At 37.5% G+C, this 72,089-nt stretch overlaps 3 protein-coding genes, 2 long non-coding RNA genes and 1 pseudogene across 5 annotated transcripts in view; 2 read left to right on the forward strand and 4 right to left on the reverse strand.

Moving 5' to 3' along the window:
• Positions 1-12,061: 12,061 nt before the first annotated feature.
• LOC103929104 (ras-related protein RHN1) lies at positions 12,062-15,579 on the forward strand. Its single transcript, XM_009338251.3, has 7 exons — positions 12,062-12,200; positions 12,970-13,047; positions 13,142-13,309; positions 13,600-13,648; positions 14,257-14,330; positions 14,489-14,582; positions 15,161-15,579. Exons 1-7 carry the CDS (start codon positions 12,162-12,164, stop codon positions 15,259-15,261), a joined length of 603 nt encoding a protein of 200 aa, XP_009336526.2. The 5' UTR covers positions 12,062-12,161; the 3' UTR covers positions 15,262-15,579.
• Positions 15,580-17,247: 1,668 nt separating this feature from the next.
• LOC125478703 (protein ROLLING AND ERECT LEAF 2-like) lies at positions 17,248-17,808 on the reverse strand. Its single transcript, XM_048587136.1, has 2 exons — positions 17,755-17,808; positions 17,248-17,652 (listed from the first exon to the last, which is right to left on the reverse strand). Exons 1-2 carry the CDS (start codon positions 17,806-17,808, stop codon positions 17,248-17,250), a joined length of 459 nt encoding a protein of 152 aa, XP_048443093.1.
• Positions 17,809-17,827: 19 nt separating this feature from the next.
• On the reverse strand, positions 17,828-19,567 carry LOC103929105 (annotated as a pseudogene).
• A 17,040-nt stretch (positions 19,568-36,607) lies between these two features.
• Positions 36,608-39,511, reverse strand: LOC103944899. The gene is made up of 7 exons (XM_018646869.2): positions 39,301-39,511; positions 39,115-39,195; positions 38,877-39,009; positions 38,239-38,342; positions 38,011-38,155; positions 37,749-37,895; positions 36,608-37,467 (listed from the first exon to the last, which is right to left on the reverse strand). Exons 2-7 carry the CDS (start codon positions 39,153-39,155, stop codon positions 36,691-36,693), a joined length of 1,347 nt encoding a protein of 448 aa, XP_018502385.2. The 5' UTR covers positions 39,156-39,195; positions 39,301-39,511; the 3' UTR covers positions 36,608-36,690.
• A 27,498-nt stretch (positions 39,512-67,009) lies between these two features.
• LOC125478684 lies at positions 67,010-68,294 on the reverse strand. Its single transcript, XR_007259454.1, has 2 exons — positions 67,949-68,294; positions 67,010-67,411 (listed from the first exon to the last, which is right to left on the reverse strand). It is a non-coding gene; the product is annotated as an uncharacterized LOC125478684 (long non-coding RNA).
• A 2,850-nt stretch (positions 68,295-71,144) lies between these two features.
• LOC103944885 overlaps positions 71,145-72,089 on the forward strand; it is a 1,567-nt gene continuing 622 nt past the window's right edge. Inside the window, exons 1-2 of the long non-coding RNA XR_666902.3 lie at positions 71,145-71,294; positions 71,457-71,512. This is a non-coding gene — a long non-coding RNA (uncharacterized LOC103944885). The remainder of the gene's footprint in view (positions 71,295-71,456; positions 71,513-72,089) is intronic.

Consider the following 72,089-nt stretch of genomic DNA (forward strand, 5'->3'; position numbering starts at 1 on the left):
CCACCAATGAAGAGCCTGAGCAACCACCACATCAGGATGTTTCCCATCGCCATTCCAAAGCTTCCCATTCCGAGCTCTCTATATTGCCCAACCAATCATCATGGCTGATTCAAAATGAGAGGATTAGAGAGAATCAGCGATTTCCATAGCCCATTCATGAAATGTAGCGGGGGAGAAACCCCATAATGCTATCCCTAAGTGCGAAGACATCCATGCACATTTAGTATAGGGATAGTCCTTTAAGAAATGGAGAGTAGATTATGTTTGATAGTTGCACGGGACACACGCCAAATCCATAGGGATATGGCGTTTCCCTAGATTTTCCTTTGTAGGAATTATGTTATTACATAGTTGCCAAAAACAAATCCTCACCTTGGGAGGAACATTTGCCTTCCAAACCTTAGCCTAAAGTATGGAAGTGAGCCCTGAGGATGCAGAGGAAAAGGCCTCATTATTAATCAGGAACAACCATGCACGTGCGGTATGATACACACTTCTCACCAAGAACTTACCATTTTTCTCAAAATTCCATATTAAATGATCAAGAGAGTGGAAGAGGCTTAAGGGTATGGCACAGATCGCTTATACTTCTGTATTGGTAAAAAAAGATCCCACCAGGTCCAGGTTCCATGTCCCTAAAGAGTGAGTGAGTTGACAGACATTCTGGAGGATACAATTAGTGGGCTTTGGGGAAAAATGTGAAAGGTGGACGAGAGAGGGACCCAAGGATTCTCCCAAATGTTGATTTATTTGCCACACCTCACATGCCATCTTAAGACCAAGTTAATAACCTTCTTGGCAGTGTATACACTCTTTGAGCAATAAGAAGATTCCAGGAATACCACAGCGTTTAACAGACTTGAGTTTGGAAAGTACTTCGCTTTGAACACTCCAACCACCAGCGATTGAGAATCGGAGATAAGCCTTTATCCCTGTTTAGCAAGTAAGCCGAGATTGAAGGCATAAAGGTTCCTAAAGCCCAATCCCCCTTCAGATTTGGGAAGGCACATTTTATCCCAAGAGTACCAATGGATCCATTTCCCACCTTCACAATCATTCCACCAAAAAGAGGCTACCAACCAGTTCAAATTGTCACATAAGTATTTTGGTAAAAAAAAGCAATTCATCATGTATGTAGGAAGGGCTTGGGCCACGGCCTTGACATGAAGCTCATTCCTTGCCGTACTTACAAGTTTCCCCTTCCAACTTTGTAGGCGCCTCCAGAGTCGTTCCTTGATATAGGCAAAGCAAGCACTTTTATTCCTTCCTACCAAAGTAGGTATTCTCAGATAACATTCATGTCTCTTTACTCTTTGTACCTCTTGAGTGTTGGCAAGTTTTGATTGTATATCCCTTTTAAACATTTTTTGCTAAAACATACTTCACTTTTAGCAAGGTTCACTTGTTGTCCTGAAGCCAATTCATAAGTGAGGAGGAGTTCCGAAATATTGTGGCATTCAACTTCGATTACACAACAAAAGAGTAGGCTATTATCAGCAAATAATAGGTGATTTATGGTCGGAGCATTGGCTCAGATAAAGATCTTTTGGAGTTTCCTTTCTCGTTCCCATTTGGCAATGAGGCTTGATAGGCCCTCAGTGCAGAGAAGAAAAAGATAGGGAGATAAGGGGTCTCCTTGCCTAAGCCCTCAGGTAGGGTGGATGTAACCCATTGGTTGACCATTCACAAAAAAAAGTAGAAGACCGTAGAGATAAACTGCATCACCAAGTTCACCCATTTCTACGAGAATCCCATGGTGGTAAGAACACTCTTAAGGTATCGTCATTCGATGCGATCATAAGGCTTACTTATATCAAGCTTGAGGGATAAAAAGCCATTCTTTCCTCTTTGGTGCTTGGACAACTAGGTGGCAATCTCTGCCGCAAGAAGTTTATTATCCGAGATGTGGTGGCCCGGGACAAAAGCTGTCTGGGTGGGGGATATGATCTGGGTGAGAATCTGTTTCAACCGATTGGCCATAACCTTAGAGGTGATTTTGAAAATCACATTGCAGAGACTTATTGGTCTAAAATGGAAAAGATCCTTTAGGAGCTTTAACTTTTGGTATCAGAGAGACATGAGTGTAGTTCATATGTTTTAGCAACTTCCCAGATTGGAAAATGTTAATGATGGCCCTGGTGACATTGGCCCCTACGATCCCCCAAAACTTCTGGAAAAAAAAGAGGCATTCCATCGGGCCCCGGTGTTTTGAAGAGGTGCATTTGGAAAAAGGGCTGCCTTAACCTTATCTGCAGAAATTGAAGCGTCAAGTTTTATGTTCATGTCGTCGGAAATCCTAGAACCCACCGATGCAAGGACCACTCCCCCCCAGGTTAGGGGGAGGCAGTGAACATGTCCCTAAAAGAATTCAGAATTACCTCCTCCATGCCGTGATCATCTGATACCCAAGTCCTATTTGAATCATTTAGGCCCTTTATTCGGTTTTTTTACTTCTTAAAATTAGCTCGTTGGTGGAAGAACTGTGTGTTTCTATCTCCTTGTCTCATCTAGAGTATGCATGATATCTTGCGCCAAAAGGTCTCTTCCTGTCCCGGCAACCTATCAAGATCATCCAACAGATTTGCTCTTTCGGCAATGGACTTTTTAGATAATGATTGGGCAAGGATGAAACCCAATTTAGATCTCACACTTGTGATGTCATTACGTCTCCCTTTAACAACAACTTGTTGTCACTTAAGAAGAGCAACCGTTATGGTCTTAATCTTATGAACCACTTGCTACATTGGGACCCCCATCATTGGACAATCCCAAGCTTCCTTAATGACATTCTCACATTCATCGTGGTTAGCCCAGTACTCCTCAAAGTGAAACGCATGATGACCCTGGCTCGCCATCAACATAGAGAATAATAGGCACATGATCTGAAGTGTTAGAATCTAAATGAGTGACCCTGGCATTTCCAAAAAGATTTTTCCAGGTAATAGATGCTTGAACCCGGTCTAACCACTCCTTGATTCCACCCGAGTGAGTTATGACCCAGGTATGTTGATTGCCATCAAAACCCAAATAAAAAATACCACAATCATTCAGAGTAGACTTGAATATAAGAATCTGATTTATGGGATGGAAGGGGACCCCCTTCTTTCTCATGAATGTGCATTAGCTCATTGAAATCACTCATCACCACCCACGGAAGTGAGTAGCGTGAAGCTAAGTCATGGAGAAAATTCCAGGATTGGGATCTATTTGCCGTATTTGGATGCCTGTAGAATCTCGTGAACTTCCAATGAAAGGGATCCCCAATGCCCCCCATCTCCGCATCGATAAATCCTTCAAAAGATGATAAGATTCGAAGGTTCAACTCATTATTCCAAAAAAGACAGAGTCTTCCAGAACTTCCTTGAGAACTTACACTAAAAACTGTGTTGAAGCCCAGCATGACTTTCAAAGAAAACTGAAGAGACTGAGGATTTGGTTTCACAGAGATAAACCAAAACGGGAATTTGCTGCCTGATTAGATTTTACAGCGCATGAACTTGTCGAGGGTTCCTAAGCCCGCGACAGTTCCAAAGTAGGATTTTCATGTTTAGCGACGCGGCTGAGCCTTGTCAGCCACCGCCGAGATTTTTTGTACCACTTATTTTGCCCGTGAGTTTCGTATCCCTCTATCTTGGAGATCCTCATAGAGGGCGTAATAGGGTCCTTAGTGATCAGTTGGTCCTCATATGCCATATTACTCGAGTTTAAATGAGCAATGTAGCCTGCATAATCCTCTCGCCCTTTATGTCTTGTGCCTTTGCTTTTCATATTAGTAAGATGTAAGAGACACCCACTTTTTGGGTTAATTGCGAGTTTGGCCTTTTTGTAGGAAGGAGAGACCAAGTCATTTTGTTTGTGGCCATTGGATTGGTCAACCAAGATAGATGCCTGACTTAGGGGGGCTTCATCCATGTCAAGGATATTAGTACCTGGATGATAGCAGTCCATTACCGAAAACTTTGTTGAGCTGGCCCTTACTCTATCCTGGAGAAACTCATTTGCATTTTTGAAGGCCCAATGGGGGACCTTATTGGGATCACACCAATCATTATCCAACGAAAGCCCATTTATAGCGATGGTGAGTGTTCCATTCAAAAATTGAGTCCTGAAGCTATTGGGGTGCCATATGTGCCCATAGTCTGGCAACAACTTATAACAAGAAAACAGGTGTTGGTCAACAACCTCATTTGAATCGACAGCTGTGTTATGAGGGGTCACATTTGTCGTAAGCCTAGAGGTGGTAGGTGTAGAGGTGTCAGGTGCAAAAATGTCTGGGGAGACAAAAGGGTCAATCTTTGGAAATTGTCGTTTGGTCTTTTGCTTTCTAGCGAGCCAAAAAATTATTTGCCGGTAAGTCTATTTCTTCCTTCGGTAGGCCATAGAAACATCCGACTCCCTATTCCCACTCTCAATGCCAACGGGGTTCGGTGACACCAGATTTTACTGTCGGTCATGGCATCGAAAAAAAAAATGAGCTCATTCTCGGGGGACAAAGGGAACGTAAGTTTTTTAAACGGCTGTCTCCAGATGGAAGTGGTGGTGCAGGGCACGTGCAGCCACTAGAATGGCCAAGGCGGCCGTACCTGTAACAAAAGATCGAAGCCTTCATAACGAAGCCAAATCGTGTAGGAACTAATTTTGAGCATGGCACAGAAAAGAAGGTCATCAAAGGCCTGGAAGTATCAAAATCCACCTTCATTCATAGAAAACCCCTAAATCCAATTACCAAAGGGTCCTCCAGCTCTAAGACAACACCGATTTTCGACCCTAAACTTCTCATGTTCTTTACTGTGCAAAACGTTCTCGGGATCCTATGCGCTTGTACCCAGTAGATTACTTTATCCGCTTATATATCTATCATAAAGCGAATGGGAAGAAAGGCATAGTTTCACAGAAAACGTATGGTCCCCGATGAACCAGGAATTTCCTTCCAGGAGCTTTTTGGCCACGGCTTCTTATCCTACCGTGAATGCATATATGTTATTTTTAGCTTTGGAAATCCTCACAACTCCCATCTTGGTCCAAGCCGATTTTAGGACTTCCTTTACCACGATTTGTGAAGGTTCATTGTTAGCAGTGAGCTTGCCGACAAGGTAGATGTTGCTTTCAAATCTTTCCTCAAGATCGAGGTTATCCTCCAATGTGATGCACAGTCCATCCAGCACTTCCTTTTCATGATCCATTTCTCATACTGCAAAGCCTAACCCCAGTAATAAACTGAGTAGAGAAACAATCCAGATAGGATATTTAGCAGCACAGAAATAGGCTACACAAATTAACAAGCATAAACGCCTATGTTGGGATTGTAAAAATCTTCACCATTTTCAGAAGGAACAACATGTGGGGAAGCAATTGGATACCCTACAATTTGGTGGGAATTGAATTTTGGGTTATTAAGGAAATCATAATGAATTTCTTCTCCCTATTATACCTTCACTTATTTCTAAACTTTCAAGATTCCTTTGCATTAGCCCAACACTAAATTTTGTTCGCTCAGCCAAGAAAAAAAAAATTATAGTTTTTCTCACAAAGTTAAAATAAATAAAATTTTACCCAAAAAAATAAAAAAATTAGCACATAAAATAGATTACTAGTAAATTTTGAACCTGCTTCCACAAATCAATTGATTAGCTTGGATGAGGATAGTGATCTTGTTCTTATGAGACGCAACAGTAAGGTTTCACTTGTAGTGGTTGATTTGTTTTGAATTTACTTGAGGTGGTTTTGAATTTACTGCTTAACCAAAACTAGTAATTCTTATCGAGTAAATGCCACTCTAGATCTTTTCATTTTGTTTTATTTGCTCTACAAATTCATCCAAAATGTGCAAAAGTATCTAATTCAAGTGTCAGTTTGCAGGTAAATTTTGTTATTGTTGCTATTGTTGGTTTTTATACTAGTTTTAAGTTTTGTATAGTTGCAATGTGTTCATACCGACCTTCAAGTGTGGAGGGCAGAACTTGTGTTGTCTGATTTTTTGTTGCATAAGATGTTTACATCATCTGAACTCCATAGAACTGTTTATTTAGAACTTGGTGTTGGTGCAGGTACATTAATAATATCTATGTTAAGGATAACTGATTATATTGTATATGTTAGTCAATGATTCGTTAACATTCGTTTCAGATTTAAGTCAATGCGTGTTCATGAATTTTTAGAGCTTATATATACCTCAAATTGTGGGTAGGGTTCTAAGTCTTTTGTGTTTGCCTTTTTTTATTTTTAAAATAGAAATCCTGTATGCCTTTAATATACCAAAAAGTTTAAGACTTGAAGCAATTGTTATATAGAGTGGGCTTTGATTATGAAAATAATAGGTGTCAAATTGAACGGTAACTACATTCTTATATTGGGTTTTTTTTTTTTTTTAATAATTCCTTGTCTGTTTCATAATTCTTAAAGTCTATCATTTAACTATAACTGGGCTTTGGTTTTTTCTACATCAAGTGTTATACTTAGAGTTGGAAAAGCGCTACAACTTCAGTCTTGATGATCTCAACATTGTTGCAAATCATTATTTGCATTTCCAAGGCTTTCTATGGTTAGAGGGGGTAAGCAATGTTCATGTATCAAGATGCATTGGTATCATGATTGGGGGGTTTATTTTATCATTTAGTTTTTCATCCTTTTGCCTTAAAGTTAGTTTGGGTTTTCAAAGGATGGTGAATGTGATTATATGCCTTGTTTTGTGGGAAAATGCACTGACATGAGATACATTCCTCAGTATGTAAGAGAGTATCATAGAGGAAATGACGTCAAACTTTGAAAAATCAAGGATTATAACAAAACAGTATTAATGTAAACCTTCTTGATGTAATGTCCATCAATACAATGATCAAAGGTTAAGTTGAGGGCTAAATGGACAGTTTTCACCTCTTATTTTTATTCATAGAAATTAGGGCATCGGTCCGCGAATTAAAAATTTGCTACTGTGCATCCTTGAACTTGTCGCAATGTGGCGTGGAGCGAACTTGTCCAAAATAAAAGGCTTTAAAGAGCTGGTTACCTACAAGGACCGTTGCTTTATGTTGGGACAATTTCAAGGACTAATACACAGAAGAATTAATTTAGCTACTAAAGATCCAATTGGGCCAAAGTTTAAAGATCAATGTTGAAGGATAATTTTATTCCATACATCAAGAACCATGACATAGTTACAAACTACTGTTCAACTCTTTCACTTGACCGAAAAGGAAATACCGGCATCATCCATTGAAGAGATATGGTAACTAAAACAATGTGAGAAATACAAATAGGATACAAAACAATTGAAGTTAACAAGTAACCATGCTTTGGAATACTTGTCTCTAGGAAGACATCAGAGGTAGCATCAACTTGACATAAAAATTGAGATAATTCAACATTCATTCCATTTGCATGTTCATTAAACACTTACATTTGATAACAATTTAGTTTTAGTTTCGGGATATAGTGAATTTTTGTTGAAGAATGTGGAAATAAGGGAGGATGAACTGAGAAATAAAGGAGAATGTACGAAACAAAAACTAGAAATGAAAACCTACAAAAAATTGTTTTTAGGTTCTAGCTTCTAGTTTTCATTTGTGTACCCTTCCCACTTCCTTTCCATCACTCTTCCCCAACCTTTGCTTGGCCCACTTTTCTCTATTGTATTTTCTCTTTATTGTTCATTTAAAAGTGAATTAAAATTAAAAACAAAGCTGCTACCAAATCGGCTTTAAGCCTTAAATACAATGTATCATCATTTCAACACACTAATGTCAAGATCATCTATATAAAATATTTCTTCAATATGGAGGTCATTTAACAATTCATATGCATTGAATAAGTCGACAAAAATTTCATCATTTTGATGAATCGTCAATTTGTTGGATATCAAGGAAGGAGAGTTGAATATCTATAAACTGGCTAGAGCAAGGGAAATAAAGAACAGAGACTGAACCAAGTAAAGGCGCATTAAGGAGAGAATGGAAATGTTCTAGCTACAAAGAACACGGTTAAATACATATGGAGAGCTTATTTTTAGGGCTGGTTCTGGAATCCCAATTTCAAGACCGATCCCAAACCAAATTTTCAGGAATCCCGAAATAGTTTCGAGATTTCGGGACAAATCGGGATTAAATTTTGATTTTGGGCTAAAATTTAGCCTTTTATATTGAAATTGTTAGCCCAATTTCGTTAATACCAATTTGTCATACATATAAATATGTCATATGTGCGTTTGTGCAATCTATTTTGAGCCACAAATGCAATCTATTTTAAGCCTTTAACTTCATACATACCAATCTGTGCAATCATAGATTTATAGCCCTAATTGAAATATGAAATTATGAATTGTTCTTTAAATAGTAGAAAATATATTCTACTACACATGCATGCAACAAAAATAAATTAAGTAACAAACTCAAAAGCAAAAAAATTAGTTACAAGCCAAAGTTTCAAAATAAATTAAGTTACAAACCAAAAACAAAAAGAAAAGCTTAAAGTTTATGAAGATTGTGGGCCTATTTGGCCCCTTGATCTTGTTGATGGTTGTGGTTGGTCCCTACTTGTTGGTACTCTTCCCTTGATGTTGATGGTTGAGCCCTTCCCCTTAAAATGGGTGCTCGTGGAGGTAGTGATTGATTTTGACGTTGTTGAACTTCAACTTGAGGTGGTCAAGGAGGTGGAGGTGGCATTTCATTTCCTTGTGTTGTACTCTCCTCACCTCCCAAATTAGCCATGCCAAAGATAAGAAACAACAAATCATTTAGATTGAATTATAGAAATAGATAACAAATACTAAGAAAATAAAAGAGGAAATTAAATTATTTACTTACTTTTTTTCTAAACATTTAAGTTCCTTGTAGAAATTGAATTCGTCGAGTGTAAGCTCCTTGTAGAAACAAAATTCATTTCCTCTAAGCCAATCACTAGTACACACTAAAGCCTCAACTGTTTTAGGTGTTAAGGAAGCTCTAAAAGGATCAACAACTCGCCCACCAAGACTAAAAGCATTCTCACTAGCAACGATGCTAATAGGAAGGGCCAATACATCCTCCCCCCATCATCCTTTTAGCAACATCAATATCTACCCCCCCCCCCCCCCCGCATCATCTAGTACAACACTTGATCTTTGCTCCACTTTTGAAGTAGCACTACTATTAGTACTAAGAACCACTCCCTCCTTATATGCATTATACAACTTGGTTACATAGCTTTTAACCCTTGCTTTCTCCTCCCTTATTTTGTCCCATCCATAGCTGAGCTTTTCTAGATTTGTCTCCAACATTTCAAATTTGTAACTCGGGTAGAGTGCTTGGGCTACAAAGAGAATAGGGTTCATCTTTTCAATATCACACCAACATTTGTCAAACTTGAGCTTCATTAAGGTCGCCACAGTTTGCAAAGTGGCATTAGAGGTGTTTTAAATTTGTTCTTCTATCTTCATTTGCAAAGCAATCACCGTGCTAAGTATTAAGTGTGACGTTGGAGTAAGGGTTGCACTCAATGTCAAGGTGGAATCATAAAACTTTTTGAGAAAGTAAGCAAAACTCACCAACCTCTCCCAATCATCCACCTCCGGAGGACCCACCCGCTTGGCCTTCGTTGTCACCCCATCAACCTCTTTTGAGACCTCATCTTTAAAGTAAGCAATAGAAGAGTCACACTCAAAGGCCATCTTAGAGAACACTTCTTTAAACTTGTAAGTACTATTAAGCATTTCATAGGTGGCATTCCATATTGTGACAACATCAAAAGGGATACTTGACATTCTATCAAGTCTCAACAAGACACAATATTCCCTAAATGACTTTAACCTTGCCGAGGATGAGTGTACAAACTTCACACAATTTCTTATGGCATCAATCTCACAACTAAGCTTCACCATTCCATCCTTAACTATCGACACAATATTCCCTAAATGACTTTAACCTTGCCGAGGATGAGTGTACAAACTTCACACAATTTCTTATGGCATCAATCTCACAACTAAGCTTCACCATTCCATCCTTAACTATCAAATTGAGGATGTGACAAGCGCACCTCATGTGCAAGTGAGCCTCGTCGAGTAAAAAAGTACCATTTGACTTGAGTCTTCTTTTCATGTATGCAACATCAGTGTCATTTGCACTAGCATTGTCAACGGTAATGCTAAACACCTTGTCTATGCCCCAATAATTCAAGCAAACCTCTAGACAACTTCCAATGTCATCGCCCTTGTGAGAAGTAACTTGGACAAAGTTTTGGATCCTCTTATGCAATGCCCAATTAGTGTCCAAAAAATGAACCGTGATGCCCTTATAGTTTATCTTTTGAATCGAGGTCCAAGTATAGGTTGTGATACTCTCTCAACCCCTCAATCCCTCTAGGTTTTAGGTAAGAGTGCTTGTTGGTGACTTACGAGGAATTAACGGTGGTTCTGACAGATTATCACTAATATAGGACCACCTCTGGTATTGTATAATTAGTACCTGTCCTGCTGGACTGCACTTTGGCTACCTATGCTCTGATTATTGTGTAATCACACTTTAATATCGGGATTTGCACTTATATTTGCTTAGTGTAAATTAGTTAGCTTGGTTCTTAGTTATTCACATTTCTGTATATCATTATCATTTCCGCACTTCGCACATGGCTAAGTCACCCTCGCGTGACGGTTAGCACGTCTTGATTTCGGTCGGGGTGTGTCAAATTACAATTTTGTAGATGCCACTTTTGGGAATTTCATCTGATTTCGCTGTTGCTCTTGTTGTTTCTCCAGTGACTAGGCATCCTACAATGCACCGATTATGTGAGGGAGAAGGATCCCAGATAGGTAATACTCAATTTGTATGACCTTTACGGTTGTTTTTTGTTGCAAAGTTTAATTGCATAATTAAAATAAAAGTTGATTATTATACTAGGTTAGTTGGGATTTTTTTTTTTTACTTTTAGGGGTGGTTATGCTAATTTTTGGTATAATTTATGTTTTATTTTGAACAATTTTGTTTTTTCGTAGGGAAAAAAAATAGAAGATCTCACATGGTCAGACATTTGATCAATGATCACCAAATGCGCATCAATTGTGATACCATGTGGAAAACAAATTATGAAAAGGCTGGTGCACGTAGGGCTGGCCTTGATGGTAGTTCATGTAGGCGTCCGCCTAGAGCCCTAACTTTGGAGGGGCCTCAAAAACATTCTTGTAAATAATATATAAATACAAATGTTAAGCTCAAAACATAAAATAGTCATGTGCTACTCCATCATCTTCTTCCGGTTGGCATTCAAAGCTTGTTGTCTCTTGATGTGGTGAAACTGATAATGTTGTTATTGAGATTTTTTTCCCATCGACTGCAAAGTCGTTGCGTGTGTCAAATGTTAAAAAGTTGGCAGACGACATTGTGTAAGTCATATAGAATTTCGAACAGATTTTTCCTCCAACCTTTTTCTACTAGTATGATTTAAGTGATGATACACTTGCCGGATGAGGCGTTGCTTGCTGGACCTGTCAACTATCAATAAATGTATCCAATAAAAAGGTAACACCTACTCATGTTTTTTATTAATCTTGAAAACGAAATGATAATCAAACATCCCTAAATCTCATACAAATCCTAAACATAATTTCACCAAAATAGAATTCTTATGAAAATGTATTTATAAGATATAATCCGAATACTATTCGAATCCAATAGTAAACATATATAGTTATTTCAATCATTTACGTGTCTAAAAATGTAGAAATTTTGCTACCTGTTTTATGTAACATTAATTTTGTTTTGTGAGAGTCTATGGTTTCGATCGATAAAACGGACTCATATAACATGAACAACCCAGCATATCAATTTTGAGTATAACAACGCCAAGAGACTCCTGAATTCGACGGACTCGGATAAACTAATAGGGGCCCTTTTGAAGATATAGACCCACAAGGAATGCTTCCTTTCTTTTTCTTTTTCTTTTCCTTTTTTTTTTCGGTCAACAAGAAGGGATGCTTGTTCTCCTTCATTGATATTTGAGAATGGAGAAGTGCAAAGTGCAACTAAACTACCAGTCAATACAACAACCAGTCTACTTTCTAGTTTCTCCATCTATTCACTTTCATTTTCTAGCAAAATCCACACAAAAAATTCTTGTCACTTGTATTGCAACTTCTATTTCTCTCTCTCTCTCTCTCTCTCAAAACCTTGTACAATTTTGATCAAAGTAGTGCTCCAATGGCCAGGCCTGGCAACAAGATCATACAAGCCAAACTGGTGGGTATGTCTTACCCTTTCTCTTATTTCCAATTCTTTACTTGCTATATTTCTTTCTAATTTGATTATTTTTTAATTCCCTCTGTTCCCTTCAGCTACAATCTATCATTATTTGTTGATATGAAAAAGGCTAATCTGTGGAGAGATTTTATGAGAATCTGCAAGGGTTCTAATAGCAATTGCTTAGCTTAAGAATCTAAATTTTATATATTAACCAGAATACAAAATTTGATGTAAATTGTAGAGATATATACTTTTTCCCAACTGCATACTCGACATTTTCAACCCCACATAAGTTTGATGTACCTTCTGTGACCATCCAAATGAAGCTATTGGATATAAGGTATTCTGTATTCTACGGCTTCGATTTCCTAGCTGATTCAATGAAACTGTGGAGGCCTCCCATAAAAATTAGAAAGCTTCCTTGTTCGAATGTTCGAATGTTTGCAATGCTTCAGTTACTAGTTAAACATTAGCTGTGTTGGCTGTAGCGGGATTTCTAACAAAACAGCATTTCTAAGTGTGCCATTTTGTTACTCTAGACCGCCTTTTAGTTTTAGGATCTGATCTTTCATCTTCATTTTTCTATGGTAATTTGGTCGATTAGATTGGATATTGTAATCACATTTTTGGTACCGACCGAAGTGGGAAAATGTTAGTTATTATTTGTAGTTGTGTTTATTATGTAGTGCATAAGCAATATTAGTTGAATCGTCTCACAAAGACACGGGTTATTTCTAAATTTCATAAATGGTCTTTTTTTTTTCAGGTGCTTCTGGGGGACATGGGAACTGGGAAAACCAGTTTGGTGTTAAGATTTGTCAAGGGCCAGTTTTTCGATAACCAGGTATTTGTTGGCCTCTTGTACTTTCAAGATATCCTTTCCTTTTCCCAATTTATGTGTTGAACAATTGAGGACCTTGGTGCATGTCTTGATGCAGGAACCAACCATTGGAGCAGCTTTTTTCACTCAGATACTGTCTTTAAGCGAAGCCACTGTGAAGTTTGACATATGGGACACCGCAGGACAAGAACGATACCATAGCTTGGCTCCTATGTACTATCGTGGTGCAGCAGCAGCAGTAGTCGCGTACGACATCTCAAGCGCGGTACCTATGAATCACTTTTCACTTATAACAAAAGTTGCATTTGAAATATAATATCAACTTATACCATGTACTCAGTAACTCAGTAATAAATAATCAATGCGAGGGCACATTTTAGAGCACTGAATGCGTGCAGCTCTTCTCTATCTCTCTCTCTGCCTGCAGATACTTCAGCTTAGTTTGTGACTTTAAATCCAATATATCTACGTTGGCACAATATTCAGTTAAACACTGAGTTATAATATATTTCAGTTATCTATGGTTCTCTGATTACTATTTTGCATTGTCCCCAGGATACATTTACTCGAGCCAAAAAATGGGTTCAAGAATTGCAGAGGCAAGGTAAGGACATGAAGATTGAACACTAGTGCTCTTATCGTGTTTTTCCATTCCTAAACTCTGTTTCCAATCTTGAAGACCGAATAGTCGAATTACTAAAAATGATTTACCTCATCTTGTCTTATGGTAATCATAACTATATAATCTTCCTAATACACTTTTGTTAAAGAAAAAAACTTGTGCGTATTTTGCAAATATTTCATCAGATATGTGATGTAAATTACTTCGTATACTAGAAGTGTTCCGATAGTTTGCATATACCTCCTATTCTCATCTGAATCTTTCGGGCAGTTTGTCACCTTTCATGGTCTACAATTGTGTTGTTTGTATTATCTGCGGCAGGCCCCAATACATCTCTTTCGCGTGCCCTCTGCTGTCAAAATTTTAATTGCTTTTCTTAGGCTGGCTAGTACAATTTGAAACAACCTGGTCTAGCTCTTGTATTGCATACATCTCTGTGTTTCCTATGTTATATGTTAAAGTAGTACGTCTGTTTTCGGATGAATATTTTGTTGCACTTGGAAAATGATTCGTTATCAGCATTGTGTGCTATTTTGGAATGATCTCCGGCTGTTATTGAGAGATGATGTATTATTTATTACATTTTTCAGGGAATTTAAACTTGGTGATGGCATTGGTTGGAAATAAGTGCGACTTGGAGGCGAAAAGGGAGGTCGAGAGTGAGGTATTTCCAACAGCTTCACCACAATTTCCCTTTCCCTTTCGCTTCCCATCTGCATGAATGTCTTAGGAATGCACATTAAATGTTTCGCTGTTTGTTCGATTGAAAGTTGTAAACAGATGATAGGTGACTGTTTGATTTTTCTTGTAATTGGGTTGCAGGAAGGGGAGCAATTTGCTCAAGAGAATGGGATGTTTTTCTTGGAAACATCAGCCAAAACCGCACAGAACATCAACGAGCTTTTCCATGAAATAGGTAAAATTTATATTTATTATCCGGAAGAAAGATATGTTTCTGTTATATTCAACGTTATAAAAGATGTTAAGCGCTAGTCAGACGGTGGACTAGAACCTAGCGTCTAGGTGGATTTAAGTAAATTTATTATATATCGCATAAGTGCTTGCTTATACTTAAAAAATACATAATTGCATTGTGATACATAAATTGCAAAGTAGAATAACAGATAGATTATAAAGTACTATAACATAATGCAAAATGAAAGTGATCTCTTTTTTGTCTGAAAGTCGCAACCTAGGCGGGTGCCTAGTCTGGATAGGCTAGGCGGGCACCTAAGCCGGTCTAGGGGCCCTTTCTTAATTTTCAAATGCCTAAGGGTTAATCGGGACGGTGGCTAGCCACCTAGAGCCTAGGTGGCGCTAGGCAGGGATTTTTAGAACCGAGGTTATATTAGTGCCTAGGATAGCAAGATTATCACCTAGTTTTGTAGGGTTGTATTAATCGTAATTACTTGACGGTCTCCTAGTTACAGTTTTTGCATTCTAACTTGCATTCGGACAATGCTTAGAAAGTTGTTTTCCTTTGCACCTATGCAGCAAAGAGATTAGCAAGAGCTTGCCCCCCAAGGCCTGCCGGAGTGAACCTAAACAGCGTAACACGAGACAGAAGAAGAAAGGTATTTTGCTGCTTGGGATAACTTGACAACATTTTTTGAGAAATCCCATTTTTCTTGTTGCTCCCTCGGAGATTGTTTTCTTCAAAGGGCAAGTCGGAGTCTCAACAAATTGCTCACAGGAATCAAACATGTTACTGATTGAAAAATACATTTGTACATAAAATTCGTACACGTTCTGCAGAATACCAACGTTTGCCTTGACAATCGTATTCGTATGTGACCAATGTTCAACGAAAGCGTATGAAGCGTAGGGTGTAAGTTGTGCCCTAGACATTATAAAACTTTGGTTGGATGGATCAGCTCATTTGTAACTGTAAAGGCAGTTCTCATTCTTTTCCATCAGCTTGTGTGTGGTTTCTAACCATCTATGCATCTTTTTTCCTAAAAAGGCAGTTCTCATTTTAAAAGAGAGTTTTAACGAAAATCAATCCTAGTACTATTCACTTTACCCTTTATTTTGTCCTTATCATTAAAACTCAAAGTTTTCAAGTCCTTTTCATTAGTTTTCCTATTTTAAAAAGGTGTTAAGATACTTAGTTGAGGATTACCTTCCAAATAGAAAATTTTGAGTCGTATCGCCTATTGAGATGATGTCACATCAGCAGTTACTTGCCATTTCGACTTTTAATGACAAGTACATTTATAAAACATGGACAATTGATCATGTGACAATATGCTTGTCAATATTAAATGGAATGATTAGACGATGTCTCAAAATAGGTACATTAAAGGGTATTTTCCCTCCCTTCTCTTTCCCTTCTGTTTGAACCCTTAAGAGAGAAAGGAAAAAAAATTGTCAGAGAAGGGGAGGGGAGGGGAGAGAATTCCCATCAGTCTGAAAAAAGGATATCTAGAGGGTAAAAAAACTTATCATATTTAATACTGGTACACTGACACCGGACAAATTAGAAGACATTATAGTACAAGAACGACTTGAATGGAACATGGACACGGATGTGACAACATCTTAAACCAATGATGCAATGCCATGTAGAACAAGGACACCAAGTTGAGATACATGACATTGTATCATTGTCCGAAGCTCTACGGTGACATTCCAAATAGTGTAGATAAGTCTTTCCTGCATAATAAAGAGTCTATCCAACAACAACAACAACACAACAAAGCCTTTTCCCACTAAGTGGGGTCGGCTATATGAATCCTAGAATGCCACTGAGCTCAGTTATGTGCCACGTCTTCCGTTAAATTCAAGTTCTCCAAGTCTTTTATTAGAGTCTCTTCCAAAGTCTTCCTAGGTCTTCCTCTAACCCTTCGGCCCTGAACGTCTATCTCGTAATGCCCTAAATGTTTGTCTCGTAATCTCATCTTCTAACCGAAGCGTTAGTAGGCCTTCGTTTTACATGATCAAACCATCTAATCGATTTTCTCTCATCTTTCCTTCAATTTCGGCTACTCCTACTTTAGCTCGGATATCCTCACTCCTAATCCTATCCTTTCTTGTGCTCACACATCCAATGAAGCATTCTCATCTCCGCTACACTCATTTTATGTACGTGTTGATGCTTTACTGCATCAACACGTACATAATAGAGAGTCTATACCAAAACAAAAGGAAAGCAACGAGAGGGAATTGTTTCTCAATTCTCAATATATATTGAAACAACTTTATGTATATGATTTTGAAGGCGTTGTCCCATAAGAAAATTGTACAAGCTTATAAGTTACTAATAGAAACAATTAAACATATAAGCAGGAAAAATAATCATTTAAACAAAAATAAATGCGCAAATTATAGATACAAACCTATTCTCTTGCTGAGCTCTCACTTGGATTATGGGGTGATTTGGACCTCAAGCTTCTGTACATCTCTGAACAACATTAGGCAAAATCCGACAACGCCCCAAAGAGTTTTGGCAAGCGAGTTTTAAGACTTGTGATCGACTTCTCTCTCACCTGAAGGCATAACCGTTCATACGATTCCTCGTCCTCTTATGACCTCTTCTTCACTGTCTCCACTACAAACTGCTTTTCCGCAACCACATCACTTCAAGTGTGGCCTTCTGGCTTATCTGTATCTCCTTCGTCCGAAATGGTCTTGTGCATATTTTTATTGTACCAGTCCTCGAATTGTCTGGCCTTGCGGGAAAGTTCTTTCCTAGTGTCTTCACATTTCTCCTTCATTTTAATTTCTTCCTTTTGGAGAATCATAATAGTATTAATTACAGCAGCAAAGTTATGTATCGCAGTTCTTGCAACATCGTCTGGAAGTTTCTCTAGATGGTCATGCCAAGCAAGGAGGAGTCCCTGAATAGGGGGTCGTTGAATTCTTGGAGGGGAAGAAACCTTCTCCTTCAAGTTGCTCTCAATGGGGATGAGATTAAGTTTTAACCAATTGTTGAAGGCCTTTATGTACTCCTTTTGTTGACTCACAAGCTTCACAAACTCACCATGCTATCCTTGCACAACACCAAATAGCTGTATTGTGCACTCATGGTGGTGCTCACTTGTATGCTTGGGACATTGGGAGATGTCCAACAACCTGAGTGCTGTCACAATCTTCGATTGGGTCTCATGGTGAGCTCGCATTGTTCCCCACATAATAGCCATCCTACAGTCTGTAAGTTATTTTTAAGTGGTTTCAAATTCCATGTTTGAAGACGAAGCAATATAACTGTTCAAGCACTAAAAATCTAAACTCCCAAAAGGTCAGTTCGGTGGTGAAGTCCATCACTGCCAAGACACCATGTGTCTAGGCAGGGCAATGACCCTAAGTGTTAATAAACCAAAACAAGATAAAACCCTGAGTGTTAATAAACCAAAACAAAATGCAGATGACTTACAGCTACTTTTGCTTTCTCTAATGCTTCAGAGTTAGTACCTCGTTTATTCAACGTGTTCAGCAAGGTAACCTTCTTTTGGTTCTCATATTTCATAAGCTCACATGTCTATCCACAAACTAATCCCAAATAAGATTCAGTACACGATTAATGACTACTGACATCAGTGAAGAGCATTACAGTTCAAAGGACCACAATACAGCCAAACCAAATGACAACAATGACAGATTCGCAAAGTTGTGTCGAGCAATGTAGCATTCAATCAGCATATTGAAATCAGTGGAAGCCAAAAAGGATTAAATGGTAAATGCAAACGTAACGTAGCAATTCCTTACACCATTTCCTATCACAGTGAAAGAAAAATAAAAACAGAAACAATGGAGTTTTTTTAGTACCTTGACTTCATCATATAGTTTTTTCTCCCATGCCAACACTTTATCCAAGACGGTACCGTGAGTTTCATGCTCTTCTGAGTCGAAATCATCCTTGCTATCATCTACATTCAGCAATCCTCTAAAAGACCGATTCCATGTGATAACACGCATCACTCTAGGAGAGTGATTAATGTGCCCTGCAATTGTAATCACAGTAATTGCTAGCAAACATCAAAATTACACTTTTTCAATCTGAAAACATCATAAAAGTACTCGAACATAACATAACAAACCCAACAACAGAATCATAAGATTACCTCGATTATCAGCAAAATTGGAGTGATAGTGAAGCCGGGTGGCCTCCAACATCTTGGAAACGTCATGGGCACTCTCCGAAGCCTTGAGAAAATGGTCATCAAGTTCCATAAATATTATGATTCACCACCGGAGGCGGAGGCACCGCCACAACCTCCTCGACTTTCGGACTCCTTTCCACATCCTCCTCTTCATCGTTCTCCACTCTCTTCGGACTTTCTTCGAACGCCTTCTCCTCTTCAATACTTTCTACTCTCGTTGGCGGCCTTTCGTCATACACCTTTCGCTCAATCTCTTCAGCATCGGCCAACGTCAACGCCGACATGTTCTCCACTGAGAAATAGAAGTCATAAGCCTGTTTCCATGTTATGGCAGCGGCGGCACCGTCCAGCTCTCCATCGAAACAAGCGGTGCCGGAGATGACACTGGCGATGGAGCATCCAAATTGTGATCGTTCTCCACAACCCCTCTTTTGCCCCGGCTGCCCCTGCTAGTCTTTGATACGATCCAATTCTCAATTCCCTTAATCAACAGTAGCACAAGAAAGCTATGGAAGAAGAGGAAATGAGAGAAGCCGAAAAAGCCCCCAAAAGTCATTTAAGATCCTCTCCAATTATTCTTTGGGGTGCCCCCCTAATTAGATAGTTTCTTTTTTGTTTTAGCTACTTCCTCAGTGGGGATAAGGAATTTCAGAATATAAAACCTGAATTAAATGGGATTTTGGCAACCGCCGGTTCAACAAATTATGATCTTAATCGCGCTAAAGGAGGGAGTTCCTAAAGAACAAGAAAGTTGACCGTGACGGTCATAGCTTTATTAAGTTCGTAAACTGGTCGTTGGTTGATCTAATCGGACCCTGGACATGCGAGAATCCTAATTATGAAATTTTGGTGACTTTTTGGGGAAAGAATCAGCCATTTTTAGCCCTTTGGGTAACGTCTTTGGTTCCCGCCAATCGATCTTCTGTAGGTGGGCTCAAATCATAAGTCTATGTAATGCTAGGAGCATAACTCTATAGCTAGTGAAAGTACGCGAATGAAGAAATCCAACAACGCCATGGAGAAGACGAAGGTCCATAGACCGTTTCTTTGCAATATGAGTAAGGAGAACTCTTGTTCGAGAACTACCATAATCAAAAGGTACAACGACCCATTGAGACTTTTTGAAGAAAAAAAAAAATGTTTTTTGGCTTGTAAATCCACTTGCAGCCAATGGCTTGTTTCTCTGCCACCCAATCGATGAAGACTCAAACTCAACTCGCCCTGGGCACAGGGAAAGGGAAGTTGCGAACGAAGTGAGTAATGTAAGGCGGTTGAAGAAAGTCGTCTGGGGACTAGAGCGCTCGCCCTAATCAATACGAAATTGATCAAGATGGGATCATGATTTAATTGGAAATGCGTAAGTAAAAGGAGATGGGCGGTTAAGAATTTCACCATCAAATGGATTGTATATAATTCCATCCACCCTAAACTTCAGTAGTACAATAGGCCTAGGATGCAAAGCTAAAAGTTTTGCCACTGCCGTCTGGTTTGTATTTATGGTCCCTGTTTTATCATAAGCTCCAATCGACACATTTGTTACTTGAATATCGTAGGTTGAGCACTGTCCTTCCCTTTTCCAAGTAGGAAGCAAAATGATGTCCCTGAACAATCAGCACAGCATGACCACTACCTCTGAAATTGAAGGAATCCACATAAGCATGCACAACTTTTAGAGGAAATTCTTCAAACAACCACAAGTGCTGCCTCACTGCATTCACGGTACCACACTGCTGCTCAGTTTCAGCCATAAATTGTAGTGCCTCTTTCGTCCCAGACTTCCCACGCTCCTTGAAATGCATTCCATGCAATAAGAAAAATCAGATTGAAGCAGGTGTATCTTATCCCCAGCAAAGAAGCTTGACCTCAATCTCTAGATTTAGGGAACTTATTATATTGTTGGCAACCATGGAAATGACTTCCTTAAAGTAAGAGGTTTGTGCAATCAATGACTTCCTTGGATTAAGTGGCAAGGCATCAGATAAATTGGCATCGTCTAGGAAATATTGTTTTATCTTTGCCAAATATACCATCTCCTTGACCATGAAACAATTATCTTCAAACCAAATGTCCCAACTTTTCTTACCACAACTGTACATAATAAGATCAGGACCTTGCTTTTGCTTTTGATTTTCTGCTAAGGGTTGCCGGACCTTATCTAATTCACCACAACTGTTCTCTCGAAAACAGCCTTCCATAAAAATTAGTTCTATGCTGCCGTTTTCCCAGGTGACCTTTCTCCAATTGTCATTCAAAATAATCTGGGAAAAACTGACTACAATGGCTTTCACTTCCAGTTAGAAACAACCATTGATTGCCCGAGATGTACCCCTCTAATATCCACTTGATAGAAGTTGCAGAACAGATCGTACCACTGCGCCACCCTGGAGCCTCTTCAAATCTCTGCTAATTGGTGAAGACAAGCTAGACACCGAGTTGTGAACTGCGACTTCTAACTTTCCAACCGTTGAAGCTGGCAAATCTCCATTGAGACTTTGAACAACATGTGCTCGCACGTTTTCTATTTTTGGACATTGGTCGAATAAGATATTTTTATTTGAACTGCTTGATAATGGCTAGAAAATAGCCATCACTGAAAACGCACTGATTTTTAACAGTGATAAGCAGAAGAATTCCTTGATAGCATTTAGAAACATGTCATTTTTGCACCAAATTGGACCTTTATCGTCCATGACCACCTGCAAAAGCTCAAGGACAACACTATACCCCTCAAGAGAATTTGATCATCATAGTGCTCATCTGATGAGTATTTCATGGACATCTTACACAAGTTTTTAAAGAAAAGATACCCCTCATCCCTAATCTGACTAGCACAGTCACCTGATTCAACACTATCATTATTAGATTTTCCACTAAAATCACATTTTTCATCTAAGCCATGGTATTCAGTAATCTTAATCTCAATGTGAGACACATTAGCTTCTTCTTCAAAAGACACTTCTTTAACCAAAACCGAATTTTTTTGCGGTTCGGTTCGGTGCGGTTTCAAATGGGTTTCAGTTTGATTTTTAAGAAAAAATGTACAATTTGCAATTTAACATATTAATAAGCATTTCCCAGTAGCAATAGGAAAAAGACATTTGTTATGTAAAAAATTAGCATGTTGCATGCAGTTGTGATGTTAAAACATGTTTGTGCAACAAAAGGGTGTCCCGTAGAAGGTATAACATAAAACAAGTTGAACAACTTTGAATTCATTAAACGTGAGCGAAAGTTTCATACTAGAATATGTGATATCATGCTTCAAATGAGTGGACTTCATTAGATCATTGTTCGACTCTTGATAACAAGATTAGTCCACCCTTGTACATATATGTGTGTGTGTGGTGTGTGATGGTATAAAATAACAAAGGTCCTTCAAGTTAATGAACGAAAGAAAGTGATGAATGATGATATTCTAGTGTGGTTGAGTCCATACTAAGTGTATGGATTCTAATAAACAACCAATTAAAACATGAAATCTAATATGGACATTTAATTACATGTTTATTAATATTTACGGTACGGTTCAGTTTCAGTGTGGTTTTCAAAAGCCAAAACCGAAACCAAACCATTTTCTATGTTATGGTTCGTTTTCAAAATCGAAACCATTTCAAAACCAAACCGTTCGGTGCAGTTCGATTTGGTCCGTGATTCAGTTTCGGTTTTCGATTTTCGGTTCTAAGTGCCCACAGTAAAAAAGCATAAACCTCAGTAATAATTTGGGTCATAACAGTCCTACACCTCAAGCTTTCGCTATTCTCAATCACCTCATCATCATCATCCTCGTCCCCCTCAATGATGGTATTGGGCTTGGACTTAGGTCAAGGCTCGGGGTTGGGTTTGATTTTGGGCATGCTGGCAGCGCGCTGTAAAGGGGAGTTGGAGAAGCTAGGGAGTGGCGGAGGCAGTAGAGGAAAAGTATCCGCAAAAGGAGGTGAGGCAGGGACGCCAATGGCGGCAGCGGTGGCGGTGGAGGCTAAATTAGGCTTGTAGAACTGCAAATGGGGAGGGTGTGGGCCCACCACCTCGCCCTAGGCGTAGTCGCTTAAGGCGGCACCGGTGTTCTTGAAGTAAATGGCATAGGAAGAGTGGGCAGCAGTGAAGGCGTTACGAACACTAGGTATATGATCGCCGAGGAAGGGTTTGTTTATTGTATGCATGAACAATTGAGTAACATTCTCATTCATCACATCTCTCGTTCTGAATATGTAAACAAATTCAGACAAAGCTTTATCCCAATAAGTGGGATCGACTGTATGAATTCCAGAAGGTCACTGCGATCGATGTTATGCCATGTCTTCCGTTAGCTCCAAGTACACCATATCTTTTCTTAAAGTCTCTTTCCAAGTGTTCCTCTACGCCTTTTACCCTGAGCCACTATCTCATAATCGTATTTTTAACTGGAGCATCTGTAGACCTTCAGTTCATATGTTCAAACCACCTTAATCAATTTTCTCTCATCTAATCCTGTCTTTTCTTGTGTGCCGACAAATCCAACAAAGCATTATTTTCTCCGCCACACTCAATTTTTGCACATGTTGATGCTTGACTGCCCAACATTCCATGCCATAAAGCATTGTTGGCCTTATTGCAGTCCTATAAAATTTTTGCTTGAACTTTAGTGGCATAGAATGGTCGCATAACACACTTGATGCACTCTTCCACTTCATCCACCAATTTATATTCTATGGTTGAAATCTTCATCCAATTCTCCAAACCTCACCCCTATCTCATTTGGAACCCCATAGCCACTCAAGTTGCACTCTATATACTTTGTCTTTGACCTACGTAGGCGATGACCTTTAGATTCCAACACTTCCCACCAAAGGTTAAGCTTCATATTTACTCCCTTCAGCGTTTCATCTATCAGGACTATATCATATTTGAAAAGCATACACTAAGGGATATCATATTGAATACACTTTTTCCAAATCTATGAAAATCATATGCAAATATTTTTGCATATATTTATATTGTTCCATCAATCTTTGTATGAGATAGATTGCCTCCATAGTTGAGCAACCTAGCATGAACCCAAATTGATTGTCTAAGATCCATGTCTCTTGCCTCAGTCTATGCTCAATTACTCTCTCCTAAAGCTTCATTGTAGACTTATTAACTTAATACCCTATAGTTCATGCAATTTTATATGTCACCCTTATTCTTGTAGATAGGCACCAAAGTTCTTTTTCTCCACTCATTTGGCATCTTCTTCGTTTCCAAAATCTTATTGAAAAGGTTTGTGAGTCATGTTATACTCGTCTCTCACAAGACCTTCCACATTTCAGTATGGTAATCAATCTCACATTTTCATTCGTTTGGTAATCCCAAACTGAACTAAAATAAAAATATATATATTATTTAATTTTAAATATATATTTGGAATTGTAACAGCCGTCGAATTTGGTTGGAATTTAATCTCAACCGTTAATACAAATCAAACCCTCAGAACTCAGTCACTCTCTCTCTCTCTCCGTCTTTCGACTAGACCTTACCTCACCACCTTTCTCGCCGATTTCTCTCTCCGTCTTCAAATCCGGCCGCACCCACTTCACATAAGTGACTCATTTCTCTCTCGACTGACCTATCACCTCTCTGATCTCTCTCTTTCTCGACTTCTTATCCATCACTATGGAGGAGCCTTCCTTCATGATACAGAGGCAAAGCCACAGCCACCGACACTGCTCACCTCTCTGATCTCTCTCTCTCTCTCTCGACTTCTTCATCCAGATTTCAACGCACTGTGCACCGATTCTCCCCCAAATCAGGTAAATTTTGGAATTAATTTAGGGTTTGAATTCTAGATTAGGGTTTGTGAAATTTAGCTCCTAAAAGGTACTGATATAGAGGTTGATGATTTATGGTTTATACAGTTAGCCTTTACCAAGCAAAGTAAATAAAGAGATTGATGCCATAATAAATTATGTGAAGTTTATACACTTGACATCCTTAGCACCTAAAATAGTTGAGGCTTTTGTGTGTACTAGTGATTGGCTTAGAGGAAATGAATTTTGTTTCTACAAGGAGCCTACACTCGACGAATTCAATTTTTACAAGGAACTTGAACGCTTAGAAAAAAGTAAGTAAATAATTTAATTTCCTCTTTTATTTTCTCAGTATTTATTATCTATTTCTATAATTCAATCTAAATGATTTGTGGTTTATTGTTTTAGGCACGGCTAATTTGGGAGGTGAGGAGAATACAACACATGGAAATGAAATGTCACCTCCACCTCCTTGACCACCTCAAGTTGAAGTTCAACAACGTCAAAATCAATCACTACCTCCACGAGCACCCATTTTAAGGGAAAAGGCTCAACCATCAACATCAAGGGGAAGAGTACCAATAAGAAGGGAGCAACCACAACCATCAACAAGATCAAAGGGCCGAAGAGGCCGAGGAGGCCAACAATCTTCATAAACTTTAAGGGTATGTTTGGTATCCTATTTGAAATTTTTTAAACATTTCTTGAAATCAATTTATTTTAAGACTCAAAAAGGTGATTGTTTTGCGATTTAAAATTTTTAAATCTTACGACTTAAACTAGACAAAGAGATCTAAAAAGAGGGGGTCGCAAGAGAGGGAGAAAGAGGAGAGAGGAGAAAGAAAGTAAAAGATGATTGAAGGAAACAGAAAGAAGGGAGAGGATCAGACGACATAGAGAGGAAGAGTGAGAGAAAGAACCAAGAGAATGAAGATAGCATATTGGAGGAGAGACGAAAAAGGTAAAAAAAAAAAAAAGAAAAAAGAGGAAAGAGAAAGAAGAAGAGAGAGAGAGAGAGAGAGATTTGGAGTGGAAGGGGAGGAGGGAGGGAAAAGAAATGAGTGAGTTCAAGTTTAAAAACTCTAAAAACTCACTTTTTATGTTTTTAGAGAATAAACTATATTTTTGAGTTAGTCTTGAGTTCAGTTTTTGAAAATAGTCCTACCAAACAAGTTTTTAAGGCCAAAAACTTGAAAATTGTTTGTGAATATAAAAAGTTGGATTCAAGTAGAGTACCAAACAAGCCATAACTTTTCTTTTTGCTTTTGGTTTGTACCTTAATTTATTTTCAAGCTTTGCCTTGTAACTAATTTTTTTTTCTTTTGGGTTTGTTACTTAATTTATTTTTGTTGCATGCATGTGTAGTAGAATATATTTGAAAAACAATTCATAATTTCATATTTCAATTAGGGTTATAAATCTATGATTGCACAGATTGGTATGTATGAAGTTAAAGGCTCAAAATAGATTGCATTGTTGGCTCAAAATAGATTGCACAAACGCACATATGGCATATTTGTATGTATGACAGATTGGTATTAACAAAATTGGGCTAACAATTTCAATATAAAAGGCTAAATTTTAGCCCAAAAGCCTAATATGTCGAGTTTCAACTCAATAGCCCAAAAGCCTAATATGTCAAGTCTCATCTTAATAGCCCAAAAGCCCAAAATCAAAATTTAATCCCGATTTGTCCCGAAATCTCAAAACTATTTTAGGATTCCTGAAAATTTGGTTTGGGATCGATCTTGAAATTGGGATTCCCAAACCAGCCCTAAAAATAAGCTCTCCATATGTATTTAACCGTGTTCTCTGTAGCTAGAACATTTCCATTCTCTCCTTAATGCGCCTTTACTTGGTTTAGTCTCTTTTCTTTCTTTCCCTTGCTCTAGCCAGTTTATAGATATTCAACTCTCCTTCCTTGCTCTAGCCAAGAAAATTTCTATTCTCTCCTTAATGCGCCCTTACTTGGTTTTGTCGACTTATTCAACGCATATGAATTGTTAAATGGCCTCCATATTGAGGAAATTTTTTTGTATAGATGATCTTGACATTAGTATGTTGAAATGATGATACATTGTATTGAAGGCTTAAAGCCGATTTGGTACCAATTTTGTTTTTAATTTTAATTCACTTTTAAATGAACAATAAAGAGTACAACAAAGAAAAGTGGGCCAAGCAAGGGTTGGGGAAGAGTGGTGGAAAGGAAGTGGGGAAGGTGAACAAATGAAAACTAGAAGCTACAACCTAAAAATTAATTTTCATAGGTTTTCATTTCTAGTTTTTGTTTCTTACGTTCTCCTTTATTTCTCGGTTTGTCCTCCCTTATTTCCACATTCTTCAACATACATTCATTATATCCTGAAACTAAAACTAAATTGTTATCAAATGTAAGTGTTTAATGAACATGCAAATGGAATGAATATTGAATTATCTCAAGTTAAAGCTACCTCTGATGTCTTCCTAACGACATGTGTTCCAAAGCATGGTTACTTGTTAACTTCAATTGTTTTGTATCCTATTTGTATTTCTCACATTGTTTCAAGTACCATATGTACACCATGTTTGCAAGAACTCTTCAATGGATGATACCAGTATTTCCTTTTCGGTCGAGTGAAAGAGTTGAACACTAGTTTGTAACTATGTCGTGGTTCTTGATATATGGAATAAAATTATCCTTCAACATTGATCTTTAAACTTTGGCCCAATTGGATCTTTAGTAGCTAAATTAATTCTTGTGTGTATTAGTCCTTGAAATTGTCCCAACATAAAGCAACGGTCCTTTTAGGTAACCAGCTTTTTATAGCCTTTTATTTTGGACAAGTTCGCTCCACCCACGATGCAACAAGTTCAAGGATGCACAGTCGCAAATTTTTAATTCAGAGACCAATGCTCCAATTAGGCCAAGTTCAAGAACCAACGCTTTAATTTCTAAGAATAAAAATAAGAGGCGAAAACTGTCCATTTAGCCCTCAACTTAACCTTTGATCATTGTATTGATGGACATTACATCAAGAGGGTTTACATTAATATTGTTTTGTTATAATACTTGATTTTTCCTCTGTCATACTCTCTTACATACTGAGGAATGTATCTAATGTCAATGCATTTTCCCACAAAGCAAGGCATATAACCACATTCACCATCCTTTGAAAACCCAAACTAACTTTAAGGCAAAAGGATGAAAAACTAAACGATAAAATAAACTCCCCAATCATGATACCAGTGCATCTTGATACATGAATATTGCATACCCCCTTCTAACCATAGAAAGCTTTGGAAATGTAAATAATGTTTTGCAACAATGTTGAGATCATCAAGACTGAAGTTGTAGCGCTTTTCCAACGCTAAGTATAACACCTGATGTAGAAAAAACCAAAGCCCAGTTATAGTTAAATGATAGACTTTAAAAATTATGAAATAGACGAGGAATTATATAAAACAAACCAATATAAGAATGTAGTTATCGTTCAATTTGACACCTATTCTTTTCATAATCAAAGCCCACTCTATATAACAATTGCTTCAAATCTTAAACTTTTGGTATATTAAAGGCATACAAGATTTCTATTTTAAAAATAAAGAAGGCAAGCACAAAAGACTTAGAACTCTACCCACAATTTGAGGTATATATAATCTCTAAAAATTCATGAACACGACTTAAATCTGAAATGAATGTTAACGAATCATTGACTAACATATCCAATATAATCGGTTATCCTTAAGATAGATATTATTAATGTACCTGTACCAACACCAACTTCTAAATAAACAGTTCCATGGAGTTCAGATGATGTAAACATCTTATGCAACAAAAAATCAAATAACACAAGTTCTGCCCTCCACACCTGAAAGCTCGGTATGAACACATTGCAGATATACAAAACTTAAAACTAGTATAAAAACCAACAACAACAACAATAACGAAATTTACCTGCAAACTGACACTTGTAACTAACACTTGAATTAGATACTTCTGCACATTTTGGATGAATTTGTAGAGCAAACAAAACAATACGAAAAGATCTAGAGTGGCATTTACTCGATAAGAATTATTAGTTCGGTTAAGCAGGTTCAAAATTTACTAGTAATCTATTTTATGTGCTAATTATTTTATTTTTTTTGGTAAAATTTTATTTTATTTTAACTTTGTGAGAAAAACTATAATTCTTTTTTCTTTTTTTTTTCTTGGCTGAGAGAACAAAATTTAGTGTTGGGCTAATGCGAACCAATCTTGAATTTTTAGAAATAAGTGAGGGTATAATAGGGAGGAAAAATTCAGTATGATTTCCTTAATAACCCAAAATTCAATTCCCACCAAATTGTAGGGTTTCCAATTGCTTCCGCACATGTTGTTCCTTCTGAAAATGGTGAAGATTTTTACAATCCCAACATAGGCATTTATGCCTGTTAATTTGTGCAGCCTATTTCTGTGCTACTAAGTATCCTATATGGATTGTTTCTCTACTCAGTTTACTGCTGGGGTTGGGCTCTGCAGTTTGAGAAATGGATCATGAAGAGGAAGTGCTAGATGGATTGTGCATCACATTGGAGGATAACCTCGATCTTGAGGAAAGATTTAAGAGCACCATCCACCTTGTCGGCAAGCTCACTGCTGACAATGAACCTTCACAAATCGTGGTAAATGAAGTCCTAAGATCGGCTTGGAACAAGATGGGAGTTGTGAGGATTTCAAAGGCTAAAAATAACATATACGCAATCACGGTAGGAAAAGAAGTTGTGGCCAGGAAGCTCCTAGAAGGAAATCCTTGGTTCATCAAGGACTATACGTTTTTTGTGAAATTATGGCCTTCTTACCATTCACTTGATGATATACAATCTACTAGGTACAAGCCCATAGGATCCCTAAAATGTTTTGCACAGTAAAGAACGTGAGAAGTTTTGGGTCGAAAATTAGCACTGTCTGGGAGGTGGAGCACCCTTTGGTAACTGGGTTTAGGGGTTTTCTACGAATAAGGGTGGATTTTGATACTTCTAAGCCTTTGATGGCCTGGTTTTTTGTGCCGTGCTCAAAATTGGGTTCCTACATGATTCGGCTTTGCTATGAAAAGCTTCGATCTTTTGTTACAGGTGCGGTCACCTTGGCCATTTTAGTGGTTGCACGTGCCCTGCACCACCATTTTTGTCTGCAGACAGTTGTTTTAACATAGACCTGCGTGCCCCTTGTCCCCCGACCATGACCGACTATAAAATCTAGTGCCAACGAGCGCTATTGGCATCGAAAGTGGGAACAGGGAGTCGGAGGTTTCTACGGCCTATTGGAGGAAGAAATGGACTTACCGGTAAATAATTCTTTGGCTCGCCGGAAAGCAAGGGACCAAATGACAATTTCTGAAGATGGACCCTTTTGTCTCCCCTGACATTTCTATACCTGACACCTCTGCACCTACCACCTCTAAGCCTATGACAAATGTGATCCCTCATAACACAGTGTCGGTTCAAATGAGGTTGTTGACCAACACTTGTCTTCTCGCTCTAAGTTGTTACTAGACTATGGGCACACATGGCAGCCGGATAGCTTTGGGACTCAATTTTTTAATGGAACACTCACCATCGCTATAAATGGTCTTTCGTTGGATAATGATTGGTGCGATCCCAATAGGGTCCCTCATTGGGCCTTCAAAAATGTAAATGAGCTTCTTCAGGATAGGGTAAGGGCCAGCCCAACAAAGTTTTTAGTAATGGATTGCTTTCCCCCAGGTACTAATATCCTTGAGGTGGATGAGGCCTCCCTAAGTCAGGCATCTATCTTGGTTGACCAACCCAATGGCCACAGACCAAACGACTTGGTCTCTCCTCCACACAAAAGGGTTAGACTTACTATCAACCCAAAAAGTGGGTGTCCTTTACATCTTTCTAATAAAAAAAAAAACAAAGGCACAAGACATAAAGGGCGAGGGGATTGTGGAGGCTACACTACTCATTTGAACTTAAGTGATATGGCTTATGAGGACCAACTAATCACTGAAGACCCTACTACGCCCTCTATGAGGGTTTCCAAGACAGAGGGATTCGAAACTCACGAGCAAAATAAGGGGTACAAAAAATTTAAATCGGCGACGGCTAATAGGGCTCAGCTACACCGCCAAACATGAAAATCCTACTCTGGAACTGTTGAGGGCTTGGGAACCCTCGGCGAGTTCAAGCGCTGCAAAATCTAATCAGGCAGCAAGTTCCCGTTTTGGTTTTTCTCTGTGAAACCAAATCCTTAATCTCTTTTGTTATTTCTTTCAAAGTCAAGCTGGGCTTCAACAGAGTTTTTAGTGTAAGTTCTCAAGGTAGTTCTGGAAGACTTTGTCTTTTTTGGAATAATAAGTTGAACCTTCAAATCTTGTCATCTTCTGAAAGATTTATCGATGCGGAGGTAAGGGCATTGGGGATCCCCTTCATTAGAGGTTCACGAGATTCTACGAGCATCTAAACATAGCAGACAGATTCCAATCCTGGAATCTGCTCCATGACTTAGCTTCACATTGCTCACTTCCGTGGGTGGTAGGGGTAATTTCAATGAACTATTGCACATTCATGAAAATGAAGGGGGTTTTGTTCGTCCCATAAATCAGATTCTTGCATTCAGATCTACTGTGAATGATTGTGATCTTTTTTATTTGGGTTTTGATGGCAATCAACATACCTGGGTCACAACTCACTCAGATAGAATCAAGGAGTGGTTAAACCAGGTTTAGCATCTTTTAGCTAGAAAAATCTTTTTAGAAATGCTAAGGTCACTCATTTGGATCCTAGCACTTCATATCATATGCCTATTATTCTCTCTGTTGATGGCGAGCCAACATCAAGGAGAAATGGTCGTCATGGGTTTCGCTTTGAGGAATATTGCGCTAACCATGACGAATGTGAGAAGGTCATTAAGGAAGCCTAGGATTGTCCAGTGATAAGGGTCCCAATGTAGCAAGTGGTTCATAAGATTACGGCCATAAGGGTGGCTCTTCTTAAGTGACAACAAGTTGTTGTTAAGGGAGACATGATGACATCACAAGGGTAAGAGAGCACATCTGTTGGATGATCTTGATAGGTTGCTGGGATAGGAAGAGACCTTTTGGTCCCAAAGATCACTCATACTCTAGATGAAACAAGGAGATAAAAACACAAAGTTCTTCCAACAACGAGCTAATTTTTGGAAGTAAAAAAACCGAATAAAGGGCCTAAATGATTCAAATAGGACTTGGGTATCGAATGATCACTGCATGGAGAAAGTAGTTCTGAATTATTTTAAGGACCAAGACCACCATTAACATTTTCCAATATGGGAAGTTGCTTAAACAGATAAACTACACTCATGTCTCTCTGATACCAAACCGATAAGCCTCTACAATGTGATTTTCAAAATCACCTTTAAGGTTGTGGCCAATCGGTTGAAACAGATCCTCACCCAAATCATATCCCTCACCTAGACAACTTTTGTCCCGGGCCACCATATCTCGGACAATACACTTTTTACGGCAGAGATTGCCACCCGGTTGTCCAAGCCCTGAAGACAAAATAAGGGCTTTTTATCCCTAAAGCTCGATATAAGTAAGGCTTATGATCGCATCGAATGGCAATACCTTAGGAGTGTTCTTACCACTATGGAATTCTCGCAGAAATGGGTGAACTTGGTGATGCAGTTTATCTCTACGATCTCCTACTCTTTTGTTATGAATGGTCGGCTAATGGGTTACATCCACCCTACCTGGGGACTTAGGCAAGGAGACCCCTTGTCTCCCTATCTTTTTCTTCTCTACGCCGAGGGCCTATCCGGCCTCATTACCAAACGAAAGTGAGAAAGGAAACTCCAAAGGATCTCTATTTGCGCCAATGCTCTGACCATAAATCACCTAATGTTTGCTAATGATAACCTATTCTTTTGTTGTGTAACCGAAGCTAAATGCCACAATATTTCTGAACTCCTCCTCACTTATGAATTGGCTTTGGGACAATAAGTGAACCTTGCTAAAAGTAAAGTATGTTTTAGCAAAAATGTTAAAAGGGATATGCAATCAAAACTTGCCAACGCTCAAGAGGTGCAAAGAGTAAAGAGACATGAACGTTATCTGAGAATGCCTACATTAGTGGGAAGGAATAAAAGTGCTTGCTTAGCCTATATCAAGGAACGACTCTGGAAACATTTACAAAGTTAGAAGGGGAAACTTGTAACTGCGGTGGGGAAAGAGATTCATGTCAAGCCAGTGGCTCAAGCCATTCCTAAATACATGATGAATTGCTTCCTTTTACCAAAATACTTATGTGCCAGCTTGAATCGGTTGGTACCCTTTTTTTGGTGGAAAGATTATGAGGGTGGGAAATGGATCCATTGGTACTCTTGGGATAAAATGTGCCTTCTCAAATCTGAGGGGTGATTGGGTTTTAGGAACCTTTATGCCTTCAATCTCAGCTTACTTGCTAAACAAGGATGGAGTTCCACTCCGATTCTCAATCGATGGTGGCTCGAGTGTTCAAAGTGAAGTACTTTCCAAACTCAAGTCTCTTAAACGCTATGGTATTCCCGAACTCTTCTTATTGCTCCAACAGTGTATGCACTACCAGGAAGGTTCTTAACTTGAGCATAAGATGGCAAGTGGGGTGTGGCGAATCGATCAACATTTGGGAGGATCCTTGGGTCCCTCTCCCGTCCACCTTTCGCATTTCTCCCCAAAGCCCACTGATTGTATCCTCCATAATGTCTGTTAACTCACTCACTCTTCGCGAACATGGAACCTAGACCTGGTGGGGTCTCTTTTTACCGATACGAAATTGGAAGTGATCCATGCCATACCCTTAAGCCTCCGCCGCTCTTTTAATCATTTAATATGGCAATTTGAGAAAAATGGTAAATTCTCAATGAGAAGTGCGTATCATACCACACGTGCATGGTTGGTCCCGATAAATAATGGGGCCTCTTCCTCTGCATCTTCGGGGCTCACTTCCAAATTATGGGCTAAGTTTTGGCAGGCAAACATTCCCCCCAAGGTGAGGATTTGTTTTTGGCGACTCTATAATAACATAATTCCTGCAAAGGAAAATCTGGGGAAACGCCATATCCTTACAAATTTCGCATGTGTGCAGTGCAACTATCAGACGTAATCTACTCTCCATTTCTTAAAAGACTATCCTTATGCTTAATGTGCATGGATTTCTTCACACTTAGGGATAGCATTACGGGGTTTCTCCCCCGCTACATTTCTTGAATGGACTATAGAAATCGCTAGTTCTCTCTAATCCTCTCATTTCGATTCAGCCATGATGATTTGCTAGGCAATATGGGGAGCTCGGAATGGGAAGCTTTGGAATGGCGATGGGGAATGTCATGATATGGTGGTTGCTCGGGCTCTTCATTGGTGGTAGAATTTTGTTACTGCCAATGCCAACACAAACCACATAAACCCTTCCCGACATCCCACTTTGAAATGGACAGTTCCGCCCTCGGGATGCCTCAAACTAAATATTGATGGGGCCTAGAATGGTGAGAGTAAAGTGGGGGGTTTCGGCCTGATCATTAAAGATGAAACTGGTAGTTTTATGGCAACTTCATGTGGAAAGTCTTCAAATATCTTCACTCCATTACAAGCGAAAGCGGTGGCAGTCTAGACTGGTTTGATTTAGGCAATGAACAGAGGGTTTACAAATTTAATTTGTGAGAGCGATTCTCTTCAGATTGTGGAAGCTTTACGTGATCCTTCTACTATCCTACATTGGTCAAGTGGTGGAAGACATCAAGGTTTTAGCCCCCTCAGTCATTGAAGTGCCTTTTTCGCCGTCAAGCCAACACGGCGGCTCATAGACTTGCCCGCTTTGGATTATCGGTGGAACACACTTTCGATTGGATGACCTATCCTCCTAGTATTTTAATTGATGTACTTTTGGAGGATTGTGCCTCATCCTGTTGAACTTTATATGCTTGTTTCACTGTATTTTGATATGATTAATGAGATCTACTATCGTTTTCTTCAAAAAAAAAAAAAAAAATATTCCTCTATTTAGAGTTGGATTCCAAAATTTGCGTGGGTCCCACCAAATCTTTTATTCTGCAATGTTTGCTAAACACCAAAATATTCTATAGTCGGAATTCTATTTCTCTTTTTTATTCTGATTATCCTTACGAAACATGTCATTCGTGTTTTGGACCTAATTGGGGATCTGGATTGCTACCCCACTACCCATTGCTCTATCAACATGCCAAAATATTTGGGCAAAGTGTTCTACAACTTTTGTCGTAGTAAGGATGTTTCACACATCCATTGGTCATCCACATCCCTTTGTTAATGTACTTTTAGTACTCTTCCTCCATGTGTGGTTGCTGATGGTACGAATCTAGATGGCTCGATCTGTTGCGGCACTCTAAAATCTGACTTTTGCTTCAGGTGTGCTTGTTTTTGTGGGGTTATTTTGGTTTTGCTTGGCTCTCAATGGACCCACCTTCGATTGGTTCCTACATGAACTACTCCGGTGGTTGCTGGCGAGAGACATCCAGCGGCGGGCTGCTTCTTCTTGATTTCCTCTGGTGTTGTTTGTTTATTGTTTGTGCCTCTCTCTGAGTGGGCTACGCTACTGCTTTTGTTGGAGTCGGCTAGGCTGCTGTTTTTGTTTTTAATATGGCCTATGTTTTTCTTAAATGTTGGGTTTATAACTATTTAGATGGGCTAATATTTAAGGATTAATATATATATATATATATATATATATATCTATTTTGGTTGAAAATATCCCTCTTCTTTTCATTAATGTTATCAGTACAAGCATTCTTAATAGAGAGTTTTAACGAAGCATTCCCAGTATTATTTATTTTTAACGAAAAATCATATTTTTTACCTTTTTCTGGTACTATTCACTACACCTTTATTTATCATTTTTTATTAAAACTACAATTTTTTTGAACTTTTCGTTAATTTTCCTTTCTTATTAATAATCAAATATGTTGAGTGAGAGGTGTCATTAGTACAGAGCATTCTTTTTCATTTGCTCATAAACCTCCATTCATTCAGTTCTAAGGAAATGTTAGCAAGTATACTTGGCTAGCGAGCAATGAGTATGTTCTAGACTCATCAACTTTTAGAAATGACAACGATTACGAGCTGAGCTAATATAGCAAGTTTCTAGTAGACTGAAACACATATCTCGAATGCATGGTTGAATGCTTAAAAAATGTTATAACTTTTATGTGATTTGTAGGGGTGGTTCAGTATGGAATCTCAAATTGAAAATGGCATCCTGAATCCCAAACTTAAAATTTTCGGGACAAGAATTTGAAGACCAATGCTGAACCAAAATTTCGGCATTCCAAATTTTTGGGATTCTCAAAATATTTTCGGTATTTCGGAATAGATCGGAATTGGATTTTCGGTTTTGAGCTTTTGGGTTGAAATTTGATATTTTTGGGCTATGATCTAAAATTTGGGCTTTTGGCCTAAAATTTTGTTCCCCAATTTCATATTAATTGAAATTTAGATTTTTTACCTCATATCAATTGAAAGACGATTTCATTCATAACAAGTCACATTGATGTTCCAAAGTTCCAAACTACTTAATTTCATATTTCTATTTCTAATATAGTCTACTATCAAACTACTTAAATTCAACATTCAATATGCATGCAACCAAAATAAATACATATATATATATATATTTTCGGTTCGGTTCGGGATTCATGGACTATTGAATATGTGATCCCGATTCCAGTACCGAAAGGTTTGGGATAGGTTCAATATGAATCCCAAAAATTTTGGTATTATTGGTTTGAAAATTTTTCGGTATGGGATCGGAATTTTTTTTATTTGATTTGGGATTTTCAGGAAAATTTTTCAGCCCTAATGATTTGTCGTAGAATCTAAATATAACCATTTCACATTATCACTAGTTTCAGTTATTCCAAGTGCCAGATTTTCACATGATCGTAGAACTAAAAATCCAACATAAACCATGAAAGGAAAACACACAACTTTTATATCTAAAGTAGTGTTAGATTGTGAACCCTAAAGTTCAACCATGACACTTTCGGGACTTTTACAGTTTTATATGATCAGCAAACTAATGATTAATGGATGTTAATAGACATATCAAACTCCAATAATATTTCCTATTAGATGTAGAGAAGATGACACCAAGTAAACTTTTACAGATTTTAATTTCTAATGCTGTCCTTCTATATTCCTCTAAGAGCGGCAATTCGAGCTGCCAGTTCATCGTACTCCGGTAGCTTTGGGTGCACGTGCACATCTGGTGTGAAGGAAAATGCTCGGCCATGCTTTTTCGGTGCCTCAATTGGACTCGTTGGCTCTGGTGGGAGAGATGATGCTCTGGCTGACGGAGCCTCTCGCTGAGATCTTCTGCTTCTGTTCCATGTGGATTCACCAGCATCATCATCGTCCAGACTGCCCTTCATCTGGCTCGATTCATAGGGTGACTGTTTCCTGCTGTAATGCATCAAAAGCCCATCCATTATTCTCTCCTCTTCGTCCATTGAATCACTATCATCTCCACGTCTAGTTTTATCATTCCTGCCAAGATTCTCGTGACCTGGTGGTGGTTTCAAGTTTCCCCTCCTTACTGATCTTCGTTTTGTATTATCTTCGCCAACTGAAACATCGCTAGGGTGATCTGTTTCCTTTTCGACGTGGCTGCTTTCCTTTTTTTCAGGTCTTGATTTGTAGTAAGGCGGTGGAATAAACTTGGAGTAGAAGGGCATCTTGCTGGTATCTGCTTCATCCCCGGATGTACTTCCTATTGAGCTTGAAGAATATTTTGGGGCAGATTGGGATACATCTGTTGTTGTTTCGTCTTCACTGCTGCTCTGCAGCTTGTATCTGTCATAAGAGTCACCCTCCTGGTTTCTGCTCTTTGGGAAAGCATTGTCCTGCCTTTTATGTGATTTGTGCATATCGTCATCGCTGTCAACTGGAGATCTACACCTGCGCTGGCCCTGCAAAAGGGGTCATACATGTTACGATCAATGAGAACAGACAATAAGAAGCATTATAATAACACATAACGTGGGAACAAAAAACATGAAGGAGGGAAACGTTTGGCATCTAAGCAGCTTTGCAAGGTACAAAAGTGCCCTCTTCGACATCTTTTCTCAGGGGTTAAATCTCATAAGGCGAGCGAAGATTCTTTATTAGCTTCAGAATATGTACCAGATGGTACAATTTACTTTTGATTTCTTCTAGTATTTTATAGCAATGATGCATAAAGTAGACTTACTTGGTCAGATGCCGGTGGAGTATTAGTATTCAGTTTCTGTTCCAAAGCTTTTGAATCCCATTCAATCGAAAATTCTTGTGCTATGTCGTGCATTAACTGAATCTTCATCTCCTTCGTAGGAGGCTTTGACTTCAACCTCTCCACAAACTGAGCACAAACGAATAACTGGGTCAGACAGACTAGAGACAAACCTATAGAACAAGTATGCATCTTTTGATTATTTGATAACTACGAACTTAAAGAGCAAGTTTTGAATTATCACCTCTTTATTCAGAAAAGGTTCGAGGGAATTTCCATACTTTTCACTAAACAGAGTTCTGAGGTCGCGGAGTTCTGGCAAATCAGCAAATCGTGCTGCTGCGTACATAATTGACCGAACAGCTTCCTTGCATTCCTCTGGGCACTCACTGGAAACAAACAAATAAAAGATAAGGCTAGCAGAAAAGTCTATGAAACTTAATGAGCATATTATTCCGGAAGCCACATATACCTCTGACTTTGTATGAGAGGAAGATGAGTCGAGATGCATCCAAGAAAGCCCTCAGTTGATTCGTAACAGGCAGACATATTTTGCTCAACTAGAAGCCCTTCAGCCTGTTTCACCGATCATGAAGCGTTAAGAGAACTGAACAAGATGTATTAATTGGAGGCTCTGGGAGTGAAGTACTGCCACAAACATATATGTAAAAACCACGGATCATCTGCAACGATGCAGTATGCAAGTAATCTTGATTCAATATAAATGCAAGGCAATCGAAAGTACATGACATTGCGAGCAGGTTTATGTTTGCGTGGCTGGGGATGGAACTACCAATTTTCGGTTTTCGGAGTTGGTTTTGTTAATTTCATGGTTCGGTTTTCGGTAGCCACTTTTCGGTTCGGTTACCAAACCGAAACGAGCCCTAAATTTTCAATTGGCCTGGTAAACAAATCTTTCAAATGAAGGAAAAATTGTTTCATACAAAATGATTCATGAGTAAAAGGAGGGAATAGAAACAAGCCTATTTTTCAGGCCACAGAAAACCATAAAAACAACAAAAATTATAAACAAGATTAACGTCATACTGTTTAATTAATTAATCGAAACAAAAACCAAGAAGAAGATTAATTAAGCAGAAACATACATACCCTGCCGTATGCATTGATGTCACGGCCACTCCTCAAAAGATCAGCTACGTCGCTCTTCAAAAACTTCTGCACCGCGCTCCTCTTCTTCTTTATCGCCTCGATCCGCATCTTCGTCATCTTTATATCCGATTTGCTGCATAAAAAAAGAGCCAGAATTAGAACGAAGAAAAAGAAAAACTCATCAACGAACAGAAATAAAAAAATAATGAAACACGAGTTGGGTTTTTACGTAACGAACCATTTGGTGACGAATTTCGGCTTTCGGAACGCCCTCAGCATCTTGTCCTCTGATGATTATGAAAAAATCACAAAACCTGGGCTAATAAAGAAAGAAAGAACCGAGCTTTTATACAATGCAATGGGATTTCCGAAAATGTAAAAACAAGGTAAAGAATGACTGAGAAATTAAAACATGAGGACTCACCGGTCCACTCCAAGAATCAGATTCAAGAAAACCCAGAAGGAAAGCAAATCGGTATTTTTGGCTTTCGAAGCAAGAAACAGAGAAACAACAATGCCTTCGAATTGGGATCACCACGAAGAACAGAACTCGAAAATCAAGAATTCGGAGCTGTTATACACACATAAAAAAATATATACACTTATATATGTGTGTGTATGTTTTTTTCTGGGAAGAAGCTTGCAGAGGAAGAGAGACGAAAGGTCAATCAAGAAGCTATATATACTTGGCAGATGGAGCTCTGGGAAAATCTAAACGGACGTGGGGTTTTGCGACGTGGCCTCCCGCTAAAAATATAATTTACCCGCTCCTTTTACGAAAGTCGCTACTAGAAAAGCTAAAATTACCGAAACGAAATTTTCTGCACTCATTTTGTATGTTCCCTAACTTAACGGGCTTGCGTGAATTTTTCAGGTATATATCAGCTGGAACAAATCAATTAAAGCTATACATGCATCCCTAATGAAAAAGGTTTAACACCTAATCAAGGAATTAAGGCAGCATAAGATTACTTGCACCTCAAGACTCAAGTTTGCTGGGTTTTCTAGTTTTCTAGTGTAGGAGTGACAAAGTGAAACGTACCCTAAGTTGGATTAGCAGATCCTTTGAACACCATAACCAACTTACTAATCAATGAACGAATAATGGAATAGACTTTAAAGTTGGAACTCATATAAAGAATTATTAACACAAAGATATGAAACTTTGATAACACATGTAATTTGAAGATATGTTTGCATGTATGTAAACATTATGTAACCTACCAAAATATATATAATTTGTCGATATGAAACTTTGAATTCTGAAATTCATGTAACCTACCAAAATATATGGACGAGAAAACTCTCAAAACTCCATGACAATGCTCAACATATGATGTTGTAGGCCTTTATATAGCTAGGCATGCATCAAACATTTTTGACTGGAAAAATCCTAATCAACAAACGAAACCCAAGTCATTAAGAAATATAGTAAAGAAATCATCTTTCCCTTATTGCATGCTTTCTTGGCCAATTTTGAACCGTTTCGATTTCTTAGCCAATTCCCATAAAGTTGGCTAACATTTCTCTCTCCTTTATTTAATTTAACTTTTTATTTTAATACAATTACAAACTATAAATAAAAAAATAACTTAAGTTTTTTTTTTTTTTTTGCCGAAGCCTGAGGTATCAGCCCAGGCACCCTGAAGAGTAAGATTAACTTTTAGTGGAACTTGAAAAAGTTAAGGGCATTTTCAGCCCACCTATGCAAATAGTCAAATAATACATGTTCTTCTAAAATTTTTTACCAAAGAATCCCTCGTGTTTTTATCAGTTTTATTCCTTGATCCCAAGATCAGAAGGCATATATAACTAACTTGAAATTCTATTAAGAAATAAGAAATAAATTAAGTTGGACTATATAAGCTTTGGCCATAGTCATTGGTCTGCGTCCGCTTTAAGCGAGCTGATTTAAGTGTTGAACGTGTCAGTAGCAGCATGTTGCGTAACACAAGCGAAAGCGAGTGAAAAGTGACACAGCCGTGAGCAACGTATGCTTGCTGGCATCATATATCCATTCTTATATGGCATATCGGCAAATTAATATCCCATTCCTGCTTCCTTTTTCTCTGCACTGTCATTCGTATCCTCGTAACGAGTCCCGCTCTCTTCAACTCTATGAAAAATTATAATCACCCACCCACCATTCATTCTTAATGTAAGGGTGAAAGAGAAAGTATAATAATAATAATTAAATAATTATTTGCCGTGAGATTAAAATCGAACAATAGGTGATTATAATTTCTTTTAGCTATAGGATCTTGAAGAACAAGATTGTCGAGTAATACTGTTTACTAGTATTATTAATTTACACATTATAATATTTGTATGTGCTATTGTAATACTTATCATAACCCGTAAATTAATAGCATTGCGTTATGATTTGATCGTTTCATTTGAAATTTTTTTCCTACCACTCATGTTATTATTAATCTGTTAAACGTTTTTCTTTTCTTTAGTTACATTGAAGGAATTAGAACAACAAATTTATTCTAATCTTAATACATCATCACACACTCCTTCACCATTTGGACTAATCTCAAGGGTTTATTTGTTTTTTTTTTTTTTGTACAACAATATATTTAAACTAAAATGTATGGGAATAAGTTGATTTTAAATTCGTAGGGTATTCATGAGTTCGAATATAAGACATTTAACATTTAAATAAAAAGAAATGTCATTAAACTGTTGCATTCAGTGGCATTTGTCAAAATTGTTCTAGTTTCTTCACTTTTACTTGCATATTTCTACAATTCAAATATTATTTCGTTATGAGATAATGTAATAAGTTAGATTATCAAATGAATATAGGACACTTTACCTCAAAATATGTAAATTATCAAGATACTAATATGGAGGATTGATGCCTGAAATGGGTTATTCTTCTCTTCGTAAAGAAACTTGTTTAGAAAAAGAAGCAAAAAAGTGAATCTTTCCGACCAAAAATGAAAAGTTGATAGAAAAGGAAAGCCAGTGGGTTTGTTTGATACTTTAGTCGGAAAAACAAGGAAAATGTGACAACTTTGGTTTTGGGCATGATTTATTGTCAAAAGAATAATGGCAAGGTATAGGATGTCAAAACGATGCCGAAACATTTTGGCAAAACACCTGCTAGCTGGATTCAGTTAACTTACCTCAACCTTGTTTTAAAAATATGTTCGGACACTGTTCTTTAAAAAAGAAATATTTTTGCAGAGCTATAAGACTAAACATGGCCTTTTGACCCTCTTTAAGTTGGAGATGACCTTAGTTGCAGGCTCGAACCACTAACAACAACAAACAAAAAACACATAAACATTTTAATATGACTGAAACCACTTTTGTTGAAAATATTTTTAGAACCAATCTATAGTAAAAAAAAAAAAAAAACACAAGTAAATCTTGAAAAAGCACTTATAATGCTTCCTAGAAGAAGCATCCATTTGGAAAAACGCAAGTGAATCCTTGAAAATCAACTAAAGTGCTTCCTGGAAGAAGTACATAACTGATGTTTATTCCATAAAGCACTTCAAGTGCTTTTGGAACCAAAAATATTTACTTTAAAAGCGTTTTTAGTTATTAAAATTATTTTTAAATGAGCTCTAAATTAATGAATCCATACGGAGCATAATTTGATAATCATTTAGTTTTCATTTTTCAATTTTTGTTTCCACTTTTTTGAAAAGTTCATTAATTACTTTCAGTTTTCAATTTACAAAAATATGAAAATTGTTATGGCTTATTTTATCTGACAGGTAGAGAGATGTGATTGTAGGATTGTGTAGAGGATGTGTTATTCCCCCTACGCAGTGCCTTTATTTATAGTAATAAGGGAGGGAAGAATCATTCTCCTCCAAGGAATACAAGTCCTAATAGGGAAACTAGAATCAAATCTAATGTAGGATTTACACAATCACACTTAAATACAAAGTTTATAACACTCCTCCTTGAGTGTGTAAATACTCAATTTGATTCGGCATCATGTAGAGTTGAGGAAGTCGACTCGTCAGCACTGATTCTAGGAACACGCTAGTCTCAAAGTAAAGTAGAAACATATGGAACTAAGTCTCACAAAAGACCCAATGGCTATGGTAAAACCCGAGTAGGGACAAAATCCATGGTGTAAGGAAAAATGCATGAGTAATGCAAAGTCAAATCAAACGTTTACAGAACGTCATCATGGATATGATCAACCCAAGGTGGGTGCCTCGTCAAAACCTCGTTAGGTAGCAAAAACCTAGTGGGAAAAATGCTCATAATCATATGGAAAAAGAGTACATTAAGATCAAGTAAGTATACTTCAGGATACTCCTCCTAAGTTTGACATAATTTCAAAGAGAACTAACAATGTTACAACTCATAAAGTTTACGCATAACTATTCCTTGAAAAGGCTTTTGAAACGTCGCATTCGGTAGTGATTTGGTGAAGAGGTCAGCGAGATTGTCTTGTGAACAAATTTACGTGACTTCAATCTTCTGATGCTCTTGTTGTTGATGTAAAAAGAATAACTGCGACGCAATGTGCTTGGTGTTGTCTCCTTTGGTGTAACCCTTCTTAAGTTGTTCGATACATGATGCATTATCTTCATAGATCGTATTCGGGACATCAACGACGAGGTAAAAATCACAGGAGCTTCAAATATGGCCCACAACTGCTATCACCAAGAATCATTCCCAAGTTACTTCTTGTAAGGCGAGAATTTCAGCATGGTTAGACAAAGTGGCAATTAAGGTCTGTTTAGTTGACCTCCAAGAAATTGTTGTGCCTCTAACGGTAAAGACATAACCAGTTTAAGTATGCGCCTTGTGTGGATCAGATAAGTATCATGCGTCGACATAACCAATAAGGCGAGAATGGACTCAAGATAAAAGCGGTGCGACATCAACTGAGGATCTATAGGGATAGAACAGGCTCAGATCGGTAGTACCCTTAAGGTAACGGAAGATGTCTTCAATACCAGTCCACTGTCTGCGTGTCGACTCATTACTGTATCTTGCCAAAAGATTAACAGCGAAGAAGATGTCGGGTCTAGTGCATTAAGCTAAGTATAATAAAGCGCCTATCGCACTTGGATAAGGAACTTCAGGCTCCAAAATCTCTTCATCATCCTCCTTCAGACGGAAGGGATCTCGTTTTGCATCTAGCGATCAAATGACCACAAGAGTACTCGAAGGCTTCACTTTATCCTCATTAAAGTGGCACAACACCTTCTGGGTGTAGTTCGATTGATGTACTAAGATTTCATCTGAATGGTGCTCTATCTCGAGACCGAGACAATATCAAGTTTTTCCTAGATCATTCATCTCAAATTCCTACTTTAGGTGCACGGCAGTTTTCTCGAGCTCTTCAAGAGTTCTGATGAGGTTCATGTCGTCAACATAAACTGCAATAATCGCAAAACCAAAATGTGACTTCTTAATGAACACGTAAGGGTATAGTTTGTTGTTCACATATCCCTGACTAGTCAAATACTCACTCAGACAGTTATACCACATTCTTCTGGATTGCTTCAAACCGTAAAGTGGATGTCTCAACCGAATTGAGAACGTGTTTCGAGGTTTAGAAATATTTGATCTAGTCAACGTAAGTCCTTCGGGAACTTTCATATAAATTTTCGTATCAAGATCCGCATAAAGATATGCAGTTACTACGTCCATCAGCTGCAAACTAAGTTTTTCGAAAACTACCAAAATGATAAGGTAGTGAAAAGTACTCACATCCATAACGGGTGAATAAGATTCCTCATAGTCAATCCCAGGGCATTGTGAGAAGCCTTGTACAACAAGACGAGCTTTGTAACGCATAATTTCATTCTTCTCATTATGCTTCCGAATGAAAACCAACTTGTAGCCAACGGGGTTCAATGTCATCGCTCAACATGATCTCAGTAGCTACTGCATATGATAATGCATCATAGATGATCATCTCATTTCTACACCAAACATCATCTAAGCTAGCATAATATACCAAAATCTCTCGATTCTCGGGAGGTGGATTCATCTCTTCAAAGACGCTTCCGTGATCTAGAATTTCCTCATAAGTTGGATAGAATGAGTAAGCGACAGTCAGATTCATGGTAGGCTCAACAGGAGCCTATGTCATGGGTTTCCTCTTCCAGGGGTGTGAATCCTTTAAACCAAGTGGTCTACCACGCTTTTGTGTAGGGGCAGAGGATTGGCTAGCTGCTAATGTACGAGGATCGGCCAAGTTAGCATCCCTGGCCTCCAGGAGGGAAGTCCGTCATATATTTGGTATATCCATCTTTGCAGGCACATTCCCAACTGGAATATGTGATCTTGTCACTTGTGCTAGATCCGTGAAAGCATCTGGCATGCTCTGAGCTACACTATGAAGATCTATGAAATGTTGCACTTCAGTTTCAGACTAAGCAGTGCGGGGATCTAAATGAGACAAAGTGGAAGTCATCCATGATAATTTACGTCATTCTTTAGGAATGGTGACGTTCTTATCTCCCCCTAACGTCGGGAAGACTGTCTCATAGAAATGACAATCAGCAAAACGAGCGATAAACAGATCGCCTGTCAAAGGTTCTAAGTAACAGATAATTGAAGGAGAGTCATATCCAACATAAATCCCATCCTTCGCTGAGGACCCATTTTTGTATGTAAGGGCGACGAAATCAGTACATAGACTGCACAACAAAAAAAGTGCACCAACATGGCTGCGTGTAATATTGCATGGACTCAAGCAGCGATCAGAAGCTTGGTACATATGACCAACGATCGAGCAATTATTTGTAAGCGCTTAATGAATGCCTCTGCCAGGCTGTTCTGAGTGTGAACATAAGGTACTGAATATTCAACTTCAACCTCAACTGACATGCAATAGTCATCAAAAGTTCTAGATGTGAATTCTCCAGCATTATCCAATCAAATATATTTGATCGGATAATCAGGATGGTGAGCCCTAAGCTTGATAGCCTAAGTCAACAGTTTGGAGAATATAGCATTCCTTGTGGACAACAAGCACATGTGCGACCAACATGTAGAAGCATCAACCAAAACCATAAAATATCTAAATGGTCCATATGGAGGTGAATCGGCCCACAAATGTCCTTCTGAATCCTTTGTAGAAAAATATGAGGATTCAAATGAATCTTGTCATAAGAAGGCTTAATGATAAGTTTTCCCATTAAGCAGGTTTGACATGCGATTCCTTGAATCAAACCTAAACTTCAAGTTAAAGGATGTTTATGTGATGATTTGAGGATACAGCATATCGCTATTCGTCAAGGGTGTCCCAAACGATCATGCCAAAGTATAATTTCGTGCACGGTCCCAAAGTTAAGGTTGGCCACATAGTGGCTCTCTATAGGGCATATAGTTGTAGTATACAGAGCACTCAGGATACGCTCCATCTTTTCTAGAATACGCTTCTAGCCATATTCGTAGAAAGTGATGCATAAAAATTCAACTTCATTTTCTACATAGGTTTCAACGTGATAATTATTATCTCTAATATCCTTGAAACTCAATAACGTTCTTCTAAAATGTGGAGAATAAAGTGCATCTTCAATGGTCAAGATTGAACAATTGGATAACATTATAGGTGCCTTACCGTATCCTTCGATCAGGTTGGATGGGCCTGAGAGAGTTGTCAAAGGTGCATTCTTAGGTATGAAGTTAGTGAAATAGATGCATTCACACAAAACGGTGTGTGTGGTTGCACTATCTACTAGACAACTAACTTTCCCACTAGTCATACCTAGAAATAAAAATTAATTTGAATCGGTCACTTGCATAAAAGTTCCAAAAACAAATCACCAACGTATAATCTAAACATTAAGGAAAATTGTTCAAACTTAAACCAATAAACAAGGAAAGATTGGTCACTAGGTGGAATTCAGCCCTATTATTCTAAAATTAAACTAAAAGTAGTTTATGTTTAAGATTTTAATCTTCCATAGAGGTAATAGCCTCTTGAAAGTCAGAAACTTCCATTTTGGTACTCTCCGGTTCATCTACTTGCGTAAAGTTTGATTCAAACTTCTTACGACCAGAATGATATTCAGCTACAACCTTCTGGGGAGCACGGAAAACACAGGACCAATGGTCCTTTGAACCATAATGGTAGCACATGTCTGTATTCATTGTTTTAGGTGCTTTGCCCTTATTCTTAAAGGTCGGGGCCTTGGGAGCGAAGTTAAGGCGCTTCTGGGCTAGGTTTCCTCCCTTAGATGGGCCTTGGTTTTGTCGACCTTGAAGGGATGGCTTCTAGCCTCCCCTACCATGCCTATGTTGGCATTTTAGGCGTTGATTTGTGATGTAGTGTGCTTCAGGCACATCAGTCGCCCCAGTAAGTCGAGCTTGATGATTTTTAATCAACAGCTAATTCTGCTTTTCAACGAGAAGTAAAACAGAAATCAAATCCGAAAACTTAGTGAACTTTTGAGCCCTATATTGTTGTTGTAGGACAATATTGGTGGCAAAGAAGGTCAAATAAATCTTCTCCAAACGATTCTCATCGGTCAAGTTCTCGTTACAAATCTTGAGAAGTGATCGGATTCGACAAACTTCAGAACTGTATTCATTCATAGACTTAAAGTCTTGGAAGCGCATATTCTGCTAGTCATGTCTTGCTTTAGGCAAAAAGATGTCATTTTGGTGATCGAAGCGAGCCCAAATATGGATGCGCATATGCTTTAGGAAACGCATATGCTGCTAGTCATGTCTTGTTTTTTTTTTTTTTTTAAATTTGTGGGCTGGAGAAACAGACCCAAATATGGATGCCCAAACAAGGGTGCGCTCAAGTACTTCATGGACACAGGTGCACCAGTCATAAAAACTAGGCTCTGGTGCGACACAGATACACCAGCGCGGGGCTGGGATCCAGTGTGTCATAAGCACACGGGGACACCATGGCTCTACAAGCTGGTGTCGTTGAGTGAGTTCAACAGAAACCCATTTTGGCTTTGTGATGCAGGCCTAGGGAAGCCACCAAAGCCTAAAAGGGCTGGTGTGTGTGGACCAGGGTAAAGCCAAGCCCATATAGGCTTGGGTTCAGACCAAAAAACATCCCAGCATTACTGGGCAAGGCTGCCTGAGATAAGGCGAGTGCCGCTGTTTCTAGCAACCGTGTTATGGGTCAATTTTGGTCAAATAGAAGCATAGATTTGAACTGGAACCCTATTTTGAACAAAAAAAAATTAATTTTTCAATGTTGGGTGTGAAAACCATGGGGATTTTGAATTGAAATCCATAAGAACTCAATGAAAATTGAAGGGGATTTCAACAATCATCGTCGAAGACGATGGATTTGACCCAAAAACAAGATTGCAGATCGTGATTCCCAATGGAAATCAACGTTGATGTCATGGCTCATCTTCGGGCAAGTGTGGGTGCAACGACCCAAAAATTCTTAATTGGAAGCTAAATCTAGTGATAGGCCAAAATTAAAATCACGGTTAATCTCTATGCTGTTAACCATAATAAATCTCTTTCCTTAAAGAAATCAAGTTAAATTTGAGTTGTTTTACGGCTGCATCTAACTGTCTCATTAAACTGCCTACGTACCCTACAAAGGGATCAAGCCATTCGTAGTTCACATTATGCTTCTAGATCAACATACTAAAGTTTCATTACGATCCAACGGTCGAATCTCCACCAATCACAAAATCAAGTGACGATCGACGTTTTATTTTACAAATTTACAAATCCAATTTGGGAAGATACGTACGTCAAATTCCCGATCCGTAAGTTCCCAAGGTCCTCAAATATTATGTATTATAATGTCTCAAAGTTTGGTGACGATCTAACGGTCGAATCATCTATTCCTAAATTGACCAAGTAACGTATCGTAGTGAATTTAGGTTTAAACGATCGACCTACGCCATTAAAATACCAAATCTGAATACAAGACATCTAATTTAGCTTAAATTGGCATCAATGACCCTCAGCCCACACGCCACCGCGATTGGAGGTTGGTTGCCCAGCTTCGCCGAAAAATTCAACCATTTCTAAAAATTCTCAAAATTTAAAGAAATGAAGATCTCAAATAGTAGAGCAAACTTTATACATGTGACCAAGTCCAATTTGGCCAGGAAAAGCGCCAATTTGCCTCGAAATTCACCGGAACCCTATAAATTGGGTGACCTCGATCCCCCACCTCCAGTGCTCCGCCACCCCAACCAAGGCCTAGGACATGTTCCAGGGTTCACGAGAAGTCAACCCATGGTGGTGGTCGATGGTGGTGGCTTCATAAACAGGCGGATCGCCGCCATAGGTGCCTTCAAACTCGCCAGAGAAGGCAACAAGAATTCGTCGTGAAACCTCGACCACAACCATCTAACTTAGGTGAGAATGGAAGCTGGGACGATGAGGAGTTGATTGGTAATGATGGCGTCGCCCAACTCGCCAGGAAAACGCCAGAATCGGCATCTGAGGTTTGGTTATTTGAGTCGGGTCACGCGGGTTAAGGAAACCGGGTTTCCTCCCCTTCCTTTTCTGGCTCTCTCCTTTCCCTCCCTCCCTTGGTTTCTAATTGGGCAGTGCCCATTCTTTTCTCTCCCAGCCCTCCACGTGGCTTCACTAGAATTATCTGGAGAGATCCAGATTATGGTCAAATAACCATTTCACCCCTGACTTTGCTCGTTTATAACTTCTTCATTTCACGAACGGTTTATGCCTACGTGTCTGTGAGATCGAGCTCTATCCAAAAATGCCAAGAAATACAATAAAATATATGAGGATAAAATACATCCTTGTATAAATTCAATTTAGCCAACTAAGGCATTTTCATTTTTTCCCCTTTTCGATAAATTTTTCCACATAAACATATATTTAAAAATTTTTAGGGTATTACAGTGGGTTTGGGGATGATGTCGTTTTGGTTTTCAGGAAGAGATAGTTGTTGGCTCTCAGCTTCATGGCTTGCAGTTTGGCTTAGTCACGTAGGTTTCAGGCCTTGTGGTGGCTCAATGCAACGCGGCTTGGAAGCCAGTGGCTTGCGATGTGGTGATGACAGGATAGGTTTCTGGAAATACCCTTTTTTTTTTTTTTTTCAAATTTCCATATTATAATTCAATGGATGGATAGGTATTTGATGCAATTCATGGCAATATCAATTCACATAATTCAACACTTATGGATATAATGCATACACAATTTATGTAGAATCTAAAATTCGAAAAACATAAAGTTAGGTTATGCATTATGGTGAATTTTTATGCTACCAGGGCTGCAAAAATATCGAGATGAAAACCATTATTTTGGAAGAACTTGATTGCATGATGATATTGATGAACTGGTTTGATGCAAAAAACTTTCACGTCAGATTTCTAAGCGCAGCGGTAGAAGCGTGCTAATAACGTGTTGTAACTTATTTTATCTGACAGGAGAGAAATGTGTTTGTAGGGTTGTGTAGAGGATGTGTTATTTCCCCATGCCTTTATTTATAGTAATAAGGGAGGGAAGAATCCTTCTCTTCCAAGGAATACAAGTCCTAATAAGAACAAATAACTAGAATCAAATCTAATCAAGGATTTTACATAATCACACTTAAATACAAAATTTATAACAAAAACTAAATTTTGAAAACCAAAAAATAAAACTATTTTCTTGAGTTTTTAAATTTTAGTTTTGAGTTTGAAAACTGAAAGTAGTTGTTACACATGTTTTTACATTTCAATTTCAAAAATGTAAAAACTAAAATATTAAAATGATTATCTAACAGTCATGATGGTCTAACTTCCAACAGCGGATCCATTTAAATGACTCCATAATCCATCAAAGCTCGATAGTTGTAGTTGATCACATAACTCAATTGTACAGACCAGTCACAATCAGCTAGAATGATTCCAATTTTTTTTTCCCAAGCTTAGGTATCCCACAGTCACGACTAATATCCACTTTGGCCCAAAAAAGCTGAAGTTATTTTAGTCCATTCTTAGGGTTTGTTTGGTATTGTTGTGCTTTGAAAAAAAAAAACAACTGATTTTGCTGTGCTATGAGAATAAGCTCATTTTTGCTTCTTCACGTTTTCAACTTTTTTCACCCAAAACTGTGAAAATAAGCTGTTTTTAAGTGTTTACCAAATACCTTTTTGAGCTCAGCTTTTTTTGATATCCACTTTTTATAAAAGCACCTCAATACCAAAACAGTACTTAACCACATTTAAATGACATACATTCTCTTTTAAAACTTTCAACTAAGAAATCACCCGCAATTTTATCATCTTCATATACTAAACCCAAATTTAAAAGGGAGTTTTAACAAAAGTCCACGGTACTGTTAACTTTAACGAAAAACCACATTTTTACACTAAAAAGTCAATCCTGGTACTATTCACTTTACCCTTTATTTTGTCCTTATCATTAAAACTTAAAGTTTTCAAACCCTTTTCATTAGTTTGCCTAAATTAAAAAGCAAACCTAACTTGAAATGACATGGTGTATGTAAATTAACATTTTTTCATGTTCGAATGTGCCAAATGGTCAATGGCCTATTTACTCCGTGACATCATGCATTCCTAATCTTCCGGTTCACACAAGAAAAATGAGGGTGGTCGGATTCGTAGGATCGATGATCATGACTAACGAAAAGGTTTTGATGTTTTTGGATTTGGAGACTAGAGACTGGAGTTGACCACTACATATACTAATTTTTTTGTTTTGACAAATAATAGTGTTAGAGGGTTAAATTGTTAAAATATTAAGAAAAAAGAGGAGCAATGAGGATCGAACCAGCATTATGGTGTATATGTCACATCCCGGCCCGGGGTGGATCACTTCTCGAGCCTGCTCTCCTACCGTAGCACGATATTGTCCGTTTTGGGCCCCGACCATGCCCTCACGGTTTTGTTTCTGGGAACTCACACGAGAACTTCTTGATGGGTCACCCATCCTGGGAGTACTCTCGCGCGCTACTCGATTAACTTCGGAGTTCCCATGGAACCCGAAGCCAGTGAGCTTCCAAAAGGCCTCGTGCTAGGTAGAGATGGGAATATACATATAAGGATCACTCCCCTAGGCGATGTGGGATGTCACAATCCACCCCCCTTAGGGGCCCGACGTCCTTGTCGGCACACCACGGCCAGGGTTAGGCTCTGATACCAAATTGTCACATCCCGGCCCTAGGCGGATCACTTCTCGGGCCCGCTCCACCACCGTAGCATGATATTGTCCGCTTTGGGCTTACCATTCCCTCACGGTTTTATTTTTGGGAACTCACGAGCAACTTCCTAGTCGGTCACCCATCATGGGATTGCTCTAGCCCTCTGCTTGCTTAACTTCGAAGTTCCTACGGAACCCGAAGCCAGTGAGCTCCCAAAAGGCCTCGTGCTAGGTAGAGATGGAAATATACATATAAGGATCACTCCCATGGGCAATGTGGGATGTCACAGTATAGGCATTATTGCTTCCGTTAATATGGTAAAGCGTCATCAACACAGCATGTACTAATTTAAACGATATCAACAAAGGGTGAGTCAATGCTTAAAATCAGGTTGAAAGGCGTCAATTAAGTAATGACTGTTAGATAATCATTTTAATATTTTAATTTTACATTTTTAAAATTGAAATTTAAAAACTTGTTTAACAACTACTTTCGAACATGTAAGTTGATATTTCAATTTAGGGAAATGCTAGGGAGATCAAAGTTTTCAATCAACTTTGCAAACTAAATGATGTGATTGTTGATAATTGGATTATTATTACTTAAACGTTGATTAACATGCTTATTGCCTATTGGTGACACATTATTTTGTTTGCAAATTTGGTTTAAATTTTTTATCTCCCTAGCATTACTCTTTCAGTTTTTACATTTTGTAAACTAAATGACATAGAAACTGATGACTGGATTACAACTTAAGCTTTGATGAACGTTGTGAAATCCCGTTCCTGGATTTCACTATTGCAAACTACATATATGTATTAAGGAGATTTTATATTATTTTTGGAATTTATATTAATTTTAGATTTTAATTACTTAATTACAAAGTTTGAATTTTTGAAAATAATTATTTAAATCCATAGACCTTCCGGGGTCATTCTTAATGTTTTCAATGGAGCTTAACCCCACGAGCACATAGGCGAAGGTCATTCGTGAATCAAGATGTGAAAGAAGAAGTTACGGACGTTAGCAGTTTCTTAAATAAAATAAGAATTTAATATTTTTAGGGGTCCTTATTAATTTGGGAAGGGACTAATATATATATATATATATAAAGGAAAAATAATGAAAATGGCTTGAAAACTTTTAGTTTTAACGATAAGGACAAAATAAAGAGTAAAATGAATAGTATTAGGTTTGACTTTTTAGTGTAAAAATGTGGTTTTTCGTTAAAGTGAACAGTACCTCGGGCTTTTCATTAAAACTTCCAAAAAAGAATTGCGGGAGAGAATGAAGGGGAAGAGAGACGCCACATGGGTGACTGTGATTGGTGAAGGAGAAATGGACCAATGACATGATGAGAAAAGGAGGGAAAGGAGGAAGGGGGGAAAACAGCAAACCGGGGAGAGGATTTCCCCCCAAAACCTGACACCCCACCATGACCCGACTCCAACCCATTTTTTGGCGGCTTTCCGTTGCCGTTTTCGTCGAATTCCGGACAAGTTGAAGCTATCCAACACCACCACCAGACTCATCGATGTCCTCTCTTTAATTCCCACCCAAACTCGACTGGGTATAGCCCCAAATTTGTGAGGAACAGAGTTAGGACGACCGAAGGCTTCACGGTGGCAGATCGCCATTCTTGCAAGAATTCCCTTCGACCACCACCACTAAAAGACTTCCCTTGAGGCCAAGAACAAAGCACAAATAGGTTTGGGGGCGGTGGAGTTGTGGATTTGTCAAATTGGAGAACACCCATTTCTAGATTTTCTGGCAGATCGAGGCATTTTCAGGCCATTTTCCGACCGAATTGGACTTCAGCCCAAGTATGAAAATTATTCCCCTTGACTTACTCTACATTTCTGTATAATTTGGTAATTTTTGGAATTTGTCAGAAAATTAGGTTTCCGTTCGCCGGAAACCACCGCATGCGACAGCGCGTGGCCAGGAGCCCAACTCTATCTTTCCATGCTAAATTCAATACCCTGAATCCATATGTGATGTCCGATTGATGAAATTCCATCCCTTGAACCTAGTTCCATTAAAGTCCGCCATTTGAATAATGTAGCAAACGAAGATTCGACTTAGATCGTTACCAAACCTTAATACATTATAGTACGTAATATTTGAGGACCATAGGAACTGATGGATAGGGAATCCGACATACGGATCTTCCCAAATTGAATTTCTAAGTTTGTAAAACCAAACGTTGATAGCAACCTAATTCTAACAATTGGCGGAGATATAACCGTTGGATCGTAATGAAGTTTTAGTATGTTGTTCTAAAAGCATAATGTGGACTTTGGGAAGTTACAGATCAAAAATGTAATAGGCGGATCTTCCGGTTTAGATTTCTAGGTTTGTGGACCCTACTCTCGACCTTGATCGACGGTTGACTTTTTAGTCAATTAGCCCGAGTTCTTCTAGTGTGTCGATGAGCTTAGAGTGTTGTTGAGATTCCATGGAGCTTATTGGACTCAGCATGATGACGTGTCTTCCTCGGTTGACGTGCACCTCGATTTACGTAGTGATGGCATCACATTGTGTTATGCTTGTTTATTTTATGTGATTTGACTTGTGTATTGAACTTGTTGTGAAGTGTGGTTGATTTGTATGTTTGGCTTGATGTGATGAAATGTGAGGGCTAGGAGTGGACCATGAATCCATTGTCATGCGGTTTGTTGCTTCGAGACTTGTTCACATATCGTGTCATTATTCCATTTCTTGTTTCGTTGAGCTTTTGTATTTTGAGTATTTGTTTCATGTCTTCTTCTTCGAGCGTTGGTATATTTCTTGGACTTCCACTCAATTCTATTAAGTGATTCAGAATTGGGTTTCTGCTGGGGTTCCGTTAAGTGGTCTCGTTCCCTGCTCCGTCTAGATTTCGTTGAGTGGTCTAGAATTGCTCATGCTTCGCGATTCCGTTAAATGGTCCGGAATTGTATCCAGCTTGGATTTCATTGAGTGGTCTAATATCTATTGTACTCCGCAATTCTATTGAGTGGTCTAAAATCGTATCCACTCGAATTCCGTTGAGAGGTTGGGAATCCTTTTTACTCCGCGATTCCGTTGAGTGGTCCAAAATCGTATCCTGGTTTGGATTTTGTTGAGTGGTCCAGAATCCCCTTTGGTGTCTTGATTCCGTTGAGTGGTTCGAAATCCCCTTTGGTGTCTTGGTTCCGTTGAGTGGTCCGGAACCCGATGTTGATGGATTTCATTGAGTGGTCCGAAATCACATCATTTGACTTGTTGGATCTTTGGATTTGATATCAGCTTCAGAGATGTAGGCTTCGGCCGAACTGTGTCGCTCTAGCCCTGCATTTCGATGTATGGTATGTGTTATTAATTGATGTGATTGTGGAATGATGTTGGTTATGATTGTTGTCATTATGATTAGACTCGTTGACCAATATGGCTAGAGAATAATGTTGTGCTTCGTCGATTGTTATTTAAGATATCGCATGGCTTGGGTAATGATTTATGTGATGAATGTTCGAGTGTAGTGAAAGACAAACTATGAATGGCTTGCTCCCTGTTTAGGGTACGTTGGCAGTCTAACGAGGAGATTAGATGCAGCCATAAAGTATACGAAAAATTATTGTGCGATTCGATTCTCGAGTTGTGCTTTGCCATATCCCGGAGGTGGGGTATGTTAGAGATACCAGTATTTGGTGACATCACATGTCGATTTTGGATGTATGTCAGGATCGGGGCGTGACAAACGTGCTCATTTCTTATTAGTGACACATCATTTAATTTGTAAATTTTGTCTACAAATTTAGTGTCCCTAGCATTACCCTTCTCTAATACATATGAGGTTTATATAAAATGGTAGAGCTCACCTATATTAAAAAATGTGTCAGCAAGTGTGTCGGTTTTGTTTGTCTAAAATAGTTTTATTCAAAGGAAAATATTTACCAACTAGCATACACAAATTCTTCGCTTTCGTCGTCTTTCATGGATTCACTCAAATCAATGGTTGCTTGCATAGGCATATATATATGGGAATACCATCACAAAACTTACAATGATCAACGACTGTTAATCACGTATACACATGTGAAGACTAATAATTAATATTATTTTTAAAAATTAACTGAACTTTCTAACTAAAGTCAGATTATTTCATTGTTTTCTCAATGTTTTATCCAACATTTATTACAGATGAGATTGGATCATGACATTCTCCAAGAGGAAAAATCCAATAGCAGCTGGCAGAGAGTTGGTTGTGATTCTTGTGACATAGAGGGAAACACTTCATTGTCATGAATATAATAGCAGCCGAAAAAGTGCTGTGTGAGATGGGGTTTTGCTATCACACTTTTTGACACTCTTTGAAAGTAGCTTGAAATATGAGTTGTTCGTAAATTGGTGTCACAAACTATCAGCAACTTGTAGTAGCACTCGTGACAACTCCTAGAGTTTTGACTTGGTTAAGCTAATTATGTTGATTAGTGAATGAAAATGAACATTTTTATTTATAATATGCCAGGATAGATCGTCGACACGGTCATGTGACAGGTAGGGATGAGAAAATTATTTTAGCCACATTGTTCTTATTAGTCACTTTTTTCTTAGTGTTATTTGATATGTAAATATGAACGCTATAAGACCATATGTGCCAATTGTTGAAAATTATTTAACGTAAAAGTGTGGTCTCATAGTTGTAGTTGGATCGTTAGGTTTAGGTTTAGAGTTCAGAATATCCAATGAATTCGGCTACAAGTTTTTATTTGTATTTTCACTTGTAAGTAAAAGGTCTTAAGTTCGATTCTCGTCAAAGGCGAATTTGAATCACATTACTGCTAGCCTCTTGTGAGGCTAAGCCCATCTCTCATCTCCCTTAATGTAGATAATATCGTTTGTTCAAAAAAAAAAAAAAAAGTTAATAATTCCTAACAATATGTGGTTATGATTATTAAGTTGTGGGCATTAGATGAACTTGGACAAAACATTAAGACCCTTGCCTTTAACGCCTAAACAACACAACAATACACTCCCCCAAAGAGAAAAACTAGAGTGGGATTTCACTAGATTAGCATGCATATACTTTAAAATTAAAGCATGGCAATGAAACCAATAAAAAATACTAATCAAAACTAAATAAATCTCCTTCAAAATCCATAGGCCTAATGGTTGATGTATCTATTTTAAATCACATTTATTCAAGAAGGGAAGAGATGGGTACACCATTTGGAGCCAAGATTGGCCTCTCTAAGAAAGCTCATATGCTCCTTAGATCCTTCATTTCTTTTGTTGAACCTACTTTGGATCTTCCTTGTCTGCTTTCTCCTTAGGGTGGGGCTTTTGGGCCTTTTGTCACTTAATGTCATCTTATTTCATAAGTTGGGTCCCATGGGTTTGGGCCCATTGGGCCTAGAAAGCCCAAAACTAACTTAAGGGTTATTACTAATAATTTATCGTTAGTTTGATTAATTACGACTTTTTAATTAATCTTCCCTGTAATTAATTAATCTAATGAACTATTCCCACCATTCCTTTATCTTATATCTCATGGACTAGCATATTTGTGTACAATTCATTAGGTTCCAATTAGAAAGGCAATGAGGTGATTAGTACTACCACAATTACCTAGTGAATTAAAACATACTTTTAATTCTCCTAATCATCGACAACTATGTTGTTAGTAATCAAGAGGGCCCACAAGTCATGAGTGACATCTAACAATGTGTCCTGACTATCCAAGCCAATATAGAATAGTTTGGAGGACTTATTCAATTGCAATTGCAATGCAACTCAATCCTTCTCTTACTCAATACTCTTAATCATATTATTAGTGTATGGATGGTTTGTCAAATCGCTAAAGTGATTTTCCTAAATGTATAGGATTCAATTGAGAAGCATAAGGCCTTCCTTAACCACGGTCAATACTTTGGCCAAAGATTCTCGAATCATATCGTAAGGTATTCTTCTTCTTTTATTGAATGCTAGAAATCTCTTGTTGTACACTAATATGCCTTTATGAATAAGTCAAGGACCCCAAAGATACATAGAAACCCACCTAAGATGAGGTATGGCCATGTCGCATCATTAAATGATCAATGGCTAGAAATATTTACATCTTAGAGTTACTTGCTTGACATGTACATGGAACTCCATGCAAGTACTCTAGTTTGATCACGTTCAGTAAACTCACTCTCTATTGAGCATAAACACACTTATCTTAGTGTCCACACACAAATGGCTTCAAATTAGCCATCGTCCCAATTGAGTAGACATAGTGTATACCGATCTTTCCAGATTATTGGTGTACACTTGATAATCCTATGACTAGGAACATTTTATGATAAGACAGATGATCCGAAGAAGATCTCTCCAATCCAACTTATTTAGATTGCTTCTTTCTCTATAAATTATCTATGGACTAACTGTTTGAACGTACATTGATTAATAAGATAGTCTTGGTCAGTGATCTTACCCTATGACTAGTCAAAGTTGATTATCGTTGTGTATTATCTTGAAGGATTTAATCTTATAATTGACTTCTAGGGCACACTTCCAACATCCCCCATTGAGTCGTTGTATCAAGACTAGGAGTTACGAGAAGATTGTAATTTTCAAACCACTTAGGCATCAAAGATCAATGGGCCAAACCTCCCCCTCCCGTGGGTGGGTGACTTTGGTTTTTTATTGAAGGTGTTCAATTGTTTTATATGTAAAAATTTGTCAAGACCAAAGAAAGCAAATTCTTGCTACCATAGCAAGCAACTTACAGGTAAAATAATTCACAAGAATAGAAAAAAATTAGTTGCCAACAATGTATGTTCATAGTGTATTCGAATGAGATTTGGTTATTTGGTTGTGTATAATGATTTAGTGAACCTTGTTAACCTTGGCATTGGTTGCTTGTCTGAAAAATTTATAATGATCATGTATTGTAGGCCAAATGATTTAGAAAATGTATCTATGTGGTTTATAATGTTAATGAATCTATGATGAAGAGTAGTAGATATTTTGTTAGGTTCGTAACGTCACTACACTTTGGTTTATAAACCTATCTATGTGGTTTATAAAAAAAATTTGTCTGAAAGGAAAATAGAGAAACAATGTAAAAGTCAAGAGTGGAAATTAAATAACTGATAACCAATTGATCAGCCTAAAACCAGATAACAAAAGCCGAATTCGGTTTGACAGGTTCCTTGTCAGCAGGAGGAATAGTGTCGGCAGGGGCCGGATTAGTGCCATCAACATAACCAAATAAATTGTAACAGAGAAGAAACGGCTTCATCTGACTAAGCCAAATGAGGTAGTTAGGGTCAGTGAGTTTCAGAAAGTGAGCAACGTTAGGACTTGAGAGAGAGGGTCCAGTGGGATAGAGGAGGAAGAGGGTTGAGTAGTCATGGTAGAAAAGGGATGAGAAGTCACGGCAAAAAGTTTTAGAAGGAGAAATTAGGCTAGGGTTTTACCAGGAAGGGAAAATCTAAAACAAGTGAAACCATGTAGAATTGTAATTCCTTGATTTCATTGATGTGACAATATTATAAATATATACTAAACAATTGATTTGAGATACAAGTAATCCTAAGCCCACAGAGATTTACAAAACCTAGCTCATGAGAATCCTAATTAGATTCTCCTATACTAACGTAGACCTAATTAAAATCAGGGGTGCACAAATGTGTAGAAGGGTATATAATACAAGGCATTGGATTTTTTTTTTAAATAATTATCCAAAAAAAAATGTTGACTCATCATCATAAAATTGGTTAGTTGGATCAAAAGTCAATAAATGGATATTACAAAGAAAAATCCCAGGAGTTAAACTTAATAATTAACTACATAATTGGTCTTATATCTAATTATTTATTGTGAATTTCACTACTCTCCCTTTTTGTGTCTATCCTGATTGTGGAGTTGATAGTATAGTACTGTCATTAGAAATGGCAAAGGAGAAGTGATGGTGGAAATGGTGACAAGCCGATGACCCTTCTCAGTTGCACAGTTACTTCTTCAGACTATGCCGAAAATGGCAATCATATTCACGTTTCAAGTGACAATAGATGGATGATGGCTTCTCCATAAATAAATAGCAAACATGGCACAAGCGATTTTTTGTTAGAATAGTTGAGGAAGGACAAGGATCCTCTTCGGATTCTTTTTGTGGGGATCCGGAGATCAATCAATCGTGTCCGTCCATCGTATATCGTGTGATCAGTTTTCGTTAAAGACTATTTATATTCAATTTTAAATTAAAAATTAAAAATAATTTCAAACCGCACAATGGACGATGAACGAACACGATTGATTGATCCTCCAGATCCCCACAACGGGGATCCATAGAGGATCCTATTCCATTGAGGAAATAGGAAAAAGGAAATTGTGGGAAGAGAGAAATAAGGGAATATTTTTTTACTTTCCATTTTTTACTAAATATGTAACTTCTTTTTTTATTCAATTTAGTTTAAAGTATTTGAGGGATACTTTGTGGTGCTCATTTCATATCATTTTTCATGATTCAAACTATCTATATTTTAGTACATCATTCATATAACATTCTTGCAAAAAAATTAGATCAATTTAAAACCATGAAGACATCTAATTGTAGTGGAAAAAATAGATGAATACAGTTTTTTGAAGAAATACTAAAATGACTACCATTTAATTCAACAAGCAAATAATTTCAGATTTGAGAATTTTTTTTTGTAGAGATGATCTTTGAAGGAAGACCTAAAAGATGAACAATTTGATCTTTGAAATACAATGTAGGATGGGCGCTAAAAAGAATCCTTTAAATAAGGATATCCATCAAATGGAAAGGGGACTTCTTGTTATAAGGGCATAATTGGCAATGTGTCAAAAGGGTTGACAAGCACCTTCTCTTAATAATAGTAGTCATGTATTATTACGAATTAGTGGTATTCTTCTTTACTTGTAAGTGAGAGGTCATAGGTTTGATTCTTGCCAAAATGTGAATTTGAATCACATGATTGCTAGCTCATTGTGAGACTTAACCCACTCCCCTACCCCTTTAGTGTAGATAATATCGTTTGTTCCACACCAAAAAAAAAAATAGTAAATTTTTGCCACTTAATACGTACTATGGTCTGGTGGTATTTTTCTTTACTTGTAAATGAGAAATACCAATTTATTCTCCTATCCCTTAGTGTAAATATATTATTGTATAAAACATTATGCAAACTCAAAACTACATGGTTACCTAACACAAAAAATGAAATTTTTTATACAACAATATATTTACACAAAGACTTCTCACTTACAAATAAAGAAGAAAATCATTATACCGTATGTGGAGCAAAAAATAATCCCAAAAATCTAAAAGACGACACGTGGACTTTATCCCCAAGACAAGATTACCTTCATTAAAAGGGCAAGGTTCTCAAATATTCCCACTCACGCCTCCACGCACACCTCCACATCCCTAGAGGCGCAAGTAGCTGCCCACGACACTGTCAAGCTCATTTGGCCTAGTACAATGCACGGTATACATTAATCTTCCGATTACACTAGCATACTCAAGCTGTGCAACAGACCTACCAGAATTATTATGCAAAGTTCCACTAGGGTCATAAGGGGTATTTGCTTCTTTTATTTGTAGATGCTTAAACTTAAGAAGCAATTTTTCTGTATAATGTGACTAACACAAAGTGTAACCCCTACTATACTTCTTTACTTTAATTCCCAAGATAGTATATACTTCATTCAAGTCCTTCATCTTAAATTTTGAATTTAGATACTCTTTAGTTTCAGATACACCTTTCATATTTGTACCAAAAATTAGCAAGTCATTGACATATAAACATATAACAACACCATAATCATTTGTGAATTTAGAGTGTATGCATTCATCAGCACTGTTATGCCTAAATCCATATGATAAAATGACAAAATCAAACTTTTCATGCCATTGTTTTGGTGCTTGCTTCAATCCATATAATGACTTTACTAATTTACAAACCTTCTTTTCATTCTCAGGGAGAACAAACCCTTTTGGTTGTTCCATATAGATTTCTTCATCTAAATCACCATTTAAAAAAAGCCGTTTTCACATCCATTTGATGCACATGCAAATTATATAAAGATGTCAATGCAAACAATATTCTAATTGATGTGAGCCTAGCTACTGGTGCATATGTATCAAAATAGTCTATTCCTTTTTTTTGCTTAAAACCTTTGGCAACCATCCTAGCTTTAAATGTCTGAATATACCCGTCTGTATTGTATTTTTTTTCTAAATACCCACTTACAACCTATTGCTTTTGATCCTTGAGGCAAGTCTACTAAAACTCATGTCTGATTAGATATCAATAATTCAAATTCATCATCTATAGCCTCTTTCCAAAAGGCTGCATCTCTTGAAGTCATTGCTTTGCTTAGACTTTTAAGATCATCCTCAACATTCAACAATATGGGTATTTTTTTAAGAACCTTTTTTCTATTTCCTTCAACTAAGGGGGGTGTAGTCAAACTTGAATTTGAGAGGATTTGAAAAGACTTTAAAATCCTAGTGTAGTCAATTAAAAGATTTTAAAGGATTTTAGAATCCATTCAAATCTAGGTGTAGTCAATTAAAGGATTTTAGAATCCTTTAAAATCTAGGTGTAGTCAATTAAAAGATTTTAAAGGATTTTAAAATCCATCCAAATCTAAGCATATTCAAAAAATTAAGATTTTGGAGGATTTCAATAAGTTGTGGATTTTGTGGGATTTGAGAGTCAAAAGTATATATAACCAATACTACAAAGAATCCACCCCTAGGATTTCAAATCCTTCCACCACAATACCACAATCCATTCAAATTCTTTAAAAATCCGTATGAATTTTGTATGAGACTTTAGGGCTGGTTTGGCATTGATGTGCTTTGAAAAAAAGCTGCTTTTGCTGTGCTGTGAGAATAAGCAGCTGTGAAATAAAGCAGCAGAGTGTTTGGTAAAATTTTTTGTAAAAGTGCTTTTGAAAAAAAAAAAAAAAAAAGAGCAGTATTATAGTGTTTGGTAAACTTTTATATAAAATAGATGTGAAAAAAAGCCGGTTTTTCAAAGCTAGGTTTTGCAACTTCTTGTTTTTAGCTTTTTTTCACTCAAAATTGTGAAAAAAACAGCTGAAGCAGAATGTTTACCAAACACATAAGCAGCTCCCAGCTTTTTTCAGAATCACCTCAATACCAAATTAGGCCTTAATCCTCTTAAGAGCTGGTTTGGTATTGCTGTGCTTTGAAAAAAAACTGCTTTTGCTGTGCTGTGAGAATAAGCAGCTGTGAAATAAAGTAGCAGAGTGTTTGGTAAACTTTTTTGTAAAAGTACTTTTGAAAAAAAAAAAAAAAAAGTAGTATTATAGTGTTTGGTAAACTTTTATGTAAAACAGATGTGAAAAAAACCGGTTTTTCAAAGCTGGGTTTTGCCAGCTTTTTTGTGAGAATAAGCAGCTGTGAAAAAATGCTGAAGCTGAATGTTTACCAAACACAAAAACAGCTCCCAGCTTTTTTTGATACCAACTTTTTTCAGAATCACCTCAGTACCAAACCAGGCCTAAATCCTATCAAATCTATCACTTTTAAAATCCTTTAAAATCTTAGTTTGACTACATCTCTCCTAAAAATATAATAGATTGAGACGAAATAAAATCAGAGCCTAAAGCATTTTCTTTTCTTACAATTTGGCTCTTCCTTGGTTCATTAACAGTTTCAAACTGTTTTCTTTTCTCACCTTGAGAATGACTACTAGCCGGATTAGAGAAAAGTGTTTGATCTTTCTCTTTTCCAAACATTGAGTAGTCGTTATAGAATTTATTTTCTATAAATTCGACATCTCTATACTCAACTATTGTATTTGAGTTTAAATTAAGCAACCTATATGTCTTTGAATTATCTGCATATCCTACAAATATGCTTTTAATTCCTCTTGGACCCAACTTGGATCTCTTAGGGTCCAATGCCTTGTAAAAGGCTACACAACCCCATACTCTCAAATATGACAAATTTGGTTTTCTTCCTTTCCAAATTTCATATGGTGACACATGTGCCTTCGTAGATGTAATTCTATTATGTATATGGCATGCAGTAAACAATGCTTCACCCCATAAATATTTTGGAGTATTAGCATTAATCATCATAGAATTAATCATTTCAATGAGTGTCCTATTATTTCTTTCTGCCAAATCATTTTGTTGTGGTGTATAGGGTGCAGTTCTTTGATGTATAACATCATACTCTTCACAAAAAATATCAAATTCATGTGAAAAATATTCACCATCTCTATCACTACGAAGGCATTTAATTTTCCTTCCTTTTTGGTTTTCAACTTCGGCTTTATAGCGCTTAAAACACTCAAAGGCTTCATCTTTATTAGACAATAAATTAACAAAAGTGAACTTAGAACAATCATCTATAAATGTGATAAAATATCTTTTTCCTCCTCTTGTTAAAATACCATTAAATTCACATATGTCAGAATGTATTAAGTATAATAAATTTGTATTTCTTTCAGCAGTTGGAAAAGGTTTCTTAGTTATTTTCGCTTGAATATATGTTTCACATTTATCATTATAATCATCATTGCAAGCAATTAAACCAAGTGTGCACATGTATTTTAAAGATATAAAATTTATATGTGCTAAATGTAAATGTCATAAATGAGAGGGAGATTCAACAATATAAGCAGAAGAATTCACTTTATTATTAATACTTAGTTTGAACATCTCATCACAAGAATACCCATTCCCAACAAACATTCCATTTTTCAACATTATTAACTTGTCAGACTCTAAAACGGTCTTTATACTGTTCTTACATAATAAATTTGCAGACACAAGATTCTTTCTAATTTCTGGAACATGCAGTACATTAAGCAACGTCAATTTCTTCCTAGAAGTAAACTGAAGTTCAACGGTTCCTTTTTCTAGAACTTTGGAGGAATTATGATTCCCCATTAAAACCTCTTGATTGTCCGTTGATGCTTCATATGTCATAAATTATGCCTTATCATTGCACACATGTATAGTATCTCCTGAGTCGATCCACCAATCAGAGGATTTTATTGCCGTTGCCATATTCAGTTCGGTAATTATGCCAATATGCATCATTGATACCATTGCAACAATGTTATCAATTCCAGAGTTTTCCACCATATTTGCGCTATTGGTCTTATTGGCATATTCTTCACTTGCTTATTTGTGTTTACAATCACGAATGTAATGGCCTTTCTTTCCACAATGGTAGCAGACACCATTTGCATTCTTTTGATTATTGTTGGAATTGGTCTTTTTAAACTTCCCTTTGTCAATTTTGACCTTGAAGTTCTTTTTGTATTTGTTTCCTTCGACAACGTGAACTTTGGAGAAATCTTGATTTGCAAAATTCTTATCACGATTTCGAGTTTTTTTTTCAATTTGAATACCCTTTTATAAATCCTTCAAACTAATATCTTCCACCATGTGTAGAAGTTTCCTTCTATAATTATTCCATGTTTGGGGTAATTTTGCCATAATAGCCTCAACTATCATAGGATCCGGAATAACTATTCTAAGTTCACGAAGCTTTGAGACCAAAACCAATAATTCATGAACTTGGTCTAGGATGAGTTTGTTATCGAACATAGTGAACTCATAATATTTGAACTTTAAAAATTTATCGGTACTTCTTTTCTCCGTTGTGTACTTGTGTTCGAGTGCTTCCCATATTTCATTTGGAGATTGAATGTGTGCGTACAGGTCATATAAGTGATCAGATAATGTGCCCAAGATGTGTCATCGACATACCAATTCATCTTCTTCACACTTCTTTCGATCGGCAACTATTTTGTCCGAGTCTTCGTCACTTGGTTCACGAATAAGCTCCAATTTCGGGTCCAACACATAAATGACGTTTAGAACGGTAAGCATGAAACGCATCTTATCCTTCCATTGGGTGAAGTTTGATCCATCAAATTTGTCTAGCTTGTAGACATCTTGATTGATAATTTTCAAAGCCATGTTATCAGATTTGTTATTCATGATGAAAATAATACTTTAAGATTATTAGAGTAAATATAGAAATATAGAGAATAATTTGAATGATGACTTTGAGATACGACTTGAATCGTTTCCTTAAAGTGTTATTTGCCCCCACTTGAATGAGTTTGCTGAAGGGTTCTTAGCAAGTCACTTCCAGGATACAACAAAGTATGGAATATTCGATTAGCAAAACCGAATTGTATTCCCTTAGAAATAACTAGAAAGACATTGTATGAATGTGATGGAGAGAAAAGAGAGCAAATAATTTAGAAACAAATTTTTGAAAATTGTGTGTGAAACATTATGCCACAATAGGTATTTATAAGCATTAAAGCACTCATTCATCGAGTCCCTTCATTTTAGTTGAAGGTATACAACCCTTCTTAATAGTGTTGACCCAAAAGACTTGTCTTTTATTTAGAATTTTCAAAAAATAAATTTTGATTATTTATATCTTTTAATTCTACTCATACAATTTGAGTAAGCATCATGTCTTTTAACTAAAAGTTGTAATCATTCAACTAATTACATTTGTTGCGCACTGCAACACCCTTTATCATGCACACACACGCTACACAATGCAGCACCAAGTCATATATATATAATAATTTATATATTTATTATTGAAATCTCTAGCAAAGAGTTCGGCTAAGTTACACAATGGGCAACCTAATTTGGTATCGAACTCGCCATCCACAAAATTCGAATCTAAAAACCTCTCACTTCCAAGTGAAGAGGAATATCACCAAATTGTAATATTATGTGGCATCACACCGAGTATTAACTGAACACTCAAAACGGAATTGAATCACCAACCAAATGATATTTGAATGTCTAAAACCCGGATTTCGTGAGTTGTGAACCAAGTTAGGACAGTAAATGCCAGCCCAAATAGGATATTTAAGATAATCTTTCAGCCCAATCCCCAACTTTTGTTGATTTCTTCTTCTTTGTTTTAGTCCTTTTTTCTTTTCGGTGTTTAGCATAATATTTTCATTATTGTTGTATTAGTGCCAACAGGCCAACCCATTAATTGAGAAAACCATCCACCTAAAACTCCAAATTGTACGCACCTAAACTCTTCAAAAAAAAAAAAAAAAAAAAGGTACAGAAAGGGGTTCAACCAAGCAAAATCTGCACTCGCTCAAGGCATATTACATAAGGAAATTTTTTGCCAACTCAACTCCACAAGTATGGTGTCATTTGCCACCACACCATGTTATACAAATAAAAACCCTAACGATCACGTGACAGTGATTAACCCAAACGCATGTTGTGTTATATATACAAGTTGTATGCTACCAAAAACATCTCAAAACGTTGATGAGAGAGCTGAAAAGGCAATTTTCTTGAACGAGATAGTCTCGTTGAACCAATCGCTCTAACCGCCTTTGCCGTGAGTTGAAATTTCGAGGGAGGAGATCACTGTGGTAGAGCAAGGTTGTGGTAGTAGCTGCCGGCCGGGATATCAATGCCGTCACAAGGCTCACCAGTGATCCAAGCATCACTCGCATTACAGGCTGTCAAAATTGTTATTAACAAAAATGTTTACTTGCCACTGATTAAAAATAAACATTTTTAAAAATAGCCAAATTTTGAACTTGTTAAAGACTTTTAATCAGCTTAATTTTCAGACTCCTAAAATTTTAACCGGTCGAGACTCGAGAGGGAGTTTCAGGCCTAATATATACATGAAATTACTTGCATATACCTAATACTCGAAAGTATTGATCAGATGTATGTAACTACTATATATGACAAAATAATAATTTCAAAATTGGTACATGTTTACTGCTGCGTCCAAACTATGATCTAAAAGAATTAGATGGCAATTACCAGAAATGAATCCATGTTGAGTGAAAACCAGTGGCATTAAGCAAAGCACACATAATCAAATGATTGAAATCATCCGAGTGACACACATGCATTCAAACATTCAAACACAAAAGGGTACCACAAATCTTGCTGATATTAAATTAAAGTAGAAAAAGAGAAAGAAGACTGCATGCCAATAAACATATACATATGAGAGAGAGAGAGAGAGAGAGAGAGCATACCATGGTGATGGATTGATCATGAGAAGAAGAAGAAGAAGAAGAAGAAGAAGATGGGTTGACAAAGAAGGAAGAATCGTGACGTTGGAGATGAAAGAATCTTGTTTAATATATTCGTAACCCAATAAAATAAAAATAATAATGAGTCACAGAGACTGAGGGAGAGAGAGAGATGTGATTTGGATTTTACAGTAGAATCAAATGTTGAAGGTGCAGAAAGGGACTGAGAAACCCAGGACAAAAGCTCCTGAAAGTTGTTCGGCCTCGTGAATAATGCCCCACCTAGGGCATATCGACCACCCACAGTATATGTGTGTGTATATATATATATAACCAGCCAACAAAATTCCCAGGAAAAAAAAAAAAAAAACCCAACAAATGCACAAAGCGGGCTTTTTTTTTTTTAACACAGTGAAAGCAATACAACAAAAAGAACTGAGTCAACCGTTGTCTTCTTTGTGACAAAAAGCCTCTTTTATATAAAGAAGGAGCTCTAACTTGGTAAGGAAGAAAACTTATGGAACACGTAGACTTGAAAAACAAGGAGGCAATCGTAGTTAATAGTTTACCCAATTAATTCTTCCATGTTGCAAAAAAAAAAAAATTTAATTCTTACATGCCACTTAATTTCCTGTGAGCCCCAAAGTTTTCGGGACCAAGAAATATTCCGTATTGAACCAAAACACATGGTCCTATTATAGTACGTAACGTTTTTATATACATTAGTACTAGAGTCATCAAACTCTTTTTAAATTTTGAGCACCATATATGCTTGTCATCTTCCCTTTTTTTATATTTTATAGGTTCTTGATTGGAGTCACTTGACTTCGTGATATTTTAAAGTAGTTGTCTCTTTTTTTTTTTTTCAAAGCTTTGTTCTCCGTTGTCAACAAAAACATTGTTCTACGGCAAAAAAAAATATGAACATTGTTTTTGTAAGGGAATTTGAAAATTATTTCATTTTTAGTTTTTGTTTCATTTTTTTTATTGATAAATGATAGTTGATATCAAACGAGTTCAATTTTCAATTCGGTTTTTTTATTTTTTATTTTTTTACAAAAAAATTCGAACAAACAATATTATTTGCATTAAAAGCAATTTCACCCCTAAAGACTTCACACTAGCACCCAGCGTATATATCCACTCAATGAACAGTGATAGACCCCAATAAACAGTAATAGGCCAAGAGCATCTCCACCCCTAGAACTAAATAGCCTAGTCAATTTTATTAAAATATTATTAATTTTTATTATAAAATAATAATTTGATTTATTAAAATATTATCAATTTTATTAAACCCCATTTAATCCATCGCTCCCACTCCCCCTCAAAACCTCACCATGTCGCACCGCTCCCTGGAACCTCCCTCTGCATCTCTCTCTCTCTCTCTCTCTCTCCCCATTTGGATTTAAGGAACTCTTCCGGTCTTCCCCACAGAAAAATAAAACACCATAGCAGCAGTAAGGTTCCTCACCCCACCTTTTCCATCCTCAGCTGGTTTTTCCCGGAAAATTAACCAAACAGCCAACAAATCTCACAAAAACTAGTTTTTCCTCATGGGTTCTATTGGAAGGTGGCCTCCTTTTCCTATCCAAATTTTCAAAAAATTAATTTCTTGAGCTCGGTATTGCAAATTGTGATATGGGTTTTTCTTGGTTTGCCAGGTTGCTTTCTGGGTTTGTTTATCGTTGTTCTGTTATGCTGCAGCTCGGAATCGGAGGTTGTCACGGTTGATGGCCCAGCTGACGTCAGATGGCTCGGCATCTGGATCTGTCGATTTTGAGCCGGTCTCTTGCCTGGCTTGGGCTGAGTGCCAGCCTATCTGCTGGGCTGGAAGGGAAAGCCTAGGTGCCGAGCCATTTTTTTGGTTGGGTGCTAGCCTATCAGTTCCCCAGTGAAACTGCTCTAAGGGATGGTAAACTTAATCTCACAATAACTACATTGAAAATTGTAATCCAAAAAAAAAAACAACAGTAAACTGAAGATTAACATGAAGCCTTGTTCTAGTGACATTCGTTGGGATGGGCTTAAGGTGGACTAGTTGCTCATGGATGGGATGCAGTTATTTTAACCATAAGCTTGTGTGATTATCAGGTTAGGATTCTTCAATTCTTCGGCCTAAACTAGAATTGGGCCTACTCATAGCACCCCAATATCGCATTGGACTTCAAAATAATTGAGCCTTGTTTCAATACTTTAAAATAGTGTGGATTGGCCCAATTAGTTATTTTTTTATTTTTTTTACGGAGAGATTTTTTCGTGTGTCCGAAACCCGTGCATATACGTCATAGGTCATTGTACAAGTAGAGAGACACTTGAAAAGAAAAACTTCACGCTACTTATGTAATAACATATGGTGTACCATCCCGTATTCCTAGCCCATTGGAAAATCTCTCCTTTTTTTTTAAATCCAAGTAGGACTGAAGCGATTTTTGTTAAAAGAGATATTACTTTAATAAGCTAGACTAAATAAAAAGTGATGATTTAAATCCTGAGTTGCAAATGAATGCCCTATCCATCACGATAAACCAATATTTGCGGTTCAAGGTATTATATGAGCAATTAGTGTTTGAAAGGATGGATCAACCACGGAAGGCATGGTTGTCTTTCAACTGAACATATTTGAGTTTTGGATTCGTCTTAAATCCCCATACTTATGACTTACCAATCAAATCTTACGTAATTCAATTATTTCTACTGAGTTGTTAGGATTAACCATAATACATAAGCAAGCAAACGTTGCATTTTGATTCATAACCTCTCCCATTTCAACCAAAAAATATCAAAACTCTCAAGAAAATCTTCACTCTAAACCAGAGCTTCAAATCAATTTCAAGGTTTTGGTCAGAGTTCATTTGTTTTAATTTGCTTAAGCCTAACTCAGTATAAATTTGGAACTTTGATTGTTTTAAGCAAATTGATGAAAGTTTGTTGCTTTCAATTCATTTAGACTCTATTTGGTATTCACTAATCATTCTATCTTGCAGGTACAGAAAAAATTATTTTATTTTTACCCCATGTGATACGTACTTTGACAAACCGCTAATAAGTCGATTCCTTTAATGTCGTATCGTGTTAACAAATCGTACATGATACCTCCTATTACAAAATAGTTATTATAGATATATGACCAAAAGGATTGACTCGTGCCAGATCAAAAGACAGGGCTGCCTCACGCACGTGATGAGCACGTGCAATATCGAATATATATTGGTGATTTTCCAACCACTCGTAAATAATAGCAACTGCGTATTATTGCGAATAGGGTTGTCCTGTGGATTTGTCGTCGCTCCCAATTCCAACCGAGCAAGACTTTTGCCCTAGATCGCAGCCATGTCTTCCAAGCAAGGTATGTTCTTTACGATTGAAACCCTAGATTTTCAAGTTTCAATTCGCAATTCCGACTCCAATTTTTTGTAAACCATAAAATTGGGTTAAAAACCCTAGAAATTCGTTAGCTTTCGTTTGGATATTCGAGCCCAGAAATATGAAATTGTGTTTCGTTTTTTAGGTGGAAAAGCTAAGCCCTTGAAGGCACCCAAGGCCGATAAGAAGGAGTACGACGAGGTAAGGAATGATTAGGTTTATGTTTTAGGTGGATAAGGATTTGTGTTTTGGCTGGATCTTTTTAGCTCGGAATTTCTTTTTACTGTATGTTGAGATTTAAAAATCCCTTTTATTGGTTAAAACTTATGCTTAATGGATTAGTATGTAGCTGAACTCGTTATTGTGTTTGATTAATCACTAGATAGGAGCAGGGTGATGTTATTTAGTTCTTTTCCGTAAAGTTTGTATTTTGTAGGAATTGAAGTTATTGAAAGAATGGTATGTTGTTTTTTGTAACGTCGGATTTGATTGTGGAAACAATAATGCAAATAACTATTTCTCGATAGGTTTAGTATGGTAACCAAGGAAATTTGTGTTCAACAAAATGGATTCGCTCTGTTTCTCTGACTAGCAGATGCTCGATGTTCAGCTAATAGTATGAACGTTGTTTTAGACTTGTAGTTTGAAAAACGCTGTCTCTGCCCCTTTCCCCCGACCCCCAAACCTGAGCATATTTTGTGTTACCTTGTACATTACATGCTCTCCTATTTGATGACTCCTTTGCCACTCTATCGAATCTTGCATGTTTTGAATTGAG

Source organism: the organism of the source record quoted next, unplaced genomic scaffold (genome assembly GCF_019419815.1).
Source record: "Pyrus x bretschneideri cultivar Hongxiangsu unplaced genomic scaffold, Pyrus_bretschneideri_v1 Contig26, whole genome shotgun sequence".
Taxonomy (NCBI): Eukaryota; Viridiplantae; Streptophyta; class Magnoliopsida; order Rosales; family Rosaceae; genus Pyrus; species Pyrus x bretschneideri.

Bases quoted from the DNA above. Each gene is read 5' to 3' on its own strand.
- LOC125478703 (XM_048587136.1), bottom strand. From the start codon at position 17,808: ATGGCTATTATGTGGGGAACAATGCGAGCTCACCATGAGACCCAATCG. The intron at 17,653-17,754 runs GTGACAGCACTC...GTGCAAGGATAG, and splicing joins ATGAGACCCAATCGAAGATT to CATGGTGAGTTTGTGAAGCT.
- LOC103944899 (XM_018646869.2), bottom strand. From the start codon at position 39,155: ATGCTGAGGGCGTTCCGAAAGCCGAAATTCGTCACCAAATG. The intron at 38,343-38,876 runs GTATGTATGTTT...TCGGTGAAACAG, and splicing joins ACATCAATGCATACGGCAGG to GCTGAAGGGCTTCTAGTTGA. The intron at 37,896-38,010 runs GTGATAATTCAA...GTTTGTGCTCAG, and splicing joins AACCTTTTCTGAATAAAGAG to TTTGTGGAGAGGTTGAAGTC.
- LOC103929104 (XM_009338251.3), top strand. From the start codon at position 12,162: ATGGCCAGGCCTGGCAACAAGATCATACAAGCCAAACTG. The intron at 12,201-12,969 runs GTGGGTATGTCT...TTTTTTTTTCAG, and splicing joins AGATCATACAAGCCAAACTG to GTGCTTCTGGGGGACATGGG. The intron at 13,310-13,599 runs GTACCTATGAAT...CATTGTCCCCAG, and splicing joins CGTACGACATCTCAAGCGCG to GATACATTTACTCGAGCCAA.